This window comes from Cibotium barometz, chromosome 6, assembly GCF_041138505.1.
Source record: "Cibotium barometz isolate CiBa-2024 chromosome 6, ASM4113850v1, whole genome shotgun sequence".
Taxonomy (NCBI): domain Eukaryota; kingdom Viridiplantae; phylum Streptophyta; class Polypodiopsida; order Cyatheales; family Cibotiaceae; genus Cibotium; species Cibotium barometz.
The window spans coordinates 297,348-369,436 of record NC_141051.1 but is presented as its reverse complement, the minus strand read 5'-3'; the positions used below and the strand labels follow the sequence as shown (position 1 = coordinate 369,436).

At 44.3% G+C, this 72,089-nt stretch overlaps 1 protein-coding gene and 1 long non-coding RNA gene across 3 annotated transcripts; one reads left to right on the top strand and one right to left on the bottom strand.

The window, feature by feature from the left end:
• Positions 1 to 15,918: 15,918 nt before the first annotated feature.
• Positions 15,919 to 55,384, top strand: LOC147637315 (uncharacterized). Of its 2 annotated transcripts, none has more exons than XR_015266015.1 (5): positions 15,919 to 15,947; positions 16,417 to 16,485; positions 27,125 to 27,283; positions 27,432 to 27,810; positions 53,273 to 55,384. It is a non-coding gene; the product is annotated as an uncharacterized LOC147637315 (long non-coding RNA). The 2 variants fall into 2 exon arrangements; XR_015266016.1 differs by having other exon boundaries at positions 15,923 to 15,943.
• Positions 38,052 to 39,739, bottom strand: LOC147637316 (uncharacterized). The gene has a single exon (XM_086798846.1). It carries the CDS (start codon positions 39,288 to 39,290, stop codon positions 38,880 to 38,882), a length of 411 nt encoding a protein of 136 aa, XP_086654972.1. The 5' UTR covers positions 39,291 to 39,739; the 3' UTR covers positions 38,052 to 38,879.
• Positions 55,385 to 72,089: the final 16,705 nt, after the last annotated feature.

The window sequence follows — 72,089 nt, the reverse complement described above, 5'->3', positions numbered from 1 at the left end:
CAGAAAAAACAGCAAGCTTTTTAACACATACCGTTCTTCGACCTCATCTTCTCTACCTACCGACTTGCTCGTTCACGAGGTATGCTCTGATACCACTGTCAAATCCCCATGGATCCCCTCGTGATCGATCTTGGTTCGAAACTCGAATCCTGCAAACAAACGAACAAACAAACAAGCAAGGGGGTGCAGGCCTGACTCACCTCCCAACCATGACAGCCGTGGGCAAGCCCACAGTCTTGGCTGTCCCCACCGAGCCACGAGCTAAGCTAACTAGGATGACGTACCGACCAATCTCCTCCTCACGACGTCCCATACCGCCACGAAGCTGCCCTCGCGGGCCTCGAGATTGCTGCCGGCCTCGGCTACACAAAGCAGGTGCACGTCTGCACTAGATCCAAGCTCCAAGACCATAGAGCTCTCACAAACTCGCGAGACTCTCTATAATACAATAACTAACCTTGGCCACCCTTTTATAGGCTCTTGGCCGGTCATCGGGCGTCCACACTTGGCCGCCCGCCCGTCCATACTTGGGTGCCCGCCCGTTAGTATTTCCCTAACTCAGCTCGTCAATCAGCCTGCCTAGTTCCAAGCTTCCCCAAGCCTCGAAACTAGTCTTGCATGCGTATAGCACACGGTAGATACACACTGTGCACATGACACTACTCCCATAGTCTTCACGAGGAAGACTCTTCGAGGGCACTGCGATGACAATATCTTAATCAATGTTCACTTTTATGCTTGGTAGTTGTGTAAGCAAGTAAGCAAGCTCTCGTGGAATTAAGGGGAGAAGTTAGTGCATCTCCCTTCTTCAGAGGCAAAGTGAAAAACTTAATGAGGAGGCTATACTTGGAAGAGCACCAAAGTCACTCTCTAGGTGAATCCATGCATCATGAGAGGTCTCACATTCATCTATGTGGTGGATGTAAGAGTCACTAAAACCCAATGCAATATTAGCCAATGCCTTCTCATCCTTTGCAAGCCAAGCAAGCTCACCATCCCTTGTGCTAGGCATCTTTTCCTTACCATTTTGCTATCCCCCGAATGCCTTTCTTCATGTGAGGACAAACTTGACCTTCATTTGCCATGTATGAAAGCCCTCACCTTGAAAATTATCTAGTTTCTAATCAGCCATTGAGAGGCTCTTACCTTGGTTAAGGCAGTGACTACTCTCTTGACAAGGCAATATCAAGCATACACAACCAAGATATCATCCTCATAAATGCTTACGACAAGGATATCCAATGAAGCTTTAATTGAGACCTATTACTCCAGCAAACAAAAACAATATCAGAGGAACAAAATCCCTCAATTTCCCCCAACGGTTGACCAATTCAAAGATCAGATCTTGTTAGCATTTTGTGCATCTCCTGTCGACAGCATACCTGTGTGCATCCTGTTCAGAGTGAGGGCCTTTGTTGTGAGTGTGCCTGCCTGTATGTGAAGATAGAGCAACTTTTTTTTCACTCGTGTTTTTGACATTTACAGCCATCCTTTCAGAGGATTCTTCCAGCATCAAGGGGGGTGCACCATCAGCCACCCAATAGGGGGCCTGGTCGGCCCAATAAGGGGCCGACCATTCTGAGCATGCCCCCCTCCCCTAGGATCCAGACACTTGCAGATCGCCTTTCTCCTGTGCCCTTGTGATCAACCCCCTGCTCACCCAGTATATGCGTACTGCTGCCGTGTATCCAGCCCAGTAGGTGTGTGCCCTGTTGCTCCAGATTGTGCTTCCCAGGCTCGCCCTCTTCATGTACCATATCTGCACCCTGTTAGCTCTCTGATCAGCTCCTCTTGCTGCCCTTGACTGCAGCACCTTTGGATCAGCCTGTATCTGCTTCAGTTCAGCCCCTTTGACAGCTCCACTCTCCCTCTCTTTCTGAGATTATATTCAGTTGGTTGCTGCCCCGTTTTGTGGGCTGATATACAGCAGACTTGTTCTAGGCATACGGTGTTCTTTGTGTCTATTTGCTTTAGTTCTTTGCGTTCTACTTCCGATGCATACTCTTGACATGGTATCAGAGCACCGGGTCCTCTCCAATCCTTCCTCGGGCTAAAGCAATCTTCGGACAGCAACATCCCCTCTTTCCTATCATTCTTACCTGTCTACCACATGTGCTTAATCTCATCAAACGGCTCACCTCTGCCCGAGAGATCTGGGACTACCTGGACACCATGTACAATCGAGTCACCCCCATGAAACGGGCCACCTTGGAGATCCAACTTCGCACTCTTGATCCGTCTACTTCCTTTGCCATGCGGGAACATATCGACAAGATGCAGGTCTTTCAACAGGACATCATGGAGGCCGACAAAGACATTACTTCTGAGGATATGGCCATTACCCTTCTAATTCAATTGCAGAGCTTACTGATTATGCCACCTTTTACTCCTCTCTTCCTTTGCCATGCGGGAACATATTGACATCATGCAGGTCTTTCAACAGGACATCAAGGAGGCCAACAAAGACAGTACTTCTGAGGATATGGCCATTACCCTTCTAATTCAATTGCAGAGCTTACTGATTATGCCACCTTTTACTCCTCTCTTCTTACTAGCAGACGATGGACACCATCACCTAGGAAGAATTGGTCCTCTTGGTTGTGGACCAGGAGGAAAGGTTGGCTAAACCAACTGGAGGGTCAGAAGCCCTATCTGCCCAACGAAATGCTTCAAACAACCGCTGCCACTAGTCAACCTCGTCCCGCCTCTATAAAAGTTTGCAATCACTGTGGTAAATTGGGTCACTTCTGAAGATTGTGCCCGCTTTTGCAGAAAACCAAGGGCTAGCTTGCGCCATCAAGCTAATTCCAAGGAAGATTTTGCTGCCGTAGCCCTCACCAAAACACAACCCTTCTGAGGGTTTCGGAACTATACCTGTGCCCCTGGTTTCCTTCTTTTTGTTGTTGCAGAGGTTTTCCCACTTTTGACAGGCCCGGCCCTCTTCCTCCGGCTTTTGATGGCCTCCTCCTCTTCGGATATGCATAGTTTTGGTAACCCTTCTTTCGGAATGAATCACCTGGGTCTCTTTTTTTGCCACCTTAGGACTTGGACACCCCCCCCCCCCCCCCCTTCTTGTGGTATAAGCACCTCATGACCATCTTGATGGAGAGCAACCCCAATACAATCTGCGCAGGCATCACAATTCACATCAAAAGGCTTGTACAAATCAAGTACAACCAAAATTGGCTTGGTAGTCAATTTCCATTGAGTGTAGTGATGGTTGTCTTTTGCAAATCCCACCATCTGAAAGGTGTATTTTTCTTTGTCAGACCTTGCTATGTCTGCAAAGTGCCTAATAATCTTCTGTAATAAGAACAAAGGCTTAGAAAACTGCGTACCTCATGTACTTGAGCTCTATCCATTCTTGAATGGATAGAATCTTAGCAAGGCTTAGAAAACTGCGTACCTCATGTACTTGAGCTCTATCCATTCTTGAATGGCTCGAATCTTAGCAAGATCCATCCATATTTTATCTTTGGAAATAATATGCCCCAAATATTGAATTTCTTCCAAGAAAAACTCAGTTTTCTTGCTATTCGCATAGAGTTGGTGATTATGCAGCTCTTGAAACACGATAGCAATGCTCTTCGTCCATATGCTCTTCGTCCATCTTGGAAAAAACTATTATATCATCAAAGAAAGTTCTTGTAAAGTGTCTGTAATGACTGAAGATATGGCTCATCATTCTGTTGAAGGTGGTAGGAGCATTTGTTAATCCAAAAGGCATCACAAGATACTCATATAGCCCAAATGTGGTACAAAATGCCGTCTTGTGCACATTCTTTGGCTGAATGCGAATTTGGTGATAGCCACTCTTCAAGTCTATTATGCTAACGACGACGACTGAAGCTCCACTCAATTTATGCAATACATCATCAATTGGGTGAATTGGAAATCTTTTCTTGATGGTCATCTTGTTTAGTGTGTGATAATCAATAGACATATAAAATGAACCATCCCATCCTTCTTCTGAACAAGAAGCACTATTGAACAGAAAGGAGAGGAACTAGGCTAAATTAACCCCTTGGATAGCAAGTCCTCCACTTGGGCCATAATTTCCTCTCTCTGAGTAGCACTCAGTCTATTCGGAGGCTCCCTATTAGGCATTAGGTCTATACTATGATTCTTTGGTCTCTCAAGAGGTAGTTTTCCCCGGAAAAGCATCCGAAAAACAATCTTTAAATTGATCCAAAAACTGAATTTTCTGATTTTCAGCCACATTTAATTAGCATGCAAGTCTACTGGCTTATCTTCGACAAATACCATGTACCCAACAAAAGTATCGGTTACAATGGAAATGGTTTCCCCCTTGTTCTTTGCCAACTATCTAGTGAGGATTTTCCTTATGTACAAAACTCAGCACTCTTTCAGGATAACCTATGTGCACTTCTTTATAGTGGAACCAAGGTGTAACAAGTAAAGCTTTACAGTGGAACAAAGGTGTATCATAATGCTTCAAAGGTGAAATAAAAAGTTTTCCTGGTCCGCACATAACTTTGAACATAAATTTTTAACTTCCCAATCAAGGGTGTCACTAGCACTGGGGTCCCATTGAATATCTAGTCAACATCTAAAGCTCGGCCCAGCCCTTTTGTCTTTATCCTCAGCCTCAAGGCCAAGTCCTATGGTTTGAAATTATTAGTTGTCCCTTGATCAAACAAAATAAGTGTCTACAGATCTCTTATCTTGCCCCATGATAGCTACAATTCTCGTCCCTTTGGGTTGGAAGCCCGACCCATAATATCGGGAACTCCTCCCTCCAATGGCCGCGGCGTTCCTTTTGGCTTCTCTGTCTCTTACGTTTGAAGTTCAAGGCTTGTCGGGACACTAGGTAGCTACATGCCCATCTTTGCCGCATCTTAAGCATCTACCTTCCGTACAGAAGGTCTCAATCTGTTTAGGGGTAAACTTAGATTTTCCCTTGAAACCCCTTCTTTGCTGGTAGCCCCTTGGCTTCCAAGGCTTTTGAAAATCTTTTCTTGGAGGGCTTAGGCTTCTTCTTCTGAGGCATTCCCGCTTGCAATGACACCAATTTTGGAATGGTCTTGCATATGCATGAGACTGGCCATGTGGCTGAATGCATTAGATGTTGAATACCCTTGATGTGTTCGATATTCACCTGGGTCTGAATCTTGGAGGTAAAATCGGCCCCGGACTTTTCCATCTGTGTCTTTCTAGACACCTTCCGAAAAGGAAGCACTTGCAAGTAGTAGTCGCAAAATTTTTTATTATAGTCATCTACTGATTTCCCCACTTTCCTATGCAAATTGTCCTAAGCTCTCGTGACCTGATCCTTAAATTTCTTGGGAAGGAGCTGCAACCAGCCCAGTAACACCTACTAGTAGGTAGTAAAAACTTTACTTTTGTCCAAATAATACAGCCCCTAATAAAATTCAGCGAGTACGCATAATCTTCCACCAGAGACTAGACCGTCTCCTTCGTCACACAACACCTCATTGGCCCCTTCAACTGGTGCCCCTTTCGGTATGTCTTTCTCTTTATTGCATAAAAGAGATTACACAACCTGCTTTAGAATCTGCTTGTACATAGGAATACAAATATCCAAATAACAATATGAAAACAATCCTTAGTTGATCTTGCCAATCATGGCACAAAGGCATCCAAATCCAATAGGATATCTTTGATAGGCATGACCCAACATCATCAGTGCAATTCCTTGCAACACAAGCCACCGTCCACTACCATAATTTCCGGTTCTACAGCTTACAGGATCTGGCAATCAGCCCAAGCTCAGACATCTTCATGAACGGAAGATTCCAACTTTGTCTATTCCGATTCAGCGGCCAGCCCACAAATCAGCAAGTACAGCTTTGTATCTTGCTAGTTCAGTCTTTCCATAGCCTTGCCTGGCAAGCCACAACCCAGAATAAGCAGCTAACTAAAGAAATCAGCAATTAACATGCACAGAATACACCAAAATCAGGTCGCCCAGCCTTGTGGGACCCAATAGCAATCAACAAAGACCAAACAAATCACGAAATCAAGTTCTGGCAGTGGCACAAACAAAATCACCCACTTCTTTGATAGTTTCTAGCAGAAACTTAGAGAAAACAGCCCCAAATCAGTTCATACAGCAAAAAACTCTCCACCAATTGACCAAAAACTGACCAAAGGAAGTCGCCCAGCTTGGGAACACACCCTGCACTGCTGACCTTCGAAACTGGCTCCTATTGCAAAACCACCTCAGGACAGCATGAAAATAGCCATAAACAAAGTCGTACATCTCTGTATGCATCGGATATAGACCAACATTAGTATAAACAAGTGCACCCTGGCTTTTGGAGGCATCTAGTAGCAGAAAACAACTTCTTCTCGCAACATAATCTTGGTTCTGCAGTCTGGCTACACGCAGATGACATGAAAAAGTGCGCCCTCTTGCCTGGAGACTCACTCGGGCAGCAAACCAGCCAACTGGTGACATAAAGCTGGTTGCCCATCTCTTGAGCAGCACTGCCCAGATGTGTCTCTCTCCGGATTTGGTCGCCGGATTGCCCGAAAAAGCTTGTTTTTGCTATTCTGGTCACCCGCGCCAAAATTAGCAATTTTTATTCTACCACTCTTTTGAGCCCTCTGTTGGGCAATAAAACCATTCAAATTAATACCAAGGCAATTGCAATGCACATTTTCTCTCTCTAGGATTTGTAGAGCTGCATATCAAACATCCATATACCATTGACTAAGTGTCTAGAACACTCATCATGGAGATCTCGTGGCAGAAGTATTGTCAGCAAGCAGTACCTCGGGTGAGACATATAGTGTAACCAAGTGATCTCATGATCTTTGAGTGAGTCTGTCAAAAGGGAGTGGAGATGCTATTCCCTCTTAAGCATCAGGTAGTACTGCTCCAGACCTTATCACTCTACTGAACATGAAAGATGAGCATAACAAACATTGCCTCCTGACTTGTATGTAAAGTTGCATCACCTGAGTGTATCCTGCCAGTACACTCATCCAACACTTTGCTCTATAGCAGAGTGTAACTTTACAAACTGACAAAGGATTGCAAATTTAGTAGAGGCATTCGGCTGTGTTCACAGGAAAAGACAGGCCTGATCACTGTTAGTCATGCCATCAAATATGGTAAACTGAATTTTAAACATCTGATGCATCTTTCAGCCCCCATACTAGGCAACCACCTCGGCAGCCATATGCCTTCAAATCTCTACGAATATGTACATGCTGTTCAAGTGCTGCCTTAGCCTCAGCTAGGTTCACACTTTGCTCTATCCAATCCTCAGGGGCATTGGAATTTGTTTCGGACATCATGAGGAATTTCTTTCCTTGCTGTACTTTGCTGTAATTTATAATCCAGCCCTTTGTTGTTTCACCCAAATCTCCACCAAGCCCATCACTCACAGGTGAATGTGTTAGAATAGGTTGGAAAGAATTACTCTTTATCCTACTCTGTGCAGCGGAAAGGATCGTGCTAATATGCTGGAAATACAGATCTGAAACTTTGCAAAATCATACACAACCAATAGAGCAGTTGAAGTAGAGATATGGAGACGGATAAAATAATACACAACCAATAGAGCAGTTGAAGTAGAGATATGGAGACGGATAAAATAACCAGCAATTGCCTCCACAAAGTGTGGGTAAAAGGTGCTCCTGATGGAGACACAAAACAGCAGCAAAGCTGCCTACAATCGCACTATGCTGGCACACTCCTTGTGTGATCTCCACGCTGCCCGTGCTGGCTTCAGTAGCGACCTGATGGAGGCTGCAAACTGCCTTTTTGAATGTCTGACTGAATGTGTATCTGCATATTTGAGAAGCAGGGGAAAGTCCCCTTATATAGGCCCAGGGGAGGGGCCAAAATGGCCGCCCCTCCCAGGCGGCCCATGCGGTCAGCCCAAAACAGGCCGACCCAGTCGGCCAAATCTGGCCGACATAGTCGGCCACTCCTGGCCGACTTCTCCCCCCCCTTTACTGTCCTGGCCATGCCCCCCCGGCTTCTCCTCATTTGGGGGCCACATGTGGGGGCATTGACCTCTTTTTCTAACACCCCCTCTCAATGACCCAATGGTGGGCCCAATACCAACGCGTCGTATATCAAATGCTCCATTTGCTCGAGAGAGAGAGCCTTGAAACAATCCTGGGCTACACATCCATGGTTCTACCAATACAGTAGCACAATGATCCTGTCGTTGACGCCATCACAAGCTGCAGCCTGGTACTCCGCCTTTATGGCTGCCTGCCGCGGAGGCACATCCTTCGCCTGCTTGAAGGATCTAGGTTCGATCACCTGTGTCGTCAATTCCGAGGGCTCCACATTCCTGCCTATACCTGTAGGAAACTTGGTGACTCCTGAATCAAGAAGAGTCTTCAAGTACCACTGCGGAAGTATCCGTGCCAGTGCGATACCCTGCTGAGCCGGTGGGGCGGGTCTTGCCTGCTCCTCTTCAAGTTCCTCCTCCGAGTCTACTGCCCCCTCTGAACATAGATAGAGGTTTGGTTCCGAAGAACTCCTCTCTAGCCCGATCCTGCCAAAGAATTCGTCGATCCGCTGGTACCATGCTCTGGGGGCCTGTTTCAGCCCGTACAATGCCTTCTTAAGTTTGCACACTTTTGAAGCGGACCCTGGAACTGCAAAGCCTGGTGGCTGCTCTACATATACCTCCTCCTCCAGGGTACCGTTGAAGAAGGCTGATTTCACGGCCATCTGATAGATGGGGCCATTGATGGTGGGCAGCCAAGGCAATCACTGTACGAATAGTGACCATCCTGGCAGTGGGGGCAAAGGTTTCGACATAGTCTACACCTTTGGACTGAGCATAACCTTTCACCACGAGCCGAGCTTTATACTTTTCCAAAGTACCATCAGCTTTATATTTTAGTTTATACACCCATTTAGTACCAATGACCCTCCGTTTGGTTGGCCTGTCCACTAAATCCCAAGTGTCATTCTTCAGAATGGCTTCCATTTCTGTCCGCATGGCGGCCTGCCACTCTGGGTCATCCTTCACGGAAGCAAAGGACCGTGGTTCCTCAATCTGAGTAACCATAGCAAAATTGGCTGTAGGAGTCTTGATGTTTCTCTGAGACCGCCGTGTGCCATATCTGCTTTCGGGAATGTCTATCACCTAAGAATCCTGTAGAGTCTTCAGGTACCACATAGGAAGCTTTTTCTCTACGGGAGGAGCTTTCGGTGTTGGTGTCGGTGGCGCGGGGGCCTCCTCCTCAACGGGTGGCTCCGTCTCTTTGATAGTCAACCGTGGTGCAGGGAAGGGGGGAAGTGGCTCAACCTCTGGTGCAGGCTCTATCTCGGCCACTGGTGCAGGCTCTGTCTCCGTCTCCTTGAAGACTACGTCCCTGCTAATCAGAATCTGTCTCTTCACCGGATCGAAGAGTCAATATGCCTTCGACTCGTCACTGTAGCTGACGAAGATGCACTGCTTGCTCTTGGAATCCAACTTTGTCCGCTCATCTTTGTGCACATGAACATATGCATTAGAACCGAAAACTCGCAAATGAGCAATGGTGGGCTTCTTACCGTAGTAAGCCTCATAGGGAGTAATGTTATCAACCGCCTTCGTCTTGGTTTGATTGAGGATGTGGATGGCGGTGTTAATAGCTTCCCCCCAATAGGCTTTGGAGAGATTCTTCCCTCGGAGCATAGTAAGTCCCATCTCGACTGAGGTTCTGTGCTTGCGTTCTGCCACCCCGTTTTGCTGTGAGGTGCGAGCTGTGGTGAGCTGTCTTTTGATCCCGTGTTGCTTGCAGTATTCGTTGAATTCATCTGAGGTGAACTCTTCCCCTCTGTCTGTCTGGAAAGCTTTGAGGGACTTCCTGGCCTCCTTTTCAACCTTTGCCTTCCATTCTTTGAACTTGTCGAAGGCCTGAGATTTCTTGGCAAGACAATATACCCAGGTCATGCGACTGAAATCATCAATAAATAGCAAAGAGTACTTGGATCCTGCGAATGTATTGATTGACATAGGCCCGCATATGTCGGAATGAACCAACTCCAGTGGGGCCGTAGCTCTCGATGTAGCCTCCTTTGGGAAACTTATCCCTGTGTTGCTTACCCTCCAGGCAAGCCTTGCAAACAGCGTTCCCGGTTGTGATGGGTGGAAGTCCATCCACCATCTTTGTCTTCTGCATCTCGGTCAGAGTGCCGTAATTTGTGTGCCGCCCGAACCGCTCATGCCAGAATCCGGACCTTCCCTGGTCCCCATGGACTAGCATGGCATGTAACCTGTATAAGCCGTTGTCCTCAACTCCTTTGGCCACCACCTGCCTTGTTTCTTTGGACCGGACAATGACCTCCCCGTTGTCGAAGAGTACTGACATCTTGTGCTTGTCCATCTGACTCACAGAAAGCAAGTTCTTGCACAAGTCAGGTACATATAGCACGCCAGAGATTACCTTCTCGTCTCTCACCGTTGTGGGATGAATGGGATACTCCCTATACCCTTAATCGGGCATGTCCGGTTGTCTCCCACTGTGACCTTTGAATCGGGAGTTGCTGCCTCCATGGTTTTGAACCACTCCTTTTTGTTTGACATGTGCTTGGAAGCTCCACTGTCCACATACCAGCCTTCTCTGTCGTCACTTGCCGCATAAGCTGAGCAGTGCTCTGTGAGCACGAACAGTTCCCCTGTGGAAACATTGGCTGATTCCGTCTTGGCCTCCTCCTTGCCTTTGGACTCCTTCTTGCGCTTCTTGTCTGCCTTTTTCTTCCGGCATTCCTTGGCTGAATGACCAAGCTTTTCGCAGTAGAAACATTTCATCTTCTTCTTCTGCTCTGCTTCCTCGGCCTTCTTGGGATCCTTAGGCTTTCGTTTACCGGATTTGTCCTTGGAGTAGAGTGCCTTTTCATCGGATTTGTTGAACAGCTTCTCTCGAGCCTCCTCTTGAATGAGCAACGGGCCTAACTCCTCGAAAGTGAGGGGTGAAGTTCTCTGACCTGCAGTCACTGTCGTCACGAAACTTTTGAAGCTCCGTGGTAACCTGTGGAGTGTCATCAGCGCAAGCTGACATGAATCCACTTTCTGACCAACTGCTGCAAGCTGATCTCTCACCACTTTCACTTTGGTCAAGTGGTCATGCACACTATCTCCTTCACTCATGTCCAAGTTGAACAGTTCGTGGTGGAGAGTCAGTATATGCGAGATGTGTTATCTGTTTCGTACAGATCCTTCAGTATGTCCCATGCCTCCACCGAAGTCTCTGCCATCTGGATATGGGGGATCACCACGTCTGCCGTCGTACCAATGAGCATGGCAACGGCCTGTGCATCACGATCCTCCCATGCAGCCAGTTCATCTGCATCCACTGGCTCAAGGAGCCTCCCCTTTGTGTCTAAAACATCCTCTGGCTTCAGATCTGCTCCCGTTGTATGCCGCCACAACTTCCGAGCCACAAGGTGACTCCGAATCTTCACTTTCCAGATAGGATAGTTCGTCGCATCCAGCTTCCCCGTCTCACTGAAGTTGGGGATAAATGAAGAGGGAATATGAGAGGAGGAGGAAGGAAGAGCAGGGGTTGTAGAGGCTTCTGACTTTGTCTTCGACATCTTCAAAATCTGAAAGTTTTACTCGCTGAATCTGGACAGCAAAACCAGCAACCTTGGGGGCGATGAAACGGAGAGTTTTTCTCTGAAAATTCTCCTTCCTTCAAGCACCAATATCAGCACCAACTATGGCTCTGATACCATGTTAGAATAGGCTGGAAAGAGTCACTCTTTATCCTACTCTGTGCAGCGGAAAGGATCGTGCTAATATGCTGGAAATACAGATCTGAAACTTTGCAAAATCATACACAACCAATAGAGCAGTTGAAGTAGAGGTATGGATGGAAGAAATAACCAGCAATTGCCTCCACAAAGTGTGGGTAAAAGGTGCTCCTGAAGGAGACACAAAACAGCAGCAAAGCTGCCTACAATCAGACTATGCTGGCGCACTCCTTGTGTGATCTCCACGCTGCCCGTGCTGGCTTCAGTATAGCGACCTGATGGAGGCTGCAAACTGCCTGTCTGAATGTCTGACTGAATGTGTATCTGCATATTTGAGAAGCAGGGGAAAGTCCCGTTATATAGGCCCAGGGGAGCGGCCAAAATGGCCGCCCTTCCCAGGCGGCCCAGTCTGCCATAGGGCACACTGGGGTGGGCCCAAAACAGGCCGACCCAGTTGGCCAATCCTGGCCGACTTCTCCCCCCCCTTTACTGCCCTGGCCATGCCCCCCAGCTTCTCCTCATTTGGGTGCCACATGTGGGGGCATTGACCTCTTCTTCTAACAGAATGATGTATCCCAGCAACGGAACCATGCAACCAGCCAGTAACACCTACTAGGTAGTAAAAACTTTAATTATGTCCAAAAAATACAGCCCCTGATAAAATTCAGCAAGTACTCAGAATCTTCCACCAGAGACTAGACTGTCTCCTTCGTCGCACAACACCTCATTGGCCCCTTCTGATTGGCGCCCCTTTCGGTATCTCTTTAACTTTATTGCATAAAAGAGATTACACAACCTACTCTAGAATCTGCACTGTAGCAAGAATACAGATACCCAGATAATAATATGAAAACAATCCTTAGTTCATCTTGCCAATCATGGCACAAAGGCATCCAAATCCAATAGAACATCTCTGATAAGCATGACCCAACATCATCAGTGCAATTCCTTGCAACACAAGCAACTGCCCACTACAACAATTTCCAGTTCTACAGCTTACAGGATGACCCAAAGGTCCCTTGACTGTTACCAGTGCCTTCTTGGCTTAATAGCCTGCAGAACAAAGCGTCTAGATGCCACAATTCCACTTCTAACTTGCAAGAAATCCACAGATTACTCACTTGGCAGTCAGCCCAAGCTCAGACATCTTCATGAACGGAAGATTCCAGCTTTGTCTGTTCCGATTCAGTCCACAAATCAGCAAGTACAGCTTTGTATCTTGCTAGTACAGTCTTTCCACAGCCTTGCCTGGCAAGCCACAACCTAGAGAACAAGCTACTGATTGAAGAAATCAGCAATTAACATGCACTGACAATTGACCTCTGAAATTGGCTCTTACTGAAAAACAACCTGAGGACAGCATGAAACAAGCCATAAACAAAGTCGTACATCTCTGTATGCATCGGATACAGACTAGAGTGAGTATAAACAAGTGCACCTTCGCTTTTGGAAGCATCTAGCAGCAAAAAACAGCAACTTCTCACGACAGAATCCTGTAACTGCAGCCTAGCAACACCTAGATGACATGAAAAAGTGCACCTTGCTTTTTGGAGACTCACCCGGGCAGCAAATTAGCCAAGTGGTGACATAAAGTTGATCACCCATCTCTAGAGCACTGCCTTGATGTGTGTTTGCTCGAAAATAGTCGCCTGGCTATCTGATTTGGCTTGAAATTGCTATTTTGGTCATCCGTGCCAAAATAGTCAATTTTTTTTGTACCACTCTTTTGAGCCCTCTGTTACGCAATAAAACCATTGAAATTAATACCACGTAATTGCACTACACATTTTCTCTCTCTAGGCATTTAGTTCTTCAGAGCCCCACACACGTGGCCCAACTCTTGTGCCAGTGAGACCACTAACAATCCTGTGCACCACGAATTAATTGCCCGAGTCTGGCTAGCACACTAGTTACTCCCGGAATTCTTATTTCTCACGAAGGCCAAAGTATTCGTGCGGGGTAAAGTCAATTTTATCTGAATTTAAAAGTACGCAATTAAAAATCATGTTCCCGTGACACTTTTGGATAATTAAAGGTTGGTGACACTAAGAATCTTTTTGAATGTACCAATGTTAAGAGATTTTTTTGTCCATCTTTATTTTGATAACAAACCATTGTGTGATCAAGGAAGATCACCACAACTTGCTTGTCTAGAAGGCTACATAATGTCTCTCATAATGCAACACATTGTAGCACCAATTTAAAGTTGCAAAAGTTTCTTTAGGTACCTCGATTTCTCACTCTCACTTCATAATATAATCTGATAGTGAGATTATGTCCTGCAATTCCAGCTCTAAAACGCGTGCAACAAAGACTCGAAGAGTCTCTTCGAGTCTTTGGCACTCTCTTTGATTTACATGAGTCTCTTCGAGTCTTTGGAAAACTCTCTTTGGCACACCTTCTCTCTTAAGTGCTAGCCTTCATTATGGCTAAGTCTGCCTAGACCCTTTGGAGCTCTGATAGAAACTTCTATCACTACACAAACCTCCATATGAATGTATGCTCTTGTGCACTTGTGTGTGTGAGAGCATATATTGATACAGAGTTCCACACCCACTACTGGGCGCTGATCACGTTAGTGGGGATGTCATGGTAGCTGGTCCCTACTATGCATAGTGGAGTTGATGGTTTATAATTGATTGGATGACTATCATGAAGTTATATACTGTACTTATTTTAATTTTAATGTGATAAGTTTGGGCATGTTCTTGAATTCATATAGGTATATTGATTTACATGAGTTTACTTCATTCTCTCGAAGGAGTTACCTATTTTAGTTCCGGGATTGAATAGGCTATGAAATGTCTTTAACGGGAGCTTGGATAACATGGATTTGATATAAATCAGTCCTTTTTGACGAAGTCAGTAATTTCGTCACACTCATGGACCCCATTATCAGACGTTGGCTTTCTATTCAGTCAGATTTGGAATAGTTGTAGATGCCTCTGACATGCAGGGATCTACTGTGTACAGTGCTGTGTGGAAATGTATTGAATGTGTACGCATGATGCGTGCAAAGAGAACCTGAAGTCTTCAATGCTTACAAATAGTTATCTGTTACTTACAAATGCTGGCAAAACTGCCTGAATGGATGAATACAAAATGGGTACTTGGAGGTACTGCTGTTGTTTTGTGAGGCAACTTCAAGATATGCTGCTGTGGGGTAACTAGGCCCCATATAGAGGCGATGAGTTGCTGAAGACTTTTGTGTATGTCTGCCGCGATGGTAAAACAAGAGGAATAGTGGCTGCACCAGCAGGCGGGAATAGATGTGTGTGGAAGCTTAGGCTGGAAGCAGGACAGACTTGGACTGAAAACTGAATGAGAAATGACCAAGGGAATTGTCCAGACTTGCATCAGTGTCACATACTTTCATGGTTGGCCTGGTTTGGATTGGGTCGACCTGAAAAAGGTCGTCCATTTTTCTCCTGTTACTGGTTGACTGGCCCTTGCTTGGAACCCTTTTTACCCATGTCTAGTCTCTGCTTTGTGGCTGCCCAAAGCCATTTCCTGATTTTCGGAGGTCTCAATTGGTGATGCAGGCCAAGCATAGCTAGCCAATGTCACTATGCAACTAATGCAGAGTTGCACGTGACAATGCCAGTGTGCTGAAGTCACCTTAGGAGAGGTAGCGTATGTAAGGTCTTAAGTTGCCACACTTATGTTATTGCTTCAAATGTTAATGCAACATTAAACTTCTTATGTCCACATCCTTGGATGAAACCCAGGTAAGAGCATACCTCTTTATATATATAAATTTAAATACACTATAACTATCTATCTATATATGTGTGTATTTATGTATGTATGTATGTTCAGTTACTTCTTGTTACTTGTCAGTCAAGTAGCAGCGCAACATGATATGTATTAAGTCCACCTGCCTAGGCAAGGACATGTAGATGCCTCTCTAAAAGCTGGCCAACAAATTAGGCACCACATGACAGTCAGGCAGGTTTGAGAGGCAGTTAGTTCCTTGTGCGGGTTTAAAATTGGCTAGCTATTTCAGTCTCCTTTGGTGCATCATTAGGCTCTTTTCTCAGTTATGTCAGCTTTCATATGCTTGCGGCTGTAAAGCGATAATTTCTTGCCCAGTAGCTGAGCTTGTTGTCTTTTAAATGTTGCATATGCAATCAGAGCTTTTGTTTAGAAAGGAAGAGTTTATATTCTGAATATAGAAGCTAATGCTTGATAATTTACTGCATTTGAATCAGCCAATAGCATGGAAGGAGTTGTCTGCTTACACAAGTAGGTACTGATCTAACGAATCACAAGCGCTAGGTGCTATTGAACCCATAGAATGATGAAGGAAAGGGTTTTATAGTGACGTATGTCCCCTCAGTGAATGAGAAGTTGGATGCAACTATACTTGGTATAGTATCTGTAGTGCATGTCTTGAAAAAACGTATTGCAAGTTATCGACGAGACAAAATAAAGGCAATGTTGCAAAAATAAAGTAAAAACAATCACCCTTTATTATGTTCTAAGCTTGTAATATAAAAGTAAGCAAGAGACAAACAGAGGAAAGGGAGACATACACATTTGAAACGTAGCATGAAAATTTCATGTTTTATTAATGATAACATCTCTATATACGGTCAATTTTCAGGTCTCGTGGAAGATAGTAAAGGTCCATACCTTATGTTTATTCCATGAATTGCATGTGTACGATATGCATCTAAAACGTATTCCTTTTGTATTTATTTGTGATTTTGTTGCAGACTTTTATGAAGGAGTCCATGGGAATTTCTCTGGCAATGGAGCCAAATTTTCAAGACTTAAGTTGCCAGGTATGTCATTCTCTTTCATATTGGTCATATCTTGATTTTTGTAGTGATACGCAGGGATCTATGGTCTAATGCGCATTGCTCAATCGTATTGAATGCGTATGCAAATGCATGGATATGTACTAAGGGAACACCATGAAAACTCCATGTCTTTGGTGCACTATGAACAATGCTATTTATAGCTTCTAATTGATGGCAAAACTGCCAAAGATCTGACTACAAATCCATGTATCATGTTGTTGCTATGGAAATGCTAGTACATGATGAATGAGCCCACAAGATAGGTGATGAACTGGTGCATACTTCCCTGGGAACTTGCTGAAGGAAAGCGATGTTGGAACTGAGACAATTATGGCTGGATTTGCTGGACCTTAGGGCTGGAATGCAGGCACACACGTTGTAGACACTTTCTGGATGCAAGACAGCAACTGGGCGGCGCTGAGGTATCAAGGTCATGGGATTTGCTATCTAATGGAGAAGGAGGTTGAAAGAAGGCAGCAGTGAGATGGAGGTAAATTGGGTAGCAAGATATCGAAGATATGAATGCTGGAAGATGAAGAGTGGGCATGTTTATACAGTTTTTGGAAGTTGCTCCTGTCCTATACTTTAAGGATCGAACCCTAACCAGTGTACTTGCATGGTTGGGCAACGCTAACGCTGAATCTAGCTGACTTGATTTTAGGCCTTTTCCCCTGCCCCTGATGCTGGCCGACTGGGCCCTATTGTGTGCCCCTTTTGGCCTTTTTTGGTCCCTGCAAGCTGGCCGGAAACTGCCCTTTTCTTGTAGTCTCAATCGATGATGAAGGCCAAGCAGCCAGTGTGTCACCATGCACCTAATGCAAGGGTGTGACATTTGTGGGCTTGTTGAAGGTTCTTGAAACTCCTGGAGTATTGTGTAGGCAGCTGAAGTTTGATGATTGGAGAATTGTCCACAAAACGATAGTACACATCCATGACTAACTAGGGATAGCTTAGGCTGATTGTCTAATGTGGGTATCATGGAGCCTAGAGTTTTAGGTTATAGCCATAGCCTAGATTGCAAGTGGCTGTGGTTGGCTAGGCAAACATGTGGGAGCGTGTCAATTTAAAGGCATATAGTGCATGCTTTGGGTAGATAGCCTGGCCTTTTACTATAAGCAGGGGAATGGCATAAACATGGGAGTTTGGCTGTCTATAGCAGTGGCAATTTCCAAGCCTAAAGGTTTGAATAGATATGAACAAGATAGTACAGCCTTATGATAGTATTTGATACCAAGGCTATTGTTTAGTGGTCAGGGTGTTTGAATGATGATTTATGGACTCTTGGATTTGGATAAAGCCCTACGGTTTAGTGATAAGTGTAAAGGAAATAAGATGCAAGAGTAATTGGAAGACTGTCGATATAAGCTTCTTGGCATGAGTCAAGAATGAAATTGAAAGTTAATGAGGGGCCTCAATGCCGAGAGATGCATCACTAGCACAAATGGTCATTGGACGGAGTGCCTAAACTACAGATTCGTAGAGATATTGTTCCGTCCATGTCCTCGGATCCCCTCATGTCAAGTCTGAAGTGCCCTCAACATGACGAGGACAAGATGGCTGTCCTAATCAAAGTATGCAAGTCATTTCTTGCTTTGAGCAAACCATTGAAGTTTTACGACTTGCAGCTACTACATTTGATGACTTGGTTGCTTCTGTTATTGAGAAAGATTGCTGGAACAAGGAATCTACTCTTATATCAGGCACTGAAGAGGCCCTTATCGCCACAAGCAAATGGAAAGCCAGTAAGAACATCAGATGCAGATATTGTAAGTGAAAGGGCCATATTGAAGCAAATTGCTTCAAAAAGAAGGAAACAGAACAAGAACAAGAACAACACCATGCTAATCTGTTGCTAAGGATATACTAGAAGAGATTCCCGCCATCAACAAAGAAATTCATTCACTTACTGCACATTCTCCCTCGTTGAGGATGACAATGAACATGTCTTCTGATTTCTCTTATGTGTGTCAAGAGCATAGTTATGCCCAAACCCAAGCTAAAATTTTTGAAAATACATTTTTGGGGGGCCTTGTGTATGAGACAACGTTTGTGACCCCAAACGTTTCCTCAGTCAGCAGTCCAGGGAGGAAACGTTTCCCTAGGGAGAAACGCACCGTTTACCCCTCTAAAGTGCTGTTTAAGGCTGAACATAGAAAAAATATGTGTTAAAACACCATCCAACTTAAGTATCTCCATATTTATTATCAAGTGAAGTCATCTTTTTTATTAAGCATCCAACTTAACCACTTTCTACTTCATTCCTCTTCCATGTCTCTCATGGTGACATTTGCATGAATGATTTGCCTCAAGACTAGCATTAAGCCTCTTCCTATCACCAAGCATTGCATGCTTCCAAGTGAAGTCATATTTGGTGATCCATCTCCCATTTCCATCCCATAAATCTTTTTGTTACTATAACATATGTAGTTTGAAAGCTGAATCATAATTGGATTTTTAAGTATCATGAATCATGATCCATATAATATATTTCCATTTTGTAACTGAAGGTAGAGCTATTATGCACTGTTTTTTTGAAGGTAGAGCATTCTAAATGTGTGTGTGCAGCTCTAAACCCCTTGTTCTAAATCCCCTTGATGATGTGGCATTCCCCTGTTTCAACCCCTCCCAAAAATCCCGAAACGTTTCTGTTTCCATTTCATGTTTCTTTCCATTTTCCGTAACTATGGTCAAGAGTCAATAAAGGTTCTCTGCCTTGAGTGGTCCCTCTAAAATGATTGTATCTGTGTCAATAAGGGTACTCTGCCCTGGGTACCCCCTAAAATGATTGTACTTCTTGGTTTTATTTTTTCATGATTACCTACTACCCAGATCAGAGTAAGGTTGGATATTCTCTGTTAGAGGAAATCAGAAAATCAGTGAGTCTTCTGTTATTAAACAGAAATTCAGAAAAGAAAGATAGCGGGAAGGTTTCCTAAAATCTGTTGGGCGACAGTTTGCTCATTAGTTACTGTCAGAGAATTCAGAACAAAAGTATTTACAGTCAAAAGCCTTATCCAAGATTTTGAAAGTGGTCCCAAGAAGCCTACGGGGTCTCCAATTCCTGAGAATTGATGTCTCCCTCTTTTGAGACAAGACTAATGAAAAGGGCTCACGTGAAGATCCAAGTTGAAGAACCTCTTAGAAGGCATACAAACGGTGAGGTTGAATGGTATCCCCGATGACGATACCATGAGGAGGCTTTGGCTTGAGTGACAGATGGATATCATGGGTATCTCCCCTAGATTCTCACTTGGCCATCAAGATGAAGTAGTTCGGAGGTAGACTTGCATTTCAGTTATACAGGATAGTTAGACAGGGATGCCCTCTTGCAACATATATGTTTCTTTTTGTGGCTAAGGCTATGGGCTAGTTGCTAGTCAAGTCACTCAGGGGTCATCTCTTTTGAGCAAGCACTATTGGACATAGAGTTTGCATATGACACATGAATGGTAAGGGGTGACTAGCACAGTGAGACTCTAGCCTTGGTAGGACTTGTCAATTAGAATAAATCAACTTGTGCTAAGCGGGATACTCTAGATTGGGTTATTGACGTAGGCTTTGTTTGGATTCCCAGAGCCATCTCCACTAGGCTTTCAAGTTGGTATTGATGTGTCCCTTGCTTAGTAGTTTGCACTTGTGCTCAATCGTATACAGAGGAAGCCATTATATTGGAGTGCTGGCAGACTTTCTTTGGCTGGTAGAGCACTTGTGCTCAATTAGGTGTCGTTGGCTACCTTGTGGTGTGTAGCCTCTTGCCCATCTTTTCATGCCAACAATATTAGATGGGCGATGATGTTACTCGAAAAATTTAATGGAGTGGATGGGATGGTTTAGTGAGCACTAGAGCAAGAGTATGATGGGACATGTCACACTATCACTCTTCCTATATTACATGGTGGACTAGGGATAATGGGTTGAAGCTTTGGAGTAGGGCATTCCTAATCAAGTGCCTTTTTAAAGGCCCCAGGGACCAGCCATGGAAGCAATTCTTGCTTTATGATATTCCTTAGCACACACCAAAAGCAGTTGGGTAGTGGCCTAGGAGTGTTAGCTGGATTGTCTTTATTAACTATCAGAGTCTGCCTATCTCTCTGATGTCATATTGGCATGATGCCTCTCTTAGGGGTTATCTAGTATCGATGGTTGGTTTAATGGAGGTTAGGAGATCACAAAGGCGGCAATTATTCATGAATATAGTCCCACTTCCTCATATTATTGGTAATAGATTGCAAATCATGAGAGCCATCCCATAGGCTTCAAGAAAGACCCTCACTGATCCCCGCTATGGATAGATTGAGCTTAGATGGTTTGGGTATTTTAGTGAACAAAGTGTATGTCTAGGAGTGAGAGGTGGTGGACCAGCACCTTTCTAATTGTTGGGTGGAGTGGACAATGGAAGAAACAGGAGACGGAGGCAAGAAGCAAAGCGTGCTGCAGAAGATGTATTACTAAAGTTATGAAGAACACAAAAGATACACTTAATATGATGAAACCCTAACTGGGTGTCATACATGTACTAGGTGTCCCAACTGAAAGTAGTACTAATTGTACCATAGATCCTAAATGATAATATCTATGCCTCTTACAAGGCACATACCAACGAATGAGTGACACCTATGGTAAACATGCCGTGGGGACTAAGTGGGTTTACAAAGTGAAGAGGAAAGCTGATGGTTCAGTTGACAGGTACAAAGCCCGTCTTGTGTGGCCAAAGGCTATGCTCATAAAGAGGGCATTGATTATGAAAAGACCTTTGCTCCCACTTCACGCATCACCACCATTAGATGTGTTATTGCCCCCCGGCTGCCCACAATAATTGGGAAGTGCATCAGTTGGATATCAAGATAGCATTTCTCAATGGTCTATTGGCAGAGGAAGTCTATGTTGCACAACCTCCTAGCTTTGAGGTTGTAGGTTTTGAAAAAAGGTATGCCGGCTTAAGAAAGCCTTGTATGGATTGAAGTAGGCACGCCGGACTTGGTATGACAGGATTCACACTCATTTGCTCGGTTTTGGTCTTCAGAATAGTCCTACAAAGGTGACTTTATATATCTGCAAGGGGGGGGGGGGGGGGGGGGGGGGGGGGGGGGGGGGGGGGGGGGGCAGATTTGCTGATTTTGATTCTCTATGTGGATGACATGATTCTCACTCGGCCACATCCCAAGAAAATTGTAGATTTTAAACGGGAATTACAGCAATCCTTTGCTCTTACTGATCTTGGCCAGTTGCAGTATTATTTGGGCATACAATTTGCTCGGATTGAGGGGGGGGATTATTATGTCACAATCCAAGTACATTGGGCAGCTCTTACAAAGATTTCAGTTTGAGGACTGCAAGCTTGTCTCCACCCCATTAGTGACTGGTTTTTGTTTCTCTGCTGAAGATACCAGTGGACCCTGTGATGCTACCTCCTACCAACATGCAGTTGGTTGTTTGCTTTACTTGTGCCATACTCGGCTGGACTTGCAGTACGTGGTCTCCCAGTTGAGTAGGTTTATGCACAGTCCCACTCATCACCATTGGCATGCTATGAAACATGTCTTCAGATATAGCAAAGGCACACAACACTTGGGCCTTCTTTACAGGGCTGATTCTTCACTTCTGATGCATGGGTTCATTGATAGTGATTGGGCTGGTTGCTATGATACACACCGATCCCACAGTGGCAATTGTTTCATGCTTGTCTCTTCATGCATCTCTTGGACGCCAAAATGAAAGAAGTTCAGGTTAGTTACTATCAATCCATGACCCTCTCGGATCACTGCCCTAGCTTGCTATCATTTCTGGAAGATACCTCGGCAACAACAGACCCCTTGTTCAAATGCAGTATCACTTTGATGAGATACTCGTGGCTGAAGAGGAGACCTACTCAGATCTAGACTAACGTTGTTCATGAACTGCTTTCTACTGAGGATTTTTGGGAAGCAGCTACAGAGGACACTAGACAAGCTTTCATGGCTTGTGGTAGGATGATTAAGAAGGCCCGCGAAGAGCGGGTGAACAAGCTCAATTTGGAAATCCAAGTCTTACATGAGAGAATGCGTCAAGGTGAGGAGGCTGCAGCTCGAGAGCTTCTAGTCTTGAAGCAGAGGATTAGCACACTGGACCTCCGTACCTTCCTCCAGAAAAGGGTTAATGCCCAACATTGGTGGTTGGGAAGGTTTGATAGGCCCTCCAAGAAAATGTTCAGAGTCCTGAAGGCTAAGAACATAAAAGATAAGCTACCCCTATTAATCAAGGATGGAAAACTATTGACAAACAGCCGGGCTAATAGCAACTATGTTACTGCGCACTTTCAAGGCATTCTGGGAAGGAGCATAATCGGCTCACCCCAAAAAAGAGAAGCGAGGTAGGCTTGTCTACAGGTTTGCCCCCATACGGTACAGGGATCCTTAGCTGTGAGATTTGATACACCCTTAACATTGGATGAGCTTGAAGAGGCAGTCTGGAAAATGAAAAAAGGTAAGATCCTAGGGCTTGATGGCATTCCTATAAATTCTTCCAGGACAAATGAGAGGAGGTAGGCCCTCATCTGAAGAGGCTGATGGACGCGGCCATTAAACTGATTCCTAAAGGGGCCAACAAGCAGGAGTTGGGTAACTGGAGACCTCTCACGATGCTTAATGTGGCTTACAAAAGTGTGGCTAAGGCCCTAGCTAACAGGATCTCTCCGTACATGACCAAGATATGTCGTTGTAAGCAGAAAGGTTTTATAAAGGGCAGAAGGATCATGGAGGCCATTTTGAGTTTGTGGGAGGGTCTTGAGTGTGCTAAGGAGACTGGATAGGACATCTGCTTCTTAAAAGTAGACTTTGAGAAGGCTTATGACAAAATTGAATGGGGGTTTGTTAGAGAGTCTATTGGCGGCTGGTTTTGGCCCCTCCTTTAGGGCCTATGTGGACATTCTGTTGTTGAATTCCTCAACGAGGGTTATTTTGGATGGGGCTCTCACCGAATCGATTAACCTAACCTGCTCCATTAGGCCGGGCTGCCCTCTTCCCCCCCTGCATTTCGCTATAGCTACTGATGGTTTGGGATGGTTGGCCAACCAGGAGATCGAGCGGGGTCGCATTCGAGGTATAGATGTAACAGTGGGGGGACAAAGCAGACAGTTGGTCAATGAGCTTTTTGTTTACGACACCAATTTTATGGTCAATAGTGTTGATGTCAGCATTGAAGTTTTATTCAAGCAAATTGACATCTTCTCACTGGCCTCTAGATCCAAACTTAGCCCTATGAAAACTTATTTTTCTGAGATCTAGGGTAGGGACATCCCCTTCCTGAGGGACAAGGGTTGTCAGCTCATTGAGGAAGGGGTGGTATTTCGACTCCTAGGAATCCCCATGGGATTTGGCGTTAGCTCGGACACCAGAGGCGCGATTGGGTGCTCTCCAAGGTAGAAAGCAAATTAACAAGGTGGCAGGGCATGCATTATAGCTTGGTTGGTGCCAAGATGGTTCTAAAGCACTACATAATGAGCTCGGTTATAATCTCTCTCTTGTTGGGCTCTCACCAAACGTGCTGCTAGTCGGCTAATAGCTATTTTCCAAAGATTCCTGTGAGGTGACAAAATTCCCTAGGTCAGATGGGAAGTCCCAACAATGGACAAAGAAAAAGGCAAAACCCTCTCTACCAAACATCAGGGAATTGTCGGAGCACTTCTGTGCCTCTTGGATTTTGAATGCCTTCCACTCCCCCCAGGAGGCTTGGGCAAGCTCTTGCGGAAGCTTAATTTAGTTCACCCTACTTTTCCATCCTGGCAAGGAATCGCTCTAATCTTGGCTCTCTTCCGTAGTACCCCATTCAAATCCTCTTCTTCATCGGATCTATCTCGGGAGATTGGGAGGCATGGAACAAGTTCAGGCGCCCAACCTTCGCAGGGAGGCATTCTCTTGTAGAGGCCCTTGCCCGGCAGGGCAGGACTATATTTTTTTTCATGTCTGTTTCCCACAAGCACAAACAGAGAGGGCTTCTCTGCCTAAAGCTAAACGCATTGTGGACAAAGGTTGCAATATGTGGAAGGATCTATGGGATGGTGGTGGGCATCAGTGGTTGTCCCTTCAAGAGGTTAGGCAGAAATTTGGCCTCGCTAGGGCCCAAGCAGTCTTTGTTCACGAGAGGACTCGGCTTTGGCAGGAGGCAGAGCTATCCAAGATGCTGGGCACTCTGCAGATCACTACCCACCCCTTTCGCGGGGTAAATGGAGATAGTCTCGACAAGGTTTCCAGGTTACATAGGTGGCAAGCATGCACCCTATTCTGAATAAGCTCTGGCATAGAAGAGAAGGTGGCAGGGCTTAGCAAAGGAGAGCTAAGGCTATCTGGAGAGAACAATCAGAGAAAATCAACACGGTTACTTGGCTCATCCTTCACAAGGATCTATGGATAGGTCAGAGGGAGAGAAAGCCGGGCTACGGCACAAGTAGCTACCCCCATTGTGGGCACCCCGAGGATATAAACCACCTTTTTGTGGCTTGTTTAGTGGCCAAGAGAGCCTGGGGAGAGACATGGATCTACCTGAGGGAGGAGAGGAGGGACATGTTTACTTGGCAAGAAGTTTTTTTTGGCTCTCTGGTGGATCCCATTGAAAGAGCCTTTAGAGACGCAGTCATTTGGTTTGCTTGTGGAGGGTCAGATGCTCAAGAAAGTTTGCAGGAGCAGAGCTCTCAGTGATATCTATCTTCAAGAGTCTTTTTTCTCAACCTGTCTTTTCCCTGTTGGTTAAAGATAAGGAAAGAGTATTGCTTTATTTTTTGAGATTGAACCCAATCTTGATGGGTTCCCTTTTTGTTTCTTCAGCCCTATCAGGTACCCCTTCTTGGAATGGCAGTTAGTCAGAGTGACTATGTCTACTTTGGCAGCCGAGTTGAAGACTTATGGAAGAGCTTGGACTCTTTTCGGGCTTTGTACTCCCGAGTTGAAGGAGTTCTTCTTGGACAGGGCTAGTGACATCAAGACTCTACACAACCAAGGTGACCCGGCTAATAGAGCGCATCTCAGATTGCAAGAGGCAGGCCAACCTGCTCTGCCCCCAAGAATACTGGGAAAGTGAGAAGACTTACCTCTACCACGCGAAGCTATAGGAAGTCGAAGGCATGAAAGAAGAAGTATAAAGGCTAGGAGAGGTAATTTGCAACACCAATGGTATTGGTTCTGATCTGGTGTAAACTATTCTGGCAAGCTCACTTACTCACAGTGTGAGCATGGTCCGTCCGGTCCTTACCAGCCGTTATGCTCACCCATCCCCCATGCCCTGGAGGCACATAAACCCTTGGGAGTAGCCTTAAGATTGTATTTTTGCTGGTCACAAATAGAATCTAGGTCAAGACTGTGATGTACTTTTGGGCTTGTTCAAAGCGACCTTGGTAGATGCAAAATCAAGGGAGGATAACACCACATTCATAGGATTGTAGTGCATCTTGATAACTCTGCACTATCGAGTTTGTAATGAGAAAACTCACAAGCTCATGTGAACAATACTTCATTCATGTGTACTTGTTGGGGTTCAATTCCTAAGAAGCACTCATCCTTGCATACCGCAAATAATAAAAACATTTTACTCCCAAGTATTTACAGGGATAATTAGGTCCGATGGATCTTGTGTCATGCCTATTGTCTAAAATTTTAAAGGTTGTTTTGTACCTTTTTTACAAAAATACTAAAAGTAAGGTTAAATTCTAAATTACCAATTATGTACTCGATAAAAAATTTGAAAAAATAGAAAAAAAAAACATTGGTAAAAATTGAAAATGTACATGTTGTTCCAACGCAAAGGATAATTAAGTTGTTGCACAAAATATTGAGAAAATATTGCACTCCATTGTTTCACAATTTGGACAATGAAATAAAACACACATTAAAATTAGTTTACAAAAAATAGGTCTCATTTAGCAAGTCATGTTATCCTAGTTACGGTAGGCAGTCTTAAGGGATGTTTTGATTTTCTGTGCTTTCCTTTAACCATGTGTCATGACATCTTTCAACCATGTGTGTATTTCTCACATGAAGGTGCTTTTTTCCATTGTCCAAAAGTAGCCGACGCTCAATTCTCCTCCTCCATATACATGCTTCTCTTCATTATGGAAGTGCTATGAAGGTGCTTTTTTCCATTGTCCAATAGTAGCTGACACTCAATTCTCCTCCTCCATATACATGCTTCTCTTCATGAGACGGAAGTGCTAATGTTGTTGTTGGTGGTGGTGGTGGTTGTGGTATCAATTCAAATTCTCTATCTACAAGACGAGAGTGCAACACCCACATGTAAACATGAAAGTGTCCATTCACACAAGGTCAAAGCTCAAAGGTTAGAGTTTACAAATGCCTAGAGAAGTTGAAACATCCTTGAAAAGATGAAATGAATGTGAAACAAAAGTCACACAAATGACCCGAATAAGGAAACAAAGTCTCCAGCACATGTGCTTGCTCTGTGAAATACAGTGGCGGGCTGTTATGCCAGAGTATAATTGCACTACTACAGGTAAAGGTAACTGCACCGCCAATTGCTCCTTGGCACTTGCCAGACCATGTCAAATCTGCTACAAATAAGGGAGGCGACTCTCAAGTTCGTCCGACAATGCATCCACTCCAGTGTATTTCATGAGCTTTCCTTTCTTTGATTGCAGTTGCACCTTGGATGAGTGTCAAGAATTTTCAAATACAAAGCTTGACGTTTCTAGAGAACAACACATAGCCAGCGAGATTGAATTACTATGTTTGTCACCTTACAAGCATCTCAATCTGCTCAACCTGAAGAAGAAGTTTACAATGTCAGAGTTACTCACGTAAGAATTCTTCACCCATTCTTTGCATCGGTTTTGCTTGTTGTGTGAAGGCAACGTCCTTGAAAATCCGTGTACTCATGACTTGTGTTTTGGCTGGCTTCTTGGTGCTCATGTATGGACTCTGCTTGTATGTGGATGCCTTTTGTAGCTGAGGTACCTTCTGTAGAATTGGAGACTGCATTTGGGCGATTAATTCAGACATTGCCCTACCATGATAAGATTGTGGTGGAGCTCATGAAGATCGGGGCCACCGATGCATTTGGATGAGTAATTCCCTACCATGTAAAGGACGTTGGTGCTTCCGGTGCTAAGAGCTTTAAAAACATGAGTTCACTCATGTTTATAAAATGTAGATTCAGCGAACGTTCATCAACTTTCTTCAATTTCAATAACTAGTACTTAACATTGATTTTGACAATGTGTTTTAATCAAATTTACAGAAGGTGGACAAGATTGATGCGGCTATTGCAATCAACACACACATTTCCTTGAGTTGCAATGTGGACACAAGTCCTACTGACATTCAGGTAATATGCCAATATCTTATTCGTTCATGATGCTACTTCATGACTCTTACTGGACCCTTATTCTGGACTCTCACAATGTCTAGAAAAGGGCTCGTTTCCTTGGATTATAAATCTTTGGGGAAGGAAGCATGCCACCTCCCCACCCACACAATGTGGGGTTATTATAATTATATTATATATTATTATGATACTTTCTTCTTTTCTTTTTTTTTGCTTCAAACCAAATTCTCACAATGACTCTTTTGGTGCATGTTTTTTATGCGAGGGAGCATTGGGAATCAACATAGATCATCGAACTCTATACCTTTATTCATGTGATTGTACAGACTAACAAAGACTCTTCAGAGTGCCTTATTAAGTGTTTCCATGAAAAGTTGCCAAGCTTCTTTTGCAAGGTCTAAGACCCTAGTCTGTTTCCGCATTGCCAGGCTTTCCTAAAACGGGCAGGATGATGACACCGGTGTCTATGCCGCACAGAATTCACGAAGGCTCACCTTGCAAGGTTCGAACACCCAAGCGTGTTTTTGATACAGCCAGAGAAGAAGGGACCTTCGTGTGGAAAGCACGGCGAGTTGTTCAGCCACCTTGCAAGGTTCGAACACCCAAGCGTGTTTTTGATACAACCAGAGAAGAAGGGACCGTCGTGTGGAAAGTACGACGAGTTGTTTAGCCAGAGGATTTGGATGCCCAGGAGGTCTATATCACCCATCGGAAGATCACCACAGAAAATGATTGTTGTCATGCATTGGCCAAGATCGGAGTATCCCAGACTGTGCTTGTATCAGAAGCCCTTGGCATTCTGGCAGACCTTGTCGACATTCATTTCGAGAGCCTTTCTGGCTTGGCTGAGTACAGGCACGATGTGAAGACGATTCTTGAAGGCGTGCGTTTTTGAGTCGGGAAAGAGATCCTTCTGTCGATTCGCTTATGCGATCTTCCATGGCTGCAAGCAAGATGGGGAAGTCTTTGACGCCATCGCTCGTAGTGGGATGGCACTCTTCAAGGACGTACTGGGAGCAATTGCATGTGATCACCCCACCAATGAAGCCCTCAAATGGATGACAGGTTCAGAAGAAGCTACAGAATTTCACGCTCTCCTTGCATGGAGCAAAATGTTTCCTCTTCTTGAGGAAAGACATAAGAAGTCCCACCCGTTTAAGTTTATAGCTGGAGACGTCCTTTTGGCTGAACAAGCACTGGAGGTTCTCAAATTCATTGCAGCCGAGGCTAAACACGAGCAAGGGCAATATCAGGTTCTCGAGCATGTCATCCAAGCAGCGCTTCCCATTGTTGAAGAGAGGATTGCGGAAAGCACTTGTAGAGCATGCTTGGTAGGTTTACATGCTATACGTCCTCTATTCTCTTGATGCCTGGGCTAGACTTGATAGAGCCTATACAATTAACTTTCATTTTTGTGACTGTAAAATTGACTTGCAGCAGTCTATGTCTGATCATTTCCCTGTTTTGATAAACCTTAGTGACTATGATTGGGTACACTCAATCAAACATCTTTGCAGACCTAAACCTCCGATAGTCAACAACCTTATGTTAAAAAATAAGCTGCTTTAGTTGGCTATCTATTTAAAGCTCTCTTCAATCATTTGGTCCAAATGCTCTACACGCCTGGTCTCTGTTGTGTTTCTTGCTACGAAAGTTCTATTAAAATGTGCCAGTGCTACAAGTAATAAACAGTTGGTTTTTAATGCGAAGTATCGCAAGAGCATTGGAAAGTAGTAGGCTGTTGATAATTCTAATAGCATGTAGGTCAGATTTTTATCCGGAAGGCTGGAAATAATGTCAGTTCAAAATCAGCTTATATCTAAGAGATGGAGGGAATTGCTCGGCTGATGACACTTCAGATGGGCTTTAATGTTGAAAATGGGATTTGACCCAGATTTCAAGATATGTTAAGCAAGGTTTCCCCTTGACTCCCTTGTTATATTCTCCTTCTACTCACCCTTTGTTTTGCTATCTGGAATCCCTGGCTGATCATGGGGCTAGTTGTATAGAACAGAAATGCGGTTGGTCTTGGTTTTGCATTCATGTGTTTGAAGGCTTTGATTATACTTTGATTGACCTTTCTACTACTAATTTTGACCCCACTTATTTTGGGCTGGTAAGAGATTGCCTTATCCTATTAGAATGCAAGCTACCAATGGTCATATTATTAACTAGATTCTTGGTAAAATTTAGGCAAAAGTAGTGTGCTGGAAGTTTGATGAGTGGCCTTTGCATGTCCGGCTATAAATAACTAAGATTGCTTACCTGCTTCACTTTCTGCCTCTGTTGGACTTGAACAAGGTTCTTAGGGAGTTAAATTCCTTTCTGTTGGCTCTTAGGGAGTTCAATGCCTTTCTGCTGAAGTTTTTCTTCGGCGGTTCAGGCAGCAGAGCTTGTGTCTCAATTAGTTGGCCCTCCAATGTATTTTGTTAGGTCTTGAGAAGGCCTTCGTGTTTTGAATGTAGAGAGTCATGCTTTATTCTGCAAAGAAATGTAGGGATGATTATTTTACTTGAAAAACTAGAAATACAAGAGGGGCCAGTGCGGGGCACTATCCTAGAACACAAAAGAAAACTAATACAAGCTTCTCAGGCCGGAATCAAATAAGCCATAGGGGAGGCGTAAAATGCCAACAAAGACCATCAATGGAACACTGGAAGAAATGATCTCAATCGTGAAAGAAGTGCTTCCTCCTCTCTTGGTCCCTGGAGTCCCTTTGAATTTGATCCCACTGCCCCTTGGGCAAGTGACAATCTCGCTCTAGATGTCTGCTTCCCACTCAACCTCAGCTAGGGCCCGACCTTCCCACAACCATGTATGAAAGTGATTTGTGTGTCATTGGATCCACGTGCTGCTCCTTCCCATGATGCCCTCTTTCATAGCTAAAAGTAAATATGGCCATGAAAGTGTATTAAGTCGAATAAACAAGCTAAATTAAATATCTTTGAAAAATTCCTTCTATCAACCATATAAAGTTTGTATGTAAAAATAAACCGTGTCACGTAAAAGGAAGGACAATTCACATAATTCCAATGTTGAATTTTCCGAGAGCCTAGTATAAGGTGGTCCAGCCTGAAAGAAAGCAGTTGAGATTGCCAAGAGAAGAGAAATTTAATTGAGCCTAGTCTTAAATGTGCTCCATCCTCATACCCTTCCTAGGCACCATAGCCTGCCATGCTATGATGGAATGTTCCCATGTTTCCATTATGGTCATCATTCTCTACAGATGATTATATTTGCACTAGTTATTGACTGAATGCAAGAAGTTCAACTATCGCTCTTTTCACTATTTAATGGCTAAATGCTGCTGCTCTTTGCACTATTTTATTGGCTGAATGTTGGAAGTGCAGGTTTGCAAGAGCTGGGCTGATTGCTGTCCAGGTGTTGGAAGTGTTGCTACTATTTATTTAGCTGCATGTTGGAAGTGCTACTACTGTTTGCAATGATTGCTGTCCAAGTGTGTTGATTGTTGGCTTGTTGCGCTGCAGCCACTCTCCTCTTTCTTATCGGGTGTGGTTTTCTCTCTCCTTACATATATGGCTATTTATTAACAACATAACAGTGTATAAGCAACAAAATCTTGCACATGGGTAAATCAAGAGTATATTTTGGATAGAGAGGGTGGCGAGAACGATGTATTTCTATTGCTTGATAATCAAGAAGATATATAACAATGCTGAGCTGTACAAGACAAGGCAGAGTTGGAAGAGCTGGATACAGTTCAAGGTGACATCTTAACGAGCAGCGTATAAAGATTGTGAAGTTGTAGCAGTGCAACTGCATGAAGAAGCTAAGAGTGCACACAAAGTATGATGATTATATCTGTATACAAGTGAAGCCACTTTATAAATCAGAACAAAACTTGAAGGAAAGAGAATCACTCACTTTGCTAAGGAATGAACCCAACAAGTTCCCTAGTAAAGAAGATAGTCATTCTGCAAGTAGAAGAACCGTATCTAGAGAAGACAAAGTGTGAAGAGCAAAAATGAGATGTGCAAACCCTTTACTGAACAAAAACAGTGATCCTGCACATATATGGATTATGTTTGGAAAGAAGTGAGAGACCCTGTGTGAAGATTAAACATTAGAGGTGAATCAAATTTAAAATATGTGGAAAGAAGTAATTTTTAGTTGATGATGACCAGGAGAGTCTGCCCAGTACAGTTGGCTGACCAACTCAATGTTTTCAAAACTGATGCAAGTGCCTATTGTAGCTGTATGTGGATGCAAATCTGGCAAATCAGCCACACCTAAAGGCAACTACGTTGCTACTGGAAATATGTGCCTGCTGTCTTGTTGGAAATATGGCAGTACAAGGTTTGCTGTCATGTTCTAACCGATATCTGGCTTTTTCATCAAGAGAGTTATGCAGCATTGCATATTATGATGTATGCCTAAGAGACTCTGCGGGTCTCTAGAAACCCAGAATAGATGCTTACGCTTGGGCACTAGTGACGACATAAGGTTTGTTGTGTTTGCTAGATATGTCTTCCTTTTTTTTTGTTTGTTTTGTTTTGTTTTCAATTCTTTTCTAATCGTTAAATCAAATTCTGATTGGATATATTCTAGTCTTACAAAGGTATATATATGCCACTTTTAATACAAGGCCAAGAGAAAACCCACAAGTCTCTCAAGTCTTACTGTAGGGGAAAAACAGATGACGCTCTGCCCACCAGCCTTGTAGAGACAGTCAATGGCAGAGTAAGGGAAGGTCTTAATGACCATCTAGGATGAAGCAGAGGAGCAAAGGGGGCAAGATAATAAGTAGCTGAAATTGTGCATAGGATGTGTATGCTTGATGATCTGCATCCTGATTCTCTTGGTTTAGCGGAGGACTAGCTCAAAACGTTGATGGCATAGCTGATATATGAATGATGGCCCATGCTTTCCCCATATATCTTCCAGTCTTAGATGAGCATATAGCATGCTTTAGATTGGTCCTAGAATCAGAAGGGTTTTCTCATGGGCAGCTTATGTTGACAGCTCGTGCGTGTTTTTTGATACAATTCTCATACATAGAAGCTTCATGTTTGTGAGATTGCTTGAGCCCACGTCAAAAGTAATGACATCCAATGATAACATGTTGAATTCTAGTTGCTGAACACAAATGCAATTCGATATCAAGCTAATCTTCTAGCTATAGTCTAGTTTTGATGTGCCATAAGATGGCAAGCTATTGCCTATGTAATAGATCTCTAGTTCTTCAAACTACTAAGAGACTACTAAAAATGTATATATCTAACCGCTTAGTAGGCCCTTAGTTGCAACATTTGCTGGCCTATCTCCAGTTCTTCAGCCAGCTTTAGTTCAAGCAGAAGTTGCCTTAGTTCCTCAACAGTCCTCATCTTCCTCCATCACCCATATTTAGTTCAAAAAGGAGTTGCCCGTAGAGAAACAATAGAGGGCGTAGTGAAGTGATCAAAATGTAGGACACTCAAACACAATTGTAGAATGGAACTCAGAAAAACCATAATCTGGTAAGTGAATATAAGAGCGTCAAGCCTCCTTGTCTCAGGGACTATGGCAGCAGTGTAACAAAGAACGTGATGCCAGAGGTTGGAAGATGACTACATTGCCCCACCAAAAGGGTGGTAGCATCTGGATTTGTCGAAGAAGGCAACAGAGGGAGCGGAACACAGTGCTATGTGAAGCTACAAGATGATGAAGAAGATGATGAGCTGAAGCTGCTTGGAAACTTGTTGATACAGCATGCTTTGAGGAAGAAACCTTTAGGCTATCTAGAGAAGCAACATGATGAAAATCAAGGGCAAATCTGGAGCCACAATTGGAGGACCAAGGCCAGATCTAGTGAATGAGATCATTGGAGGCAACCGGAGCAATCACGAGGACCAGATCTGGAGCAAGAAGTGGATCAAATCTAGAGCAATCAACACTACATGTGGGGCAGCTATCGGAGGCAAATATGGCGCAGAAACTGTGCACAAGAGAGGGCCAAATCTAAGCTGAGACTGCTAAGAAATGATAAAATTGGAGCTGGTTTTTTAGGCCCCAGTTGGGGTCGGCCACTTAATGTGGCTGTTGGCCATATTTGGCCGATAGTCAGCCAAACTAGCTGACATTTTGTTGACCATTTGGCCGCCATTTTGTTGACCATTTGGCCATTTTGGCCTCCATTTTGTTGACCATTTGGCCGCCATTTTGTTGACCATTTGACCATTTGCACAAAACAGCTTGAAGAGACTGCTATACATCCAGCCCCACAAACGGGCAATAAATCTAAACACAATCTCCAAAAAGGAGAAACTACAGTCAGATGAAGGCAGCAAACAATCCAACAGCAAGGACTCATGGAGAGCAAAGCTAGGGCTCAAAGAAGGCTCACATCACAAGACCGCTGCAGATAGCAAATTGAGAACGTCTGTGAGGGATCTACAAGTCTGCCCAAGAATTGGAGGCAGGAGAAGATGAGGATGTTGGAGAAGAGGCTGATGACAGGAGCTGGAAAATAGCAGGAGCAGCAGTGGACAAGATCAATGTACAGACAGAGAGTGAACTGAGGAGCTAATCTAGCAGGAGATGAAGGCACAAGGCTGATCTGGAACAGGGATGCAGCAGGGCAGATCTTGGGTTTCCTTCTTGGGGTGCTCCTAGGTAACCCCCTTGGGTCCTATTTCGGGGCTCTTTGAGGGGCTGACTAGGGGCTCCTTCTCGAGAAAACGGGGCAGAAGCAAGTGTAGTAGTGCATCCTTTCACTAGGCGGGCTCACCTACAACAGAGGCCCTCACTCACTACTGTCATCTGGAGATGATAATCTTAACACTTCTCTCAGCTCCATGGTGGGTCGTGAGACAATGAGAGCTAGAATGGTGTTGAAGAAGCACGGTGAGAACCGGTTTGGTGAAGATATCCGCTGCATTGTCGGTTGTGGTGCAAAAGACGAGGAGGATGGTGCCATCAACAATCTTTTCACGGGTGTAGTGATACTGTATCTCAATATGCTTCATCCTAGCATGGAACACTGGGTTGAGGGTGATAGCGATACAACTTTGATTGTCACAGAAGATGGTGGTGGGTCCTATTTGGCAAAAGCCGGTGTGGAACAATAGATGTTGGAGCCAGACTGCCTTGCAAGTAGCAATGCAAGTGGCGCGATACTCAGCCTTAGTGGAAGAGATGGCCACTGTGGGTTGTCGTTTGTTGGCCCATGCGATGGTGGCAGACCCAAAGGAGAACACATAGCCAGTAGTGGTGTCACAGGGACATGATTTTTAATTGCGTACGTTTAAGTTCAGATGAAATTGAATTTATTCCGTGTGAATACTTTGGCCTTCGTGAGAAACAGGAATTTCGGGAGTAACTAGTGTTCTAGCCAAACTCGGGGAATTAATTCTTGGTGCACGGGATTGTCAGTGGTCTCGATGGCACAAGAGTTGGGCCATGTGTGGGGATTCGAAGAATTAAATGCCTAGAGAGAGAAAATGTGCAGTGCAATTGCCTTGGTATTAATTTCAATTGTTTTATTGTGCAACAGAGGGCTCAAAATAGTGATAGAATAAAAACTGCTAATTTCGGCCCAGGTTATGAGACAGCTGGCAATTTCGCCTACGGACAGTGTCGCCTGGCTGATTTGCGCATGTTCTCTTTGTTTTCGGGTGTTGGCTGCTTTTGGAGAACTGTTGGGCATTGCCAAAACTGAAATTCTTGATCAGTTTGGTGTTTGTTGCCTGCCACTGGGTCCCACAAGGCTGGGTGACGTGTTTTTGAGTGCTTTTGTGCACTGTTGTGTCTGAATTTGTCAATTAGCAGCTTGTTCTGGGTTGTGGTTTGCTAGGCAAGGCTATGGAAAGACTATACTGACAAGATATAAAGCTGTACTTGCTGATTTGTGGGCTGAATTGAAGCAGAGAAAGCTGGAATCTTTCGTTCATGAAGATGTTTGAGCTTGGGTTGATTGCTAGGTGAGTAGTCTGTGGATTTCTTGCAAGTTAGAAGAGGAACTGTGCCAGCTACACACTTTGTTCTGCAGGCTGTTAGGCAGGAGGCACTCGTAACAGTCAAGGGACCCTTTGGGTCATCATGTAAGCTGTAGAATTTCAAATTGTGGTTGTGGGCGGTTGCTTGTGTTGCAAGGAATTGCACTGATGATATTGGGTCATGCCTATGAGAGATGTTCTATTGGATTTGGATGCCTTTGTGTCACGATTGGCAATATGAACTAAGGATTGTTTACATATTGTTATCTAGATATCTGTATTCTTGAGTACAGGGGAGATTCCAGAGCAAATTGTGAATCTCTTTTATGCAATAAAGTTAAAGAAATACTGAAAGGGGCGCCAATTAAAGAGGCGCCAATTACTGTCAAAACTGAAATTCATGATCAGTTTGGTGTTTGTTGCTTGCCACTGGGTCCCACATGGCTGGGCGACCTGTTTTTGAGTGCTTTTGTGCACTATTGTGGCTGAATGTCAGTCAACAGCTTGTTCTGGGTGGTGGCTTGCCAATCAAGGTTGTGAAAAGACTGTACCAACAAGATACAAAGCTATACTTGCTGATTTGTGGGCTGAATCAGAACAGAAAAAATTGAAATCTTCCATTCATGAAGATTTCTGAGCTTGGGCTGATTGCCAAGTGAGAAGATTGTGGATTTCTTGCAAGTTAGAAGTAGAACTGTGCTAGCTACACACTTTGTTCTACAAGTTGTTAGGTAGGAGGCACTGGTAATGGTCAAGGGACCTTTGGGTCATCCTGTAAGCTTGTAAGCTGTAGAACTGGAAATTGTGGTAGTGTATGGTTGCTTGTGTTGCAAGGAATTGCATTGATGTTTTTGGGTCATGCCTATGAGAGATGTTATGTTGGATTTGGATGCCTTTGTGCCATGATTGGCAAGATGAACTAAGGATTGATTTCATATTGTTATCAGGATATCTGTATTTCTGAGTACAGGGCAGATTCCAGAGCAGATTGTGTAATCTCTTTTATGCAATAAAGTTAAAGAAATATTGAAAGGGGCGCCAATTAAAGGGGCCAATGAGGTGTTGTGTGATGAAGGAGACAATCTAGTCTTTGGTGGAAGATTCTAAGTACTTGCTGAATTTTATAAGTTGCTGTATTTTTCGAAGAAAAGCTAAGTTTTTACCGACTAGTAAGTGTTTTAGGCCGGTTTCAAGTGGAACGATGGTCACCTGCCCAGTCCAAGTCACTCCATCCACGAAGAGTGAGAGGGGAAGGAGAAGAGCCGCCACTAGCATAGGAAAGGCCAAGCTGAAGAGTGCTTTTAAGGTGGTGAATAAACATAGGCCTGCAAGCCAATGAGGGCGAAGAGGCTTGTGCATAAATGAGCTAACGGTACCAACAGAGAAGCTAAGATCCAGGCGGGTGTTCAGAAGCCATGTGAGGGATCCAATGAGCTTCCGGCAGCCCAAGATCTCTAACAGTACTGGAAATATGACAACAAATAGACAACTGAAAGAGTGCAACAATACTCTGATTAACATCCACAAAGTGTGGGCAAACATAGGCCTGAAAGGTTCTTACAAACAGGGCACTGCTTCAACACTCTGGAGCACCAACTGGAGAGCTCCACAATCAGGAACAGGGGCAGCAAACAATTGTAGAGAATCAGCACCAACAGGAGCAGCAGATTAGCGATGAAAAGATGTGTCAGATGGATTGATTGTACAGCCAGAAAGGAGGCCTATTATATAGGCCTAGTCTGCCCCAAGGTTGGGGCAGACTGCTGCCAGGGCAGCCACCTCCTGGGCAGCAGGTCGGCCTGCTTTGGCCGACCTGGTCGGCCAGCTGGTCGGCCAGATCTTGCCGACCTGGCCCCTTTAAATGGCCCCAGTTGGGGCTGCCTTCCCTTAATGCTGCCCTCCTCTACTGCCCTCCCTGCCTACCTATCTACACAGGTATGTCCCAGGCCAACCTCATATGGGTGCCTACAGTTGGGACAGTGACCTCTATAGACTATTCTAACACCCCCCTCAATGTCACAACGGAGGGCCAACACCCATACGTCGAATCAAATGCTCCAGTTGCTCTCATGGAAGAGCTTTGGTGAAAACATCTGCAAGGTTGTCGGCGGTAGGGCAATAAAGTAGCTCGATGACGTCCTCCAGAAGCAGCTGTTCAAGTCCAACGGAGGCAGAAAGTGAAGCAGGTAACGAATCTGAGTTATTTATAGCCGAATCTGAGTTATTTATAGCCGGACATGCAAAGGCCACTCATCAAACTTCCAGCACACTACTTTTGCCTAAATTTTACTAGGAATCCAGTTAATAATACGACCATTGGTAACCTGCATTCTAATAGGATAAGGCAATCTCTTACCAGCCCAAAATAAGTGGGGTCAAAATTAGTAGTAGAAAGGTCAATCAAAGTATAATCAAAGCCTTCAAACACATGAATGCAAAACCAAGACCAACCGCATTTCTGTTCTGTACAACTAGCCCCATGATCAGCCAGGGATTCCAGATAGCAAAACAAAGGGTGAGTAGGAGGAGAATATAACAACCTTGCTTAACATATCTTGAAATCTCGGTCAAATCCCATTCTCAACATTAAAGCCCATCTGAAGTGTCATCAGCCGAGCTATTCCCTCCATCTCTTAGATTTAAGCTGATTTTGAACTGACATTATTTCCAGCCTTCCGGATAAAAAACTGACCTACATGCTATTAGAATTATCAACAGCCTACTACTTCCCAATGCTCTTGCGATACTTCGCAATAAAAACCAACTGTTTATTACTTGTAGCACTGGCACATTTTAATAGAACTTTCGTAGCAAGAAACACAACAGAGACCAGGCATGTAGAGCATTTGGACCAAATGATTGAAGAGAGCTTTAAATAGATAGCCAACTAAAGCAGCTTATTTTTTAACATAAGGTTGTTGACTATCGGAGGTTTAGGTCTGCAAAGATGTTTGATTGAGTGTACCCAATCATAGTCACTAAGGTTTATCAAAACAGGGAAATGATCAGACAGAGACTGCTGCAAGTCAATTTTACAGTCACAAAAATGAAAGTTAATTGTATAGGCTCTATCAAGTCTAGACCAGGCATCAAGAGAATAGAGGACGTATAGCATGTAAACCTACCAAGCATGCTCTACAAGTGCTTCAACATGTGCAGTCTTTTCCTCACCTCTTCAAAATCCATCTTCTCTAGGGCCTTCTCTGCAATTGCACTCTTCTTCTTCTCCGCAATCCTCTCTTCAACAATGGGAAGCGCTGCTTGGATGACATGCTCGAGAACCTGATATTGCCCTTGCTCGTGTTTAGCCTCGGCTGCAATGAATTTGAGAACCTCCAGTGCTTGTTCAGCCAAAAGGACGTCTCCAGCTATAAACTTAAACGGGTGGGACTTCTTATGTCTTTCCTCAAGAAGAGGAAACATTTTGCTCCATGCAAGGAGAGCATGAAATTCTGTAGCTTCTTCTGAACCTGTCATCCATTTGAGGGCTTCATTGGTGGGGTGATCACATGCAATTGCTCCCAGTACGTCCTTGAAGAGTGCCATCCCACTACGAGCGATGGCGTCAAAGACTTCCCCATCTTGCTTGCAGCCATGGAAGATCGCATAAGCGAATCGACAGAAGGATCTCTTTCCCGACTCAAAACGCACGCCTTCAAGAATCGTCTTCACATCGCGCCTGTACTCAACCAAGCCAGAAAGGCTCTCGAAATGAATGTCGACAAGGTCTGCCAGAATGCCAAGGGCTTCTGATACAAGCACAGTCTGGGATACTCCGATCTTGGCCAATGCATGACAACAATCATTTTCTGTGGTGATCTTCCGATGGGTGATATAGACCTCCTGGGCATCCAAATCCTCTGGCTAAACAACTCGTCGTACTTTCCACACGACGGTCCCTTCTTCTCTGGTTGTATCAAAAACACGCTTGGGTGTTCGAACCTTGCAAGGTGGCTGAACAACTCGCCGTGCTTTCCACACGAAGGTCCCTTCTTCTCTGGCTGTATCAAAAACACGCTTGGGTGTTCGAACCTTGCAAGGTGAGCCTTCGTGAATTCTGTGCGGCATAGACACCAGTGTCATCATCCTGCCCGTTTTAGGAAAGCCTGGCAATGCGGAAACAGACTAGGGTCTTAGACCTTGCAAAAGAAGCTTGGCAACTTTTCATGGAAACACTTAATAAGGCACTCTGAAGAGTCTTTGTTAGTCTGTACAATCACATGAATAAAGGTATAGAGTTCGATGATCTATGTTGATTCCCAATGCTCCCTCGCATAAAAAACATGCACCAAAAGAGTCATTGTGAGAATTTGGTTTGAAGCAAAAAAAAAAAAAAGGAGAAAGTATCATAATAATATATAATATAATTATAATAACCCCACATTGTGTGGGTGGGGAGGTGGCATGCTTCCTTCCCCAAAGATTTATAATCCAAGGAAACGAGCCCTTTTCTAGACATTGTGAGAGTCCAGAATAAGAGTCCATGAGAGTCCAGAATAAGAGTCCAGTAAGAGTCATGAAGTAGCATCATGAACGAATAAGATATTGGCATATTACCTGAATGTCAGTAGGACTTGTGTCCACATTGCAACTCAAGGAAATGTGTGTGTTGATTGCAATAGCCGCATCAATCTTGTCCACCTTCTGTAAATTTGATTAAAACACATTGTCAAAATCAATGTTAAGTACTAGTTATTGAAATTGAAGAAAGTTGATGAACGTTCGCTGAATCTACATTTTATAAACATGAGTGAACTCATCTTTTTAAAGCTCTTAGCACCGGAAGCACCAACGTCCTTTACATGGTAGGGAATTACTCATCCAAATGCATCGGTGGCACCGACCTTCATGAGCTCCACCACAATCTTATCATGGTAGGGCAATGTCTGAATTAATCGCCCAAATGCAATCTCCAATTCTACAGAAGGTACCTCAGCTACAAAAGGCATCCACATACAAGCAGAGTCCATACATGAGCACCAAGAAGCCAGCCAAAACACAAGTCATGAGTACACGGATTTTCAAGGACGTTGCCCTCACACAACAAGCAAAACCGATGCAAAGAATGGGTGAAGAATTCTTACGTGAGTAACTCTGACATTGTAAACTTCTTCTTCAGGTTGAGCAGATTGAGATGCTTGTAAGGTGACAAACATAGTAATTCAATCTCGCTGGCTATGTGTTGTTCTCTAGAAACGTCAAGCTTTGTATTTGAAAATTCTTGACACTCATCCAAGGTGCAACTGCAATCAAAGAAAGGAAAGTTCATGAAATACACTGGAGTGGATGCATTGTCGGACGAACTTGAGAGTCCCCTCCCTTATTTGTAGCAGTTTTGACATGGTCTGGCAAGTGCCAAGGAGCAATTGGCGGTGCGGTTACCTTTACCTGTAGTAGTGCAATAGTACTCTGGCATAACAGCCCGCCACTGTATTTCACAAAGCAAGCACATGAGAGCAAGATCGTAATTAGAGAGGGAGAAGATTCACAACAAAGAATAGGGAAAAGCCCTCCCGTGACTAGCTAGATTTGTATTTGCGATTTTTGTACACATCTCTGTAGACTTTATCGAAAAAGCGATATAGCATGAGTTGCCTGTAAATGCCAAGCTGGACGTTGTGTGATCCACTTTGAATGATGATACGAGGAAACCATCACCATATACTGCACACACACTATTCCGAAATGTGATGGATGTAGCACACTGGCGGAGACCTGATCAAAGAAGCCACCCTTGGTGCTAAGTTCACTTTTGGATAATCAACTTGATGACCTCCATGCAATCTGTGTGTAGACGTGAGACTTGGTTGATCAACTGAAAAGTGCTGGAGACTTTGTTTCCTTATTCGGGTCATTTGTGTGACTTTTGTTTCACATTCATTTCATCTTTTCAAGGATGTTTCAACTTCTCTAGGCATTTGTAAACTCTAACCTTTGAGCTTTGACCTTGTGTGGATGGACACTTTTATGTTTACATGTGGGTGTTGCACTCTCGTCTTGTAGATAGAGAATTTGAATTGATACCACAAGCACCACCACCACCAACAACAACATTAGCACTTCCATCTCATGAAGAGAAGCATGTATATGGAGGAGGAGAATTGAGTGTCAGCTACTATTGGACAATGGAAAAAAGCACCTTCATAGCACTTCCATAATGAAGAGAAGCATGTATATGGAGGAGGAGAATTGAGCGTCGGCTACTTTTGGACAATGGAAAAAAGCACCTTCATGTGAGAAATACACACATGGTTGAAAGATGTCATGACACATCGTTAAAGGAAAGCACACAAAATCAAAACATCCCTTAAGACTGCCTACCGTAACTAGGATAACATGACTTGCTAAATGAGACCTATTTTTTGTAAACTAATTTTAATGTGTGTTTTATTTCATTGTCCAAATTGTGAAACAATGGAGTGCAATATTTTCTCAATATTTTGTGCAACAACTTAATTATCCTTTGCGTTGGAACAACATGTACATTTTCAATTTTTGCCAATGTTTTTTTGTTTCTATATATTTTTTCAAATTTTTTATCGAGTACATAATTGGTAATTTAGAATTTAACCTTACTTTTAGTATTTTTGTAAAAAAGGTACAAAATAACCTTTAAAATTTTAGACAATAGGCATGACACAAGGTCCATCGGACCTAATTATCCCTGTAAATACTTGGGAGTAAAATGTTTTTATTATTTGCGGTATGCAAGGATGAGTGCTTCTTAGGAATTGAACCCCAACAAGTACACATGAATGAAGTATTGTTCACATGAGCTTGTGAGTTTTCTCATTACAAACTCGATAGTGCAGAGTTATCAAGATGCACTACAATCCTATGAATGTGGGTGTTATCCTCCCTTGATTTTGCATCTACCAAGGTCGCTTTGAACAAGCCCAAAAGTACATCACAGTCTTGACCTAGATTCTATTTGTGACCAGCAAAATTACAATCTTAAGGCTACTCCCAAGGGTTTATGTGCCTCCAGGGCATGGGGGATGGGTGAGCATAACGGCTGGTAAGGACCGGACGGACCATGCTCACACTGTGAGTAAGTGAGCTTGCCAGAATAGTTTACACCAGATCAGAACCAATACCATTGGTGTTGCAAATTACCTCTCCTAGCCTTTATACTTCTTCTTTCATGCCTTCGAGTTCCTATAGCTTCACGTGGTAGAGGTAAGTCTTCTCACTCTCCCAGTATTCTTGGGGGCAGAGCAGGTTGGCCTGCCTCTTGCAATCTGAGATGTGCTCTATTAGCCGGGTCACCTTGGTTGTGTAGAGTCTTGATGTCACTAGCCCTGTCCAAGAAGAACTCCTTCAACTCGGGAGTACAAAGCCCGAAAAGAGTCCAAGCTCTTCCATAAGTCTTCAACTCGGCTGCCAAAGTAGGCATAGTCACTCTGACTAACTGCCATTCCAAGAAGGGGTACCTGATAGGGCTGAAGAAACAAAAAGGGAACCCATCAAGATTGGGTTCAATCTCAAAAAATAAAGCAATACTCTTTCCTTATCTTTAACCAACAGGGAAAAGACAGGTTGAGAAAAAAGACTCTTGAAGATAGATATCACTGAGAGCTCTGCTCCTGCAAACTTTCTTGAGCATCTGACCCTCCACAAGCAAACCAAATGACTGCGTTTCTAAAGGCTCTTTCAATAGGATCCTCCAGAGAGCCAAAAAAAACTTCTTGCCAAGTAAACATGTCCCTTCTCTCCTCCCTCAGGTAGATCCATGTCTCTCCCCAGGCTCTCTTGGCCACTAAACAAGCCACAAAAAGGTGGTTTATATCCTCGGGGTGCCCACAATGGGGGCAGCTACCTGTGCCGTAGCCCGGCTTTCTCTCCCTCTGACCTATCCATAGATCCTTGTGAAGGATGAGCCAAGTAACCGTGTTCATTTTCTCTGATTGTTCTCTCCAGATAGCCTTAGCTCTCCTTTGCTAAGCCCTGCCACCTTCTCTTCTATGCCAGAGCTTATTCAGAATAGGGTGCATGCTTGCCACCTATGTAACCTGGAAACCTTGTCGAGACTATCTCCATTTACCCTGCGAAAGGGGTGGGTAGTGATCTGCGCAGAGTGCCCAGCATCTTGGATAGCTCTGCCTCCTACCAAAGCTGAGTCCTCTCGTGAACAAAGACTCTGCTTGGGCCCTAGTGAGGCCAAATTTTTGCCTAACCTCTTGAAGGGACAACCACTGATGCCCATCACCATCCCATAGATCCTTCCACATATTGCAACCTTAGTCCACAATGCGTTTAGCTTTAGGCAGAGAAGCCCTCTCTGTTTGTGCTTGTGGGAAACAGACATGAAAAAAAAAATAGAGTCCTGCCCTGCCGGGCAAGGGCGTCTACAAGAGAATGCCTCCCTGCGAAGGTTGGGCGCCTGAACTTGTTCCATGCCTCCCAATCTCCCCGAGATAGATCCGATGAAGAAGAGGATTTGAAGGGGGTACTACGGAAGAGAGCCAAGATCAGAGCGATTCCCTGCCAGGACGGAAAACTAGTAGGGTGAACTAAATTAAGCTTCCGCAGCCTGCCCAAGCCTCCTGGGGGGAGTGGAAGGCATTCAAAATCCAAGAGGCACAGAAGTGCTCCGACAATTCCCTGATGTTTGGTAGAGAGGGTTCTGCCTTTTTCTTTGTCCATTGTTGGGACTTCCCATCTGACCTAGGGAATTTTGTCACCCCACAGGAATCTTTGGAAAATAGCTGTTAGCCGACTAGCAGCACGTTTGGTGAGAGCCCAACAAGAGAGATAGATTATAACCGAGCTCATTATGTAGTGCTTTAGAACCATCTTGGCACCAACCAAGCTATAATGCATGCCCTGCCACCTTGTTAATTTGCTTTCTACCTTGGAGAGCACCCAATCGCGCCTCTGGTGTCCGAGCTAACGCCAAATCCCATGGGGATTCCTAGGAGTCGAAATACCACCCCTTCCTCAATGAGCTGACAACCCTTGTCCCTCAGGAAGGGGATGTCCCTACCCTAGATCTCAGAAAAATAAGTTTTCCTAGGGCTAAGTTTGGATCCAGAGGCTAGTGAGAAGATGTCAATTTGCTTTAATAAAACTTCAATGCTGCCATCAACACTATTGACCATAAAATTGGTGTCATAAACAAAAGCTCATTGACCAACTGTCTGCTTTGTCCCCCCACTGTTACATCTATACCTCGAATGCGACCGCGCTCGATCTCCTGGCTGGCCAACCATCCCAAACCATCAGTAGCTATAGCAAAAAGCAGGGGGGGAAGAGGGCAGCCCTGCCTAATGGAGCAGCTTAGGTTAATCGATTCGGTGAGAGCCCCATCCAAAATAACCCTCGTTGAGGAATTCAACAACAGAATGTCCACATAGGCCCTAAAGGAGGGGCCAAAACCAGCTGCCAATAGACTATCTCTAACAAACCCCCATTCAATTTTGTCATAAGCCTTCTCAAAGTCTACTTTTAAGAAGCAGATGTCCTATCCTGTCTCCTTAGCACACTCAAGACCCTCCCACAAACTCAAAATGGCCTCCATGATCCTTCTGCCCTTTATAAAACCTTTCTGCTTACAACGACATATCTTGGTCATGTACGGAGGGATCCTGTTAGCTAGGGCCTTAGCCACAATTTTGTAAGCCACATTAAGCATCGTGAGAGGTCTCCAGTTACCCAACTCCTGCTTGTTGCCCCATTTAGGAATCAGTTTAATAACCCCTGCCACCAATTCCTTATGGAAGCAACCCTTCTGCATGGCCTCGTCCATCAGCCTCTTCAGATGAGGGCCTACCTCCTCCCATTTGTCCTGGAAGAATTTATAGGAATGCCATCAAGCCCTAGGATCTTACCTTTTTTCATTTTCCAGACTGCCTCTTCAAGCTCATCCAATGTTAAGGGTGTATCAAATCTCACAGCTAAGGATCCCCGTACCGTATGGGGGCAAACCTGTAGACAAGCCTACCTCGCTTCTCTTTTTTGGGGTGAGCCGATTATGCTCCTTCCCAGAATGCCTTGAAAGTGCGCAGTAACATAGTTGCTATTAGCCCGGCTGTTTGTCAATAGTTTTCCATCCTTGATTAATAGGGGTAGCTTATCTTTTATGTTCTTAGCCTTCAAGACTCTGAACATTTTCTTGGAGGGCCTATCAAACCTTCCCAACCACCAATGTTGGGCATTAACCCTTTTCTGGAGGAAGGTACGGAGGTCCAGTGTTCTAATCCTCTGCTTCAAGACTAGAAGCTCTCGAGCTGCAGCCTCCTCACCTTGACGCATTCTCTCATGTAAGACTTGGATTTCCAAATTGAGCTTGTTCACCCGCTCTTCGCGGGCCTTCTTAATCATCCTACCACAAGCCATGAAAGCTTGTCTAGTGTCCTCTGTAGCTGCTTCTTCCCAAAAATCCTCAGTAGAAAGCAGTTCATGAACAACGTTAGTCTAGATCTGAGTAGGTCTCCTCTTCAGCCACGAGTATCTCATCAAAGTGATATTGCATTTGAACAAGGGGTCTGTTGTTGCCGAGGTATCTTCCAGAAATGATAGCAAGCTAGGGCAGTGATATGAGAGGGTCATGGATTGACAGTAAGTAACCTCAACTTCCTTCATTTTGGCGTAGTCGTTGCTTAGGTAAGCTCGATCAAGCCTAGCATGTACCACCCGACCAGACCCATCGGCTCCTCCCCATGTAAACTAAGGGGTGTGGGATGCTTCCACCAAGTTAAGCCTCTCTCTCAGTGAGCACCAATTCTTAAATTCAATTCCGCTAACAGTCTTGAAATTGCCATACTTCTGTTAGCTCCATATTCGACCATATTGAAGTCTCCAATCATAACCACCGACAGGCTCCCCTGTGACTTAACCCTAGCCCAGAGATGCGCTCTATCTCTGTAGTTATTTGGGGTGTAAATTGAGATGACCTCAAGTCTCTCTTGGTCTACCTTGAAAGAGCCAGCTACAAAGCAGCCTAGCTCGTCACTAGTTTGTTCCAGTAACTCAATGTGCTTGGATCGGAAGCCCAGGGCTGTGCCCCCTTGAGGCCTCTGGTGCTTCAAAACCAACCAGAGATCAAGGAAGCAGTCTCTATTTTCTGCTCAACTTTTGAATTTGCTTTTAGAGGCAAAAATTTTACCTTCAAAGGGAGCCATGTCTCTTGTCAGGAGATCGGTGTATAAGGATTCAATCAAAGCACAGCTTGCAAACAAGCACATCATTGCTGATCCGTGGTAGAGACAAGGGTACTACTTATACTTTCACCAACACGATATAATTTTGATGTGTGCATAGAGTGTAGTAATAGAACTTGAAAATTGCACAATTGTTTAATACTCATCAAGAACTACTGAAGATCTGGTCAATGCTAAGACTCTTGTATCAAACTATGATAATATGTGTTGAAATGTACGCCTTATTATGCACCATCTTGCAAACCGTGTGAAACATGTGTGTATGTGTTCTAAGTTAGGCGTGATTTCCTTGAGTTAAGGGATGATTGGTGTGACACCTATGTAGGCAATTCAACCTAGTGTCATTCTCTCTCCATTGTAAGTCAAATTGCCTTTAGAGAGAGATAACATTATACTACTTTTGGACCATTCACATCAAGCATGTTACACTTCATTGTTAGGTTTAGAGTGACACACATCTCTCTATTGGGAGCTGTGTTGCACTGTCCATCCAAGTAGTGACACTAAATACAAGAAGTGTAAATCACGTCTCTATTATAAGTGATCCCACTACATTTTTAGATAGTGATACTAGTATGCTACTTTGGGTAGCATACTAGTATGCTACTTTGGGTAGTGAGTCGCAGAGTGTTGGGTGTTGGACTCACACACTCACACACACAAACCTGCACATTAGGGTTAGGTGCAGGGTAGAGAAGCTCACACACAGAAAGGAGAGAGAGAGAGACCAAAAGTATGGTATCCACAAAATGCAAGTCAACTCTTGCATGTGTGCCACATCCATATAATATAGAAGTACAAAATATTATATGTTAGAGTGTCCTTTCACACTTGATGTCCAAGGGGAAAAACCACATGGGAAAAAGTGCCCTTGGTTAAGCCCTGTTCACACATAGCACTACCATAAGTGAGCATATGCCTACAAATCCCCCCTTAGTGGAAGTGTGAACCTGTACAAGGTAGCAGATCACTCTCTGTATGAGAGTAAGCCCAAAGCTTTGCGGAAAGCTTCAAACTTTTCTCGAGATAAAGCCTTTGTGAATAGATCTGCAACATTATCCTGTGTAGGGCAATAAGATAAACTGATCTCCCTTGCATGTAGCCTCTCTCTGACATAGTGATAATGAATCTCTATGTGTTTGGTACGTGCATGAAATACTGGATTTCGTGCCACGGCCATAGCACTTTGGCTATCAGTGAGAATGGTGGTGGGTGTCTGTTGACACTCACGAAGATCAGCCAATAGTCTCCTCAACCATACACAATCTACTGTAGCTGTAAAGACTGCCCTGTACTCAGCCTCACAAGTAGATGTAGCAACAGTGGGTTGCTTTTTACTCAACCAAGATATGCATTAACTGCCAAGAAAAAAACAATTCCCACTGGTGGATTGCCTGGTATCATAATCACCAGCCCAATCTGAATCACTGTATGCATAAAGCTGCAAGCTGCCCCCCCTGGGATAGAACAAACCAAGATCCAGGGTACCCTTAAGATATCGAAAAATGCGTTTGACTGCTTGCCAATGCTTTGTGCCTGGGATGTGCATGAATTTGCTCAACAAAGACACTCCAAAAGATATGTCTGGCCTCGTGTTACACAGGTAAATGAGGCATCCCACTGCCTGGCTATAAAGGCCGGCCTCAAAAGGCTCTCCAATATCATGCATAGTAAGCCGTACACCTGGTTCTACCGGAGTAGAAATGGGCTTACATTCATCCATGTGAAACCTTTTTAGCAAACTTTTTATGTACTTAGTTTGCTACATAACAATGCCATCATCTGTATGCATAAACTGTATGCCGAGATAGTAGTGTAAAGGCCCCAAATCTGACATATCAAATTCAGCTTTCAAATCAGCTTTGAAATCTGAAATTTGTGCTTTGCTTGTACCTGTAATGAGCATGTCATCTACATACAAGATGACTATGAGAATATCGGCATTGGTTTTCTTCACATATAATGTGCTTTCAGCTGGACTATTCTCATAACCTTGGCTGGTTAGATGAGCATGTATCTTATCATACCAAGCTCTTGGAGTGTGTGAGTCCAACACCCAACATTTGGTATCAGAGCTGGGAGTTGGGAGCTGGGAGCTGGGAGCTGGCCTTGGAAAACTGCTGCTGGAAAAATTTCTGTAAAATTCCGTCCACAGGCTGCCAAATTCCGTCGCCTGCGTTTTTCCGTCCGTCAGATTCCGTCGCCGCTGTGTTTCCGTCCGTCGGAGCTCAGCCGTCCGACCGCCAGAGACGGGCGGCACTAGTGGGGAGCCCACCACCACCGCCCAGCTCGCGGGCGGCGCCGCCGTTCCCAGCCAGCGGCCACAGCAACGTGCGTGGCTTCGTTCTTGTGCTCGTCGCGGTTCCGTTCCTCCGTCGGAGCCCCCAGCCGGTCGACGTCCACACCTGGCTTCGTTCTTGTGCCCGTCGCGGTTCCGTTCCTCCGTCGGAGCCCCCAGCCGGTCGACGTCCACACCTCCTGCGCAGCACCCGCCGGCCAGCGTCGTCCGACCGCTTCCGGCCAAGCCTCTCCGTTCCGGTCGGCGCCTTGCGCTCCGTCACAGCAGCCGACGTCGCCGGCTCACTGTTCCGTCTCGACCCGTGCCTGCTCCGGCCATCCTACGCCGGCGACTCCAGTCGTCCTCCGTTCGCGCCTGCAGTCCTCACCATCGCCCGTTACAGGCCATACGCGTTAGCTAGCGACTCCAGCGCTGGTCTCTCGCTTGTCCGTCTACCTCTTCGCTAGCCAGCGCCCTTCTCCCCGTCGGCTGCCCACAGCCATCGTAACTACCCGCCACCAGCTCGCCTGCCCAACACCAGCACGCCTGCCCGCCTCTGGTTGGTTCGACTCCCTCCAAAGTCTGCATCTGCAACGACTCTCAACATTTGCAGCTTTGAGTCTTCCTCATCGTTGAAGTCTCCAGCTCTGCTGGCTCCCCCTGCTCAACTGTCTGCTCCAAGCCTCCTCAACTTGCACAAAGGTATTTCTAGTAACACATTTTTTTATCAAACCCAAATACAAAAATCTACAGCCATTGCACTGCAGGTCATATGCCGATTTTGCAGACAATGAATGCTGTGCAAGTCAGATTGAAAAGAAAATTGCAAATGAAATTTGGGGGTTTTTGAAATTGAGGTCAAAATCAGCAAATTGAACCTCTTATTTGCAGAAATTTGGGGGTTTTCAAAATTGAGGTCAAAATTGGCAAATTGAAGCTCTTACATTTGCAGAAATTTGGGGCTTTTTTGAAAATTGGCCAATTAGATGCAAATTGAAGCGATTGGAGTGCGTAAAAATTGGGGATTTTGTGATTGGAGCATGTAATTAGGCATTACAGCTGCGATTTGTCACGTATGTATACACATTGTGTGTAATTGGACAATTTGGTGAAGGATTACACTTGCTTTGGTTTGCAGGCATACATTTGCACAGGACATTTGGTGGCCTGGCAGTGCACATTGGTGCTTGGCTTGCTTGCAGTTATACTTTGTTGACATGGCACAGAATGCTACAGATGTATTTGGTGTGCTCACCCAGGAGGACAAGCTGGATGGATCTAACTACTCGCTCTGATACCAAATGTTGGGTGTTGGACTCACACACTCACACACACAAACCTGCACATTAGGGTTAGGTGCAGGGTAGAGAAGCTCACACACAGAAAGGAGAGAGAGAGAGAGCCAAAAGTGTGGTATCCACAAAATGCAAGTCAACTCTTGCATGTGTGCCACATCCATATAATATAGAAGTACAAAATATTATATGTTAGAGTGTCCTTTCACACTTGATGTCCAAGGGGAAAAACCACATGGGAAAAAGTGCCCTTGGTTAAGCCCTGTTCACACATAGCACTACCATAAGTGAGCATATGCCTACACAGAGACCACTGGAACCACATCGTGTGAAACATGGTGACTACTAGCCTTTAAATTGCCCACTAGCATCGAGACTTGACAATTGTGTTGCATTAGTGTTGCATTCAAGGAGTGACACTAAATGCACGCAGTGATACCATTATATTACTTTAAATATTGATATCATCTTACTATGGTTTAGGGTTTAGGCCCTAGGGTAACGTTGTTTTAAAATGTATTTTATATGCTATACTTTATTGAAAATCCGTGTGATACTTTGATTATATCCTGATACCGAATGTATTTTACTTCTATGTTGCAGCATTTTTTTTACACCCATTTCTAAACTAGAAATGGCACAAGCAAGTGACAAGAGAAAGTGTCCAAAGCATCCCTTTCAATGATGGTGAATTTGGTGTGCGTCAACTTGTGCAAACCATGAAAGAGTGCGGTTTAGTGGTCTTAAGAGCACAATTTCCATACCTATTCGGTGGCGGATCCGGTGAATAATATTAGGTTCACTTTGAGTTCGAATGCCGACGATGCCTCGATTAGATTGATCAAGATGTTGCTACATGTGATGTGAAGTAGTAGGGTGCAAAGGTTGACAGTCAAGTGCAATTTCCAAAGAACTCATGGCGAGCCCTCAAAGGCAAAGGTATCGCTCAACCTCAACATGTAGAGCATCCAATACCAATGCCACCAATTTGCCCACCACCACGAGTCAATCCACCACCACTCAGTAACCACTAGTCCACCGACCGCCTACATATCCACATCCCTCACTCTAGCCACTCTTTCAACTACCTCCACCCTTCTTTCGATTTACTGGCTACACACCATATACTAGTTACGTACCATATATGCCTTTTCAACATGCACCCTTTATGCCATTCCAGCCATTTCAACTTCCACCAAGAGCACAATCTCCAATGCCCCCTCATGCAAAGCCTTCAATGCCCCCTCATGCATAGCCTCCAATGCCCCCTCATTGCATAACCCCCATTTCTACTCTCTCCATCTCGCTCTCCCACACCTACACCAGCCATTTCTGCCTCCATTAGAACAATTACATAGCGCAACACGTGCTGAAGATGCTGGTGAAAATCAACCACAACTTGTGTACTTACAGAAATCTGATGTAAGGTTCACAGCTGGAGCGGTGGTGGACACACGCACGTCACAAAATGTACATAGATGTAACATATTGTTAAATACATTTGATCCGTTGCGAATATATGCCTACAAGGTTTTGAAGCAAAGATTTTCAGGTGATTGTGTACCCGAGGATCTAACTACGAAAGCCATTTTGTAAGCCACATGTTTAATGCATGTTCAACATGCAGGGATCATTAGGGTAATGGCAATAAAAGGCGACAATCCTATGATTATATTCCCTTTTTGGAATGGGAATCACTTAGACAGGTGGATGGTCTATCTTGGACACGATGGGAAAAGACCATCTCCAGTTGGCCATCAAGATTTTGATGACACAATGTCACCTAAGGAAACCCATGAGTATAAGCACATGCTAAACATTTTGCATGCACTTGTACAGATGGTGCAACACTTACATTGTAATAATATTATGCATGCATAGAATATTTTGCTTCACTTCTCAGGTACATTTAAAGAAGTTTTTTTGGGTTTATGTGATTGGGGATGATGACAACCACTAACAACAATAAGCATTATTCTCCAATCAAGGATAATGTCCTCACCACAAAGCAATGGCATCGTTAGAAGTTTCGCCACGTGGCTCCAAAGTGCTTTGCTACAGAACCACCTCCTTTTTGTCCTTCATAAGAAGTATACAGCATGTTGTGTCACATATTAAGACTACTAGATATATGGATTCCAAAATCCAAGTATACAGGCAGTGTGGTGGCGTTACTACTAGAGAGGTTGAAGCAATTGGCAATAAGAGGAAGGTCAGAATAGCCTACAAATCGTCCTAGTACTACCGAATTTTGTGCCATTTTTATATGGCATGGAGAGGTGATTTGACTTTAAGTCCCAACAAAGGGCTTCATCTTTTGGACGCATAAAGTGTATCGCATTTGAGATATTAATACAATCCATTTTATTGTATCTATGTTGTGCAATTTATGTTGTGACATTTAATTACTTGGAATGTCTTCAACTTTTCAAATGATGGTTTATTGGTAAGTAAATTAAAGTTAAGTTGTGCGAATTCTTCCATTGTGATTTATTTCTTTTGTGATTAATTCATGCCACAAGCGGGTTTTCAAATATGTGCAATTTAAGGTTTATATGCTTTTATGCAATATTTATTTTTTAGGACGAGTGATTTAGTATAAATATTCACTTTCAATATACTTTCAAAGTTGTGACATTTGATTTAAATTTAAGCGTGCAATTTAAATGAAATTTCAACATGCAATGTGAATGCCAATTCAAAGTATGGACAAATAAATTAATAATAGTACGTTCATTTGATAACTTCTTGATCTTTTTCACTTTAACTAAAAGAATATTGTGTTGCATGCAGAAATCTTAGTATGGAGTCTGATCATGAGTTTTCTCAAGAGAGAATTCATGATCCAATGAGGGTGCTGCTGCTCAACATTTGCCTCTAGAGCTAGTTGTCAACGTCGAGCTCAATCATGTTGAGGCACAGGCGATCCTCAAAGAGCAAGATAAGTTTGTGGGATTTTTTGCGAGGGACCAACAAATGATGTGCTAAAATTGGGAGATCCCTCGCAAAAAGCCTAGGGATTTTTTGCGAGGGACCAACAAATGATGCGCTAAAATTGGGAGATCTGCTTAGTAAGGAGCAAGTTGCCTTACTTTGTCCATCCGACTTTGTGAAAGATGTCTTGTTTCAGTGATCTGGCAACTCTTGCAACAAGTATGCGCAGCCGAAGTTATCTAGATTGGCATGGACAAATTTTCACAAGTCCAGTTGTGGGAAGAGATTTGCAACAATATTGTAATGTATTGTGAGCACTTTCTTTGTGAATCTATACCTTTGGTATTTTTAGGTATTCATGCAATGGTAATCTTAGGTAATCATATATTCCTTCTCTTGGGTGTCTTGGTAATGCATGTAGTTTATCTTAAACCATTAGATTGGCATGGACAAAGTTTCACAAGTAAAGTTGTGGGGAGAGATTTGCAACAATATTATCACATTGTGAGTACTTTGTTTGTGAATCTATACTTTTGGTATTCTCACGTATTCATGCAATGGGCATTTTATATAAGATTATTAATTTTATTATTATGTGCCATGGCTTGAAATCTTTGTATGATTCTACTAGTATAGAATGGTTTCACATTGTCTCATATAATGGATTTTTTTCTCGCTTTTCATTGCTCGGTTCAATCGCTTTGCTTAGTTCTTTCTGCTCGCTTTTTGGTAATTGTCTGATGTAGTCTAGTTCTTGATTGTCCCTATCTTTTGGCTTCCCTTTGTGGTCTTCGTACTTCTGTTGGCTCACGTATGCTTTTGGGAAAATTGCTGCCATCGATTGCATGACTTGAAATGGGTTGTAGCCCCGTGTACTGACCTTTGTTGGCATGTATAAGTGCCGCGGTCAGCGCTTTTTTGGTAACCTTCTCTGGTACTTGGGATGGTTCATGAATTTCAATCGGTGTTGTATCATATTCTTCTTCATTTGGCCCTTGATGGCCTGATGTGCTCGTGCCCTACAAAGCACCCATTCCAGTCTATTTTTTGTGTAATAAAATTTCCCCTCTTATCTTCTCCCATTGTTCTAAAACTTCCTTCTGTTTTTCCTATTGGCTTTTCTCCTTTGCTTGTTCCCTCCCTTGACTTTGAGTCTGCATATGTCATGTTGTTGGATCAACCTTGATCTTCTTTGTCTCAAGCTCTTTTGATTCCAACTCTGTGATCTCCACCCTCGTTTGAGATGCTAATTTATATGTCATCTTGTCCAACTTCATGGCGATGGCATGGTAAATCAATGGAACCAGGAACATAGGATGTAGGATGTGATGATTATGTTTCTCGTAGGCTTTCTTGATTTTTTGATTGAAGTAGTTGGCCCAGTTGGTTTCGTATATTTGTGGCTTATGCAACCTCATGAGCAAATTGGCTAGGATGATGTTGTGGTGATTTGCAAGTTCTATCCGGGTTAGGAACCTTAGGACCCGAGCCGCCTTTTGCCATTGAGGCGTGACATCCATGAATGGAATGTCGCCCTTGTGCTTATGCTGGTCATACTTTGCTGCTCCTTGTAGTTTATGTGACACGTTTCTCAAATCTACATATGGTGCCGTGACCACTGGCAACCCATAAGCATTTTGTACAACATCAATATTTATGGAGAATCTTCGTTGCTGGCCATCATCAGAGAGGATGAAGCTCTCTTGTGTATTCCTATCGTACTTTTTGATGAATTGCACCACAAACTTCATGTCAAGATGACATGGAAACTTGGTTTGTAAGGGGCCAAAACCTATCGCCTACAAGTGTGGCAACATTTCACGATCTTCCAGAGATTTATTGCAATTCGAACTATGGCATGTGATTTTGAAGTGTTCGGTTCCTTCCATCTGATAGTACAAGTGTACCACAATACCATTAAGCCTTTTTACCCACTCTGTTATGAGAGGGGAGTGGTGAGAAATGATGAGGTTGTATTTCGAATAGAGTGTCAGTGCTGAGGATTTGGAGATGGATCTTTTGTGGGTGGGTTTCGATGATGAGGCTTTGGCACCTACATCTTAATAGAAAGCTTGCTGGAGAAGCCTTTCAGGATCAATAGAGCTGGGAAGGTGAATGGAAGCTTTTGTCTCAGTTTGGGGACCTTCTTCTTCGTCAGAATCAATGAATTGCTTGGCATATTTGTAGAGCTTGTCTATGGTTTCCTCAAAATTAGAAGCCATTTTCTTATGATTAAAGGTGGTTTTTAGATGGATTAAGGGTTTTTTTAAGGGTGATTTTGCTAGTTTGAGGATGCTGGGGGTTGTTGGAAATTTTGGCAGAATTCAACAAAAAATAGTAATTCAACACCTGGTTGATCCTGGTCTTATAGATTTAATCCAACAGCCGTTAGATTAGCCTTAATTCAACGTCCTATTGAAATGCATCATTCTAGTGATTTTGAACTGCCACAAATGTAATGTTGCATGTAATATGTTCCTTTATGCACTGACATGCACACCAAAAACTCTTTCAAAGCATTTTTCAACCTGTGGGATATTAACCAAGTTAATTTAGCGTTTTGTCTTTTTAGGGCCCTGTAGATGCATATGAATGCAATGAGTGTGATCAACCCACTCTTTTATGCATATTGTCTCTATTGGCATATGCTTATCACCTTAGTTGGCCTCCTGGGGGGTTACCTTGTTGGATTAAGGGATTAATCCAGCGTCCTGTTGGTTTAGTGTCAAACAATGTCTTCCAATTGTTCCAGATCCACATGTGTCTTGTACATCAATGAAATAATCTTTTGAAACCTTGGAATGACTTCTTTTTATGAAAATCAATGGGGCTGGGAATTAACATTTAATCCAACGGTGCTGATTTCTGAGTTGGAGTTGACTGAAATTTGTCCTTGATGTTGACCATTACCTTGCATTGACATGTCCCATTGCTTGACCTGTGAAGTGGAACCACTTTTGAGGTTTATAACAACCCTGAAGGAATTAAATTATTAATACAACGTTGGAGGCTCTTCTTTGGCCTTCAGCTACTGCATGGAATTGTTGTTGGAACACATGAGCAGGTTTATCTGGTATAGGAATCTCACCAATATCAACCTTGACTGATTTGGAGTCAAAAATTAATTTAGCGCGCTGAATTAGTTTCCGCCTCAATTCAGTGCAATTCTTTTTGTGCTGCTACTGTACAACCCTGTGATGTTTTATTTGACATTTGTTTGGTAAAATGACATGATTGAGGGCAATTATGAGTGCATCTCTTATGAAACCCTAGTTAGTGCCTATGGCATTGATAATATGTGCAGTGCACCTAGCAACTAATTCTTGACATTTTTTGGTAGAAGAAATGGCTTGACCTTGAGGTGAGTGCATGTGCAATAATGTAATTGCCCTTTGTGTGTGGCAAGACTCTTAGGGACCCAAGTGATTGGATTGATAAGATGGTGCCCTAGCCTAGGTTTTGAATTTTCATTCTAGCTTGACAAATTAGGTCAAACACTTGGCTATGGTATTTCATTCAAAAATTAGATGGCATACCTTTTTATTGATACCTCCAATGATTGTGATACACTTAGTTGAGATGTGGTCGCGATTATGGAAGTAGCAAATCCCTTCAGCATGCTTGTTGTGTCTTCGATAATGTTGGCTTCAGGATGCACTTCAATCTTTGTTGTGTCAAGTGGAAGAAATGGTTCTTGTGGCACTATTCCCTTGATGGAAACATGTTCTTGTGTCTCTATCTTCACACTTGCTTTCTCTTTGTCTTCTTTTTGGGCACTGGTTTTACCTGCTCTAGGTTCTTATGGCACAACCTCAGGCCCAATAATTTTATTGGTCTTGAAATGCATTGGCAACAAGGGTGGAGATGTTTTTGATGAAGAAGTAGCATTTGTTGTGTCCCACATCTTGTCCTTGACTTTGTCCTTGCGAGAAGGTTCTTATGTGGCTATCTTTTGAATGATAGGTTTTAGAATCTACCTTTTGCCAGATAGGTTCATGTGTTTCTGCCCGTGTAGCTCTTTGTGGTGATGGTGATGGTAAGGAGCTTTGTACCTATGAAGGTACCGTTGGCTTACGTACCCATACTTGCTTTGTCATTTGTTTGGATTGACTTTGTTGCAACACGACAATGTGTGGTACTGATGCTGTAGGTACTTTGTCTTGGGCACCCAAATATGAGCATTGCCACGGTAAAAACCTTGGCCTTCTAATAGCGCGACAGGTACCCATCGTTGATGTATCTTCTTTTTGCAATGGAATCGCTTGGCCTTTGGTTGGCAAGGTTTAGGGTAGGACGAAAGTGTTGGTTTTCAATGAAGTGGTTTCTTTGGTACCCAAACACTTGTCTCCCTGCAAAGTATCCTTGTTCTCGCAACGTCTTGGGAACCGACCTTGACACTAATGATTTCCTTATTGACTTGCATTGCCAAGGTTGAGGCAATTGATGAGGTTGTGGAACTTTCGATGATGTGGTTGATGGAGTGGATGGACTTGCAACAGTTTGAGAAATTGTTGTTGACAATGAGGTGTCTGGCACAATAGGTTTAACCTTACCTTTCACAATAGTGACAACACCATTGTCTTGATCTGTAGGTGGTACGAGGGCTTCGTCTTGCAGTAACGGCACCTGAAATGATTGTCCTTTGTATAGCATCTTGGCTTGGTGTGAGTCCCAATAAGTTTGGCAGTTTAGGAGATAGCACCATGTACACCCGAGCACTATATGATCTTCCATTAATCTTGCAGGCATAACATACTTGCAACATAGTTTTAGCAATAACAACATCTAGAGTAACATGGCCTATAGGTTTGGATTGTGTGCCATTAATTGCTCTAATTGTTTCATTTGTTGGAACCATGCTTCCCTGAGGTAAGCTTTGCCAACCTTCAAAAGATATGAAATTATTACTGGCCCTCGGATCTATTAGCGCTTCCATGCCAAAGGATGTGTCCTTCGCAATTTTCAAGTTCAAGGAGGCCGGCAGCAATCTCAAGGCCCGCGAGGGTAGCTTCGTGGCGGTATGGGACGTCGCGAGGAGGAGATTGGTCGGTACGTCAACCTAGTTAGCTCAGCTCGTGGCTCGTGGTGGGGACAGCCAAGTCTGTGGGCTTGCCCACGGCTGTCATGGTTGGGAGGTAAGTCAGACCTACACCCCCTTGTTGTTTGTTTGTTTGTTTGTTTGTTTGCAGGTTTCGAGTCTCGTACCAGGAACGATCACGAGGAGATCCATGTGGATTTGACACTCCAGCAGCAGCAGCAGCAGCAGCAACAACAGGGAACTGGCAGTCTCAAGGCCTCCCTCCTCAATCTTTCAAATCTCTGGAAGAGGCTGTGGGACTATTTCAGGCCACCAAAAATCACTCTTTCTGTGGCAGCTGGCATATCGAACCTTGGCGGTTGGAACTTGACTGGCCATTGGAGGTAGGCCAATAGTTTGTTCCAGGTGTGGCCACCTCTAGGAGTCCCAACAACATTGCCTTTGGGATTGCTCGAAGGCTCAGCAAGTTTGGCAGAGGTTTCTCCGCATTTTCACTATGGACCGGACCCCCTCTCGCACAGTTACTTGTGGCACAATTGCTTGGGCGACTGAGACTAAGACCGCCATGGCATTTGAGGAGGATGGTGGGGGCCTTGCCTTGCAAGTCTCTCATCTCCATATCTTTGCAATTCCAGTTGAAGCTCCCTTCACTGATCATTAGACTCCCGTTTTGTGACATGCGAGGGATTGATCATAGTAAAACAACCTTAGGCTTAACTAAACTTCACTTAATTATACTTAAGAGATAGACAATGGTGTCAATGCAATGCAATGCAGCTATATTAAATGCAATGGTTACAAAGAAGATCTATAAATAGATCTATGCCTGTCCTAGATGAATATCTATCTCGGGAAGAGAGAGAGATGCTGAATGTTGATGCTGACTAAATGTTCCCTTCTCCAATGCTGAGGTCCACCCTTGAGATGATGACTTTCCTCTATGTAGGAGGCAAGAGGATGAACTGAATGTTGACTGTATGCTGATGATTATGCTGCAGATGAAGCTGAATGCTGAATATGTTGAACTCCACACCCTCTTAGGGTCTTGGGCTGAAGACCACCAAACGATAAAGAGATGAATCCAATGAATGATGCACTTTTCTATTTATATGCTGAGTTATGCTGCTGGTTGGCCAGGTACTACTGTCGGCCAGCTTGCCTATGTCTTCATGACTTCATAAATGCTCTAGATGCTGTTGTCGGCTGGTTCCCTATGCCCCGACTTGATGGGCTACATGCCCTAAATGCTTGGAAAGCCTTAAGTACCTGCTGTAGGTGCTGTAACAGCCCCATACCATGCTGTAACTACTGTGAATAACTGCTGTGAAAACCTGGATAATACTTCATGCTCATGAATGCTATCTGCTTAATGCTTATGAATGCCTAGGATGCCATGTCACCTGTACACCAACTGGGTGTGCACGTGACATTTCCTGCCAAAGATGGGAGATTTGCAGTAGTATTGCGGGGTGGCATATTTGGAAAGCGCGACACTATTGGGGGCACCCTCACCCCACCAGTGGAGTCCATCCAGAGCATATGGCTTTGATATCATTCATACCCTCCGTGGACATTGGGGGAAGCTTTAGGAGGGTAACTCCAACCGCATACAAAAGCGGTGAGAGGCCTTCCAGAGGATTTGACGTCACGGTCATTTTCTTACTGACAGTGGTGGTGAGCCCACTCAGGTTGTCCCCCATTTCCTACAAGGCTACATGTATGAGATAGCCTTCTCCTCCTAGAGCGGTCGGTGAGGGGAGGAGAGCATCCTTCCCCTTTTTTTAGTCTTCTTGATTTTTTTGGACTTGAGTTTGTACTTAGCCATTATGGTTGTTTTGTTCGGTAACTAATAGAAGGATCTTTTTCCCCGAAAAAAAAAAGGTCAGTCCTAATCTCGGTGAAGCTCGAAGAGTTCATCACCCCAATTCTACTCAAGGCATCCGCCAAAATCAATTCAAGCTACCCTTCCGATACTTTATTTCCATATCAAAGTCTTGCATTGACTGAGCCCATCGTGCCTTCCCCCCCCCCTCCCCCCCCCCCCCCAACTCAGACTCACATATGAACTTAATCGACTCACGGTCGGTGAGTACAACAAACTTGGTTCTGTGAAGATAATGTTCGCCAAGTTTTCAGAGCGTGTATAACGCATACAGCTCTTTTTCCTGAGTGTGCCATCTAACCCGGGTATCGTCAAGCTTCTTGCTTTCAAATGCCACAGGTCAGTCATCTTGGAACAACATTGCATCTACCACGAAATCACTAGCATCTGTCTACTTCGTTCACCTTAAGCTTGAGAGCTCGAAAAGCCTCATCAAGGTTCTCATTCCAAGAGATCGGGCTATTAGACTTACATCCTCTTCCCCGAAGGAGGTCTGTGAAAGGTACGGTTAACTATGAATAATCTCTCACCAACTTTTTAAGGAAGACCATAAATCCCAATAACAACCAAAGTTTCCTCACAATCTGAGGAACCGACCAATCTAAAACCTTCTGGATCCGTTCAAGATCTATGCTCATCCCATCTCAAGAAATCTGATGTCCTAGATATATGAGTTCATTTTTTTAAGAACTCACACTTCATATACTTGGCATACTACTACTACCTCAAAATCCTCAAGGCAATCTAGAGATGTTCAACATGCTCCTCCAGAGTACGACTATATCATCTAGAAACACAACCACAAATTTCCCTAAACAATCTCTAAAGAGATTATTCATCGTACTGAAAAGTAGCAAGAGCATTCCAAAGCTCAAAGGGTAACACGGAAAACTCGTAATGGCCATACCGCGTGCAGAATCCCTTCTTAAAAACATCTTCCTCATCTATCCATATCTGGTGATAACCAGTACGAAGGTCAATCTTCGTAAAATAGGAAGCTCCCTGCAACCTTTCAATCAAATCATCCGCTCTGGGAAGGGGATATATATTCTACTGGTGTCTATTGCAGTAGGAATCCACCAACTGTTGTTTAGGGCTTCTTCTGAGGTTGGGCTTGCTTCTCCTCAGGTAATGGTCTCCTCTCCCTTAGCTGGCTGCTCCAAAAGATATGAAGAATTTGTGTAGAATGGGAAGAGGAGCATACTATTTTATGGAGCATAAAGTGAGAGACCCACTTGCATTCGATTCGTGTTATTTATGTTCACACTTGCAGACCTTCAGTAGGTAGCCTACTGCAACCCACTTGCCTCATTCAAAGCCTCTTTGTCAACTTTGTAATTAAAAACTCACACCATAAGCTCATTCCTCTACTGAACCCTAGCCCTTACCAGCAGCCCAAGCATAACACAGGCATCTAAGTGTTCATGCTGATACATGTGAAAAACAGTACATAAAGCATCATTGGTTTGATTTAGGTTGCAATAGCTTGCCAAGATTTCCTCCTTTCAAACTTGCTTTGTAGAAAAGAGTAGGTGCCAGCTTACACTACTGGATTTGCTGCAGACCTCTTACATCCATGTTGAGGGGTTTCTCTAATTGAAAGTTGTAACCCTCTCTTGGGTCTTATTTAGACTTACATTCTCCATCTTTGTCATTTTCTCCATGCACAAAAGTTTCTTTGAGGAACAGCATTTCTTTTTGAACGACAATCCTTAAGATTTGAAGACCTTTTTTATCATTTGCAAAATGTTTATTTCTGTGCTTTTGTAGTGTTGACCATTTCTTTGCCCTTCTTCAACTGCTGCTTTGGCCTCTTAAAATGTGCTCAAGCCTCAAAAAGGAGTCCCAACAGAAAAAGTGTGCCTCCTGCACTCTTGGCAGCAATAAGTTCCTCAAAGATATGAGTGACAGGGACTCTCCACTGGAACTGCTCTTACTGTCTTTGGCCTTGGTTGGCCCTCACTTGGAGTTGTCCTTGCTCTCCACTCCTTGCTTCCATACGTGGAAGCCTCTATTCCTTGAGCATTGTTTGCTTAATTAATCTGCAATGAATAAACTACCATCTTGTGAATCATCAACAGCAGCTGGATAAGGTACTCACAGATTTTGACATTCTAGTTTAAGTTCTAAGAAAACTTCTTTTGCTGCTGCTTCTATTTCTGCCTATAGTGTAAGGATAAAACTAGCTTAGAGATGGCCCTATGATATTCATCCTACTTCACTGTTAGCACATTCATCCCCAGTTTCTACTCGTCTTTGGAGTCCCCTTTTGGTCCCTTTTCATGGCCCTTGATTGTGGGCTGGCCACCCTAATTTTATATATTTTTCTAGCATTTTTCCTAGGTCGGGTGCTTCATGTCCAGTCAACCAGCATTAGGTGTCCAGTCGGCCAGCCCTACTTACCTATAAATAGGTGGGCTTGCCTCCCTCCTTTTCCATAGTCTAGTCTTCCTTTTGCTTCCCTCACTTATGAGATTGTTCATGTCTCTTGCTTGGGACTGTTTCACTTCATTATATTCAGCATAGTTGCATCATATCTCTCTCACTATATTCACACCCTATAAGGGTTTCTGTTTACCTTCCAGTTCCAGTTTCATTTTCTAGGTGCCAGTAGTATCATCTTTATTTTTCATTTTCTGGTTTTTTATCCAGACATTGTATCAGATCCACCATGATGTAACTTTTTGGTCTCATAGGTCATTATGGCCTTTTGAAGACGTTAATATAACATTTCATTTCATTTCATTTCTCTCTCTCTCTCTCTCTCTCTCTCTCTCTCTCTCTCTCTCTCTCTCTCTCTCTCTCTCTCTTGCACTCTCTTTCAGCAGACTCTAGTGCTTGTATGCTTCCGCTCTGTGCACTCGTTCATGGTATCATCGCTCCCGGTTCAGCGTTCATCTGCTGCTCCAGTCAGCATTACTTTGCTGCCCCAAATCCGCCTCAATTTTCAGCACCTTCAACTCTGCGTTTTTTCTTCTCAAATCTGCTGCTGGTCGGCTGGCTTCTTCTGGCACTTCTCCACTGTAGATTCAGGTCTTCCTTCACCAGTTTGATCTCTGGGAACCCCCTTCTCACCTACCGGCTGCTCCTTTTCAGGGCTACAGCATCTGTTTTGTTGCGCTTTCTTCCCTACAAGTGATTCTTGCAGTTGCTGGTGTTCTAAGTTGAGGATTGGTGGCTTCTGGTCATAGGTCCAAACATTCGTTGGCATTCGTCAAACGTCTTGGAGAATGAAAAGTATGAAAAGGTTTGACCGAAGTCTCTAAGGAGTATCATACGTGGCCTCCCAAATACCTCGAGTTTGAATGGTCAAGCCATAGGCATGTTGTAATTAATACATGGCACATGCTGAAATTCATACATGCAATGATGCATGATGTTGGAATTTGGATTTCATACATGCTGAAAATTAAAATTCATAAAAACCTCATGAGTCATGACACCAGACATGAAAAGCTGTAAGTTGTAACTTAAAACTTAAAACCTCTGGGAAAGCAGAGGTCACGTTTGAAACTTTGATCAATGTCAAATGATAAGCATTGAGATATGACAAGCTGAAATTCTGATTTCAATAAAAATCTCATGACATAGACCAAGACTCAAGTCCTGTGATATGCGGCGGAAGTCTTTGTATTGGAAGAACTGTCACACAATATGCTCACACCGTCTTCTGTATCCTGAGTTTCGTGAGTTTAGCAATCCATTTCAATACTTCAAACTTTAAAGAGATGAGAGAGAGAGATATGAGAATTGTACACCAGATTGGGTCCCGAATTACCCACTGAAGGGCCCCCTATCCCGATAACGAGATAGTATTTGCTTTATTTCTTTAGAGAGAATGACTGTGGACTGTAGATAAGCCAAACGCAAGATCTCGGAGGATCGGAGAGTGGCTGATCTGTACACTGCTGTAGAAACACCTCGATGACTTGATCTCGAGCCTATGCACTCTTCCCAAGGGCATGAGGAAGGGCTGCACACCTGAGGCTGAGAGAAGAAGAAGGTGGACTGTTCTACACTATGTTAGAATGCTGAAAACACTTATGAATGCTGTGTTACCTTCACCAGATGACTGCTGCATGTGTGGATGACGCATAGAAGGCTGGACACTGATGCAAACAGCAGATTCAGGGCTTGAAACTGCTGTAGACTGAATCTTCAGGGCTGGAAACTGCTATGGACAGAAACGCTAGCCTGTAGAGATGCTGTGGACTGAAACGCATGAGCAAACAGAGGCTGCAGGCTGCTGCTGTACGGCTGGAACAGAAACGCAGGACTGCTGTACGGCTGGGTCAATCACACCGATGTAAACATTTTCATATTTCTTTAAAAAATGCAGTACAAGATTTTTCCCATGCATGTCATTGTGAAGAACTCCCTTTTCATGCACAACATGCATCGTAGAGTCAAAGCCATGAATGATTTAACCATGCTTCCATCGATGAAGAAGGATCTGCTCAGGCTCAATAACTTCTGCCTCGTCTACCACGTCTGGCTGCTGTTCATCTGAAACATCAAACACTTCTGGACCAACATATGGTTTTAGCCAAGAAACATGGAAAACATCATGCATTGTCCAACTAGCAGGCAACTTTAACTTCATTGAGACATCACTTATCTTCTTAACTATTGGAAAAGGGCCAAAACTACGGAATGAAAGCTTGGGACAACGTTTGCCCACTTGTTTCAATCTCTGCTTCATGATACGCAAATAGACCCAATCCCCTTCCTTGAAGTAGACATCTCGTCTAGACTTATTTGCCTGTCTGCTATATGCTTCCTAAGCTTTGGTCAAGCGGTCTTTGACTGACTCAATGATCTCGGAAAATGCTTCCGTGGTTTTATTAGCCTCTAAAGATGGAGACACCATTCTCGTCAAAAGAGAAGAAAAACGGCGACCAAAGGCTACTTCATATGGAGTCCGTCCGACACTGGATGAATGCATGTCGTTCAAGATAGCTTGGACCAACGGAAGATAGTGCTCCCATTTGGACTGCTAGTCATGACAATATGACTTGAGGACATCAAAGGCCAACTGGTTATAAATTTCTGTCTGGCCATCTGTCTGGGGATGGAATGCACTAGACAACTGCAACTTAGTTCCAAAGTTTTCAAATAATGCTCTCCAGAAATGCGAGGTAAACTTGGAATCTCTATCTGATGTTATGGTGCTAGGCAAACCACAAATTGGATACCAATGCTTGAGAAACAGACGTGCTACGTCCTCGGCTGTGGCCGTATGCTTGCATGGGATGAGCATGCAAAACTTACTAAAGCGATCCACAATGGTAAAACACTGAGTGTTACGGGATCCAGTGGATGCTGGTAGAGGCCCTACAAAGTCCATAGATATGTCGATGAAAGGTCCGTCGGGGATAGGCAAAGGTTGAAGTAAACCTGCCTTCTTTGTATGGGGAACCTTGACTTTTTGACAAATCTTACAGGCTTGTACATGTGCATAGACATCACGCCTCATCTTTGGCCAATAAAATCTCGAGGGTACTGTTGATACCCCTATGTCCTCCAACTAAGGAGTCATGGGCATCGTGGAGAAGAGCGGAACGCTTTTCCCGAGTAACACAGAGACGGTTCTTGTAGAACAACCAACCGTTCTGTACTGAATAGTGGCCAGGCTCAGAAGTGAGGGCCAAACTATACTGAGTACCAAACTCAGGGGAGTCGACATATTGGTCTTTCATACTATCCAAGTCCTTCCCCGTGATTTCGAGAATGGTAGCTTCTTGGACTGCCTGGATGCTGGACTTTTGACTAAGAGCATCTGCTACTGGGTTATGCTTACCAGGGATGTATTCAATCATACCTCCAAACTGTTGGAAGATTTGACTCCACCTGGCCTGTCGATCACTCCACTTGGCACTTGGCATAGTCTGAAGCCACTTAAGTGCTTGGTGGTCTGTTTTCACTGTGAAAGCCTGTCCATAAAGAAAAGGCTTCCAATGTTTGGGCGCTGTGATCACACCCAAAAGCTCTTTGTCATATACCGAATAATTCTTTTCGGCGACATCCAACTTTCTGCTGTAATATGCCACGGGTCTATTGTCTTGCTGGAGGACTGCACCGATGGCTACATTGCTGGCATCGGTGATGACCTCGAAAGGTTCGTCCCATGATGCTAACTTTAATACAGGTGCATCTGAGGCAGCTTTCTGGAGTGCACGGAATGCATCAAGTGCCTTACCTGTAACTAAGACTTTCTGCTTGAGAGTCTTCACCCCCTTGAGCAAGTCGCTGCAAGGTTGGAAAACTGATGGACATGTGTGCTATAGGCCTGACAAAGACCTACGAATGAACGGATTGCTTGGGCGGTCTTAGGAATGTCCCAATCTAAGATCTCCTGAACCTTTGATGGGTCCAGTCTAATCCCATCGGAACCGATGATATAGCCCAAATACTGAACTTCCTTAACACCAAAGATAGACTTTTTGGCGTTTATGGATTATCTCGCAAAAGTTGCAAGACTTTCTCCACATCTTTCTCATGCTGCTCCGCAGTGGCTGAGAAGACTAGTATGTCATCAAGGAATATGAAAACACACTTCCCAATGTGGACTGCGAAAATCCTAGACATCATCTTATTGAACGTTACGAGTGCATTTGTAAGCCCAAAAGGCATGACTATGAACTCATAGTGACCACGCTCTGTCCTGAAAGCTGTTTTTGGAATGTCAGCTTCAAAAATGCGGACCTGATGGTAACCACTCTTGAGGTCGATCTTAGTGAAAAACTTAGCACCGTCTAAACGCTCCAAAATGTACTCTATCCTGGGCATAGGAAATTTATTCTTGATAGTGAGTTTGTTTAATGCCCTGTAGTCTACACAAAGGCGTGCAGACTTGTCCTTCTTTTGGACAAATAGGATAGGTGCAGCAAATGGGGAGGAAGAAGGCCGAATGAATCCGGCTCGGAGCAGCTCAGATAACTGCTTTTCCAACTCGCTCTCTAAAGTCTTGGAAAGACAATAGGGAAACCTGCTAGGAGGATCTGATCCAGGGACCAAATCAATGTGATGGTCCTCAAGGCGAGAGGGTGGGAGACTGGGCGGGAGATCGTCCCTAAGCATAATGTCCTGGTGTCTGGATAGGAGGTCTGCTAACTGAGGGACTGAAGATGTAAGGGATGCTACTAATGAGAGGGGCTGTTTGAGCACGAACATAAAGGAGTGCTCCTTCTGCTCCCTTGCGGATAGCTCGTCTGGCCTGGAGATGTGAAATCAATGGGATGCCAAGAATGCTTCTATCCCCCCGAATCATGACAGGCTCAGGAAAACCTTTACAAATAGTAAAAGTGTCCTGCCCCCAATTGGGAATAGGCTCATACTGACGAAACCACTGAATTCCTAAGATCATGTCACACCCTAACAGAGGGGAGACGATGAAATCTCGTTGAAATGAGGCCTTCTGAACTTCAAAGGCAAACTGCTGTGCCTTCTGGGAAATGTGGGTGCGAAGACCAGGTGTAAACCCATCCACATCCAGATGATATGGGACTAAAGTGCAGTTCAATTTATTAGCCAACTGGGGAGAGATGGCGTCTTCAGAACTGCCCATATCGAAAAGGACTACAAACTGTCGGCCCTGGGCAGAGCCATAAGCTCGGATGAGGCTCTTCTGAGCAGCATCGCTCTCACCCTCCTGCTTAGCATCAAATACCACGGATGGCATAGGATGCATGGAAGGTAAAAGTTGAACTGCATTCGAGGTAGTAGGCGGGGCTGGAGGAGCTGGGGAGGCTGTGGCAACTATGGCAAAAGGAGCTTTGGCAGCTTGTGCCGCTTGCCATTTGTGGCAATCCTTCCTACCATGCCCTATAATATGACAAAAAAAACATCTATTTTCTGACTGGTACTTCCTTTGCTCCTCTGGAGGAAGATAACCTCCAGTAATGCCTGCTTTAGCCTTTTCATCAGGGGTTTTCTTAGGTTCTTTATCCTTCTTACCCCCTGAACTGGAGCTATTACTGCTGTCCTTCTTAGCATCTTTAGAAGATGCGTTACCTTTCCCTGTCTGTGCAGCTGATTGCTGCTGCTGGGGTTTGGTACTGGACTGAGATGTCTGCTTGGGCTTGCCCCCGTTGAGCTTCATTTCTTCATTCTGAGCAAGAGTCAGAGCCCGGTCATATGTACTTGGTTCAAAGTTACGAACTGTGAACCGAATGTTGGAGTCCAATCCACGAATGAATTGCTCCATCTTGGCCTGCTCAGATAACCCTAACTGCTGTGCTAAAGTAATAACCTTACGGGAAAACTGAAGCACTGGGGATCCGTTCTGTCTGAGTCCATAGAACTCGTCTTTCAGACCGGTCATGTACTGGGGCGGGAGAAATCTGGTCTTCAGGTCATGGACAAAGATGTCCCAGTCAAAGGCTGTGACACCTGTGGCCTGGTCAGTATGAATACTAGACCAATGCTGGCACCAAGTAACTGCCTCACCAGTGAGATGGGGAGCCGCTAAGTGGACTTTGTCTTGTGGGTCTGTGATCTTAGCTAAAGGAAAATGAGCATTAAACTGATGAATAAATTGATTAACTGAAGAATGATCACACTTACCATCATACTTACTGAAATTTGGTTGACTGCGAATGATGGTGGTTGATGCTGCTGCGGGCTGCGGGCTGCTGATACCTATGACTGGGGAGACTGAGGAGAGCTGCTGATACCTCAAGTGTATGGCCTCCTTTTCCCGTTGGTGTTCGAGTAACATACGTTCTCGATCAAGCTCACGTTGGTGTTCCCGAGCGGCGAGTTCAGCCTGACGCCGGTCTTCGTCGATCCTGCGTTGGGCTTCCTCATAGTCCCGTCTTTCTTCTTTTTCTCTTCTCCTTCGGGCCTCGTCCTCTCTCCTTTGTTGTTCCATCTGAAAGAAGAGGGAGATGTAGTCGGGTGCTGCTGGAGGTGTAGAAGGACGTGCTGCTGCTGCCTCCAAGAGTTGGAGACGCTCCATGAGTAGCTGGTTCTGAGCTCTAAGAAGAGCTATGGTGTCTGCTGTAGGCGGAAGAACAAGGTCTCCTTCGGGGGAGACGTCTTCCGGCTGATGAGTACTCTCTCCTGTAGACATGATGCTGAAGTCGGTGGTCGTGCCGGAACGCAATCTAACCATCCAAGGATGCCCCCACGCTAGGATACGGTGTGTGTGGACTATCTGAATCTGATACCAATGTGATATGCGGCGGAAGTCTTTGTATTGGAAGATCCTGTCACACAATATGCTCACACCGTCTTCTGTATCCTGAGTTTCGTGAGTTTAGCAATCCATTTCAATACTTCAAACTTTAAAGAGATGAGAGAGAGAGATATGAGAACTGTACACCAGATTGGGTCCCGAATTACCCACTGAAGGGCCCCCTATCCCAATAACGAGATAGTATTTGCTTTATTTCTTTAGAGAGAATGACTGTGGACTGTAGATAAGCCAAACGCAAGATCTCGGAGGATCGGAGAGTGGCTGATCTGTACACTGCTGTAGAAACACCTCGATGACTTGATCTCGAGCCTATGCACTCTTCCCAAGGGCATGAGGAAGGGCTGCACACCTGAGGCTGAGAGAAGAAGAAGGTGGACTGTTCTACACTATGTTAGAATGCTGAAAACACTTATGAATGCTGTGTTACCTTCACCAGATGACTGCTGCATGTGTGGATGATGCATAGAAGGCTGGACACTGATGCAAACAGCAGATTCAGGGCTTGAAACTGCTGTAGACTGAATCTTCAGGGCTGGAAACTGCTGTGGACAGAAACGCTAGCCTGTAGAGATGCTGTGGACTGAAACGCATGAGCAAACAGAGGCTGCAGGCTGCTGCTGTACGGCTGGAGCAGAAACGCAGGACTGCTGTACGGCTGGGCAAAAACGCAGAGAAGCTGCTGTTTGCTAGCGTTGAACTGTGCTGAACTGTGTGCTGAATCGGGGCCTGAACTGATGCTGAATCAGGGCTGAATGATGTTGAAGGCAGGCGCCTAGGGCTGGCTAAAGCTATGGTTTCTCAAGGGGCTGGAGAAGCAAGCTTATGGGCTCTAGGGCTGGATTAGTCTTGGGCTGAAAGCAAGGAGCACAATGAAGACTGAATGAGAAAATGTTAGAAGTCATCTCCTGTCTATTTGTATACACCAGGGCCTCTGTTGTGGGTGTGCCCGCCCGTATATCATTTTTCCACACTCCCCGTATTTTTTCCCTATTTTTCCCATTTTTCCTAGTGGTGGGAGGGCTGCCAGATGATGCCAGGAGCACCCCATTGCTGGCCGACTGGAGCTTGATCAGTCGTGGGCTTCAGGGCTGCTGGCCGACTGCTTTTTTGATCAGTCGTGGGCTTCAGGGCTGCTGGCCGACTGCTTTTTCATCAGTCGTGGGCATCAAGATGCTGGCCGACTGCATTTATGCAGTCGTGGGATTTTTCTCCAGTCGTGGGCACTCTATGCTCTGCTGGCCGACTGCCCTCTAGGAGTTGTATATATAGCCCCTCAGCCCCCACCACTTTTTCATTCCGTTTTTCCAGGATCTTGTGTATAGAGAAGAGTATACACACCTATCTCTCTGTGTTTCTTGTGCTGATTATTTTCTGCAGTCTACTTGCTCTTGTCTACCCAAGTTTGGTTATCATTTCCGCTGCATATTCTGACATGGTATCAGAGCCCTAGGCTCTAGGAGATCTTGGGCGTTTTTCTGAGCAAGAGGGGGAGCAACAGGTTGCTGATTGGTGGACTGTTTCGGGCTGAACGGGAAGAGAAGGTGCAAGAGGAAGGCGGGCAAAGGTGCTGGACAGTCACTTGCAGATTTTCAGATTTTTTTCCCACCCACCCACCCTTTCAGGTTACTCTCCGCGATGGCAGATTTACTAGAGATGGCTGAGAAGCACGTGAAGATTCCGACTCTCCCCACGTTCCCAGTGGATCGTCAATTGGACGGGTCCAATTACGGCATCTGGAAGGTCATGATGGAGTCAGTTCTGGAGTCATATGACCTTGCTGATTTTATTATCATAGGGGTGCCACGGCCGGAAGCTGAGGAAGGGGAGTTATTATCGACGAGGAAGGACCGAGAGGCACAGGCACACATGTGGGATCGTGTCAACGCCAGGGTCCGGTCGTTTATTTTCCTCAATTGCACACCACAGGTGATCAACCATGTGAAGCACATGACGCTGGCGAGAGGCATATGGGAGCACTTGGCTTCTTTGTATAACAGGGTGTCACCCATGAAGTGGATATCCTTGGAAGTGCAGATGCGGGTTATGAACCCTGCAAAGTCTTCGACGATGCGGGAACACATTAACAAGCTGCAGGCCCTTCAGCAGGAAGTCCTTCAAGCTGGGAAAGAGATATCATCCGAAGATATGGCCATCACATTACTTTCCCACTTGCCTGGTCAGTATTCTGCTTTCTATTCCTCGTTGATCACGAGTGGCAGGCTCAGCACCATTACTTGGGAGGAGCTTGTGCTAATGGTCTTGGACCAGGAGGAACGTTTCACGAACCCTCCTCACGGCGGAGGTTCGGAAGCCTTAACTGGCCAACAGTCGAAAGGCCGTAATACCAACAAGGGCAAAGGGAAGGCTTCACCGGAGAAGTCTTCTGAGAAGAAGCCTGATCCAGAACGAGAGAAGCTGAAGGCCGAAAGATCTTGTAATGATTGTGGCGAGAAAGGCCACTACTGGAGGAAGTGCCCTAAGCAGACAGGGAAGAGTGTTGATTCCTCAGCCTCAGCTACGAAGACTCCGGCATTTGTGCACTTAGAGATGGTCGACT

Coding starts and splice junctions, on each gene's coding strand:
- LOC147637316 (XM_086798846.1), bottom strand. CDS start 39,290: ATGGCACTCTTCAAGGACGTACTGGGAGCAATTGCATGTGATCACCCC.